We start from the raw sequence: 72089 nt of genomic DNA, 5'->3' as shown, positions 1-72089 counted from the left end.
TAATAAACATTTATGGAGTAAGTTTTGATCTTTCACAGTAAAAAGTTTTGGTGAGGGAAGGTAACTAATGCCATTTCTGAAGCATTTCTTAGAAACCAGGCTGCTTAATCCACAGAAGCAAAGATAAAGGAAAAATTACTTAATAGAGTTTATATTATGTGAAGTCTTTTTTAAACCAAAGTTTATAACTATTTTTGTTTATAACTAGAAATGAAATTAAACTGCTAAAGAGGCATTTAGATTAGATAAGAGTGCTTCTTTCCTAAGATTTATGAAACATTTGTTTATAAAGGACACTGAGACTATCTTCTAGATATTTGTGGAGTGGTTTAAATGTGGTCCTGCTTTAGAACAACCAGAGGCCGGGCGCGGTGGCTCAAGCCTGTAATCCCAGCACTTTGGGAGGCCGAGACGGGCAGATCACGAGGTCAGGAGATCGAGACCATCCTGGCTAACACGGTGAAACCCCGTCTCTACTAAAAAATACAAAAAACTAGCCGGGCGAGGTGGCGGGCGCCTGTAGTCCCAGCTACTCGGGAGGCTGAGGCAGGAGAATGGCGTGAACCCGGGAGGCGGAGCTTGCAGTGAGCTGAGATCCGGCCACTGCACTCCAGCCTGGGCGACAGAGCGAGACTCCGTCTCAAAAAAAAAAAAAAAAAAAAAAAAAGAACAACCAGAACAAAAAAAGAATAGGCTGATTGACAGATTCTGGTAATTTTATGAAATGTACCATGAAGTTCCAAGTACTTATTATACTTTCTCCTCCTCCTTCCCCAGGAAAAATTGGACCACCTAAACTGGATATCAGAAAGGAGGAGAAGCAAATCATGATTGACATATTTCACCCTTCAGTTTTTGTAAATGGAGAAGAGCAGGAAGTCGATTATGATCCAGAAACTACCTGTTACATTAAGGTGTACAATGTGTATGTGAGAATGAACGGAAGTGAGGTATGTGTTTCTATTTCACATTTTTCATAATGGAAATTCTTGTGTAGCTAGCAAAAGTTGTTTCTTTCTGTAGTGTAATGAAAATACAATGCTTATAAATATTCAAGCAAGACTCACAGATCATAGATTTTGATAAGAAAAAAATATGTGAATGCTATTAAAGCAAAAATGATACGGAGTTAGTCACTAACACTGACTACATGAATACATTTACGTTTTTATTTACTTCACTTACCAGAACAGCTCTAATCTAGGATTTTTCCCAGTACACCTCCATTGTTCCACTGGTAAAATGAGGATTTTCTTCCTCATTGGCAGTGATGTAAAGTAATATTAATACTTCTGTTTCTCACCAGCTAAGTTTCTGGACAAATGAGTAGGACAAATGAACATTTGTTAGTTTAACAACTAACAATAAACATTCCTGCAATTTGAGTTTTTAAATTAACCGTCTTTATAAGGAATATAACAGATGCATAGTATCGTACTATGTTGAAGTAACAAATTGACTTATTGATATCAAAGCTATTTTTAGACATGTTCAAATCAGTCACATATGTTTTCTTCAGTTGTTTGACCAGGACTAGTATGGTGATTTTTTTTTAATGCAGATTAAAAGAAGCTGTGCATTTTCACTGTTTTCTTTTTCCATCTAGATTCAGTATAAAATACTGACGCAGAAGGAAGATGATTGTGACGAGATTCAGTGCCAGTTAGCGATTCCAGTGTCCTCACTGAATTCTCAGTACTGTGTTTCAGCAGAAGGAGTCTTACATGTATGGGGTGTTACAACTGAAAAGTCAAAAGAAGTTTGTATTACCATTTTCAATAGCAGCATAAAAGGTAAATTCTTGCCATTTTTTTTCTAAATATAGAGGGAGCAGTAACTAAAACAGGATCATGTGAGGAAAGCAAACTCATTTGCAGTTTCAAAAGATCTGTTTTAACAATATTCAGTTCCATTAGTTCCATTCCTTAGAAAAGTTCAAAATTAAAAATAAAGCAGTTTCTCACACATTAAAAGATATAGAACAACCAATTTGGAAAGCCATGTGATGGCCCCTTGACCCAGGAAAGAAAAAAAATATAATAAGTACATAAAACTGCACAAATGTTTGCATTTCAGGATTATGAATTATAAGTCAGTTTGTTACTTCACCATAGCAAGATGTTATGAATCCACTAAAATGTTCTCTATGGGGATTGTAATTTAAAGACTGAAGAGCAGGAACGCTCATTGATTACAACTGTATGATGTGGACTGGACAAAGACTTGCGGTTAATATCCAGAAAAGTTTATAGATGGGTTTGAATAATAAATAATGGATCATTTTTATAGCATTTTACAATAATTAATTTTATTTCATCTTTTAATATGGGGGGTTGGGAGGTAGAGATATATATGTTAGCACTTGAACTTTAGAACTGTTACTCTCAGGTGTCAGGTATCTTAAAGAAGTTTGGACTTTTCTTTGTAGTTATGAAATGTAAGTGTTCATTATAGATAATTTATAAAATATGAAAAGCCAGAAGAAAATAAAATGATCTGTAGTTCTACCATGCGAAAGTACCCCATTACTCACAGTTTGATATTTTCTTTAGTTTTTCTACATAGACATGATCATATTGTATAGTATATATGATTTTGTTTATTGCTTTAAGCATATATTATAAATATTTTTCCATTTTATTTCAGATACTTCATTAATATTAATGTCTGTAGAATATTTCACTATATAAATTATGTATTTAATGTTTTATTGTTTTTGGACTTTTAAGAGTATAGGAGTTTTCACTATGACAACTCATGCTTTGATGATTATCTTTGTGTGTATGGGTGTATATATATCTATATATACATATATATGTGTGTATATATATAGATATATATACATTTTTTCTTAGGATTTTTTTAGAATATATTTCATAGGTTTAAAAATTTACTAAAATTTTATGATAAAAGTATATTTTCGAAGAATGGAAATATAGGCTGAAGAGTCAGAACAAACACCTAAAATTCAATACTAATAACTTCCAGCCATTATATGAAGGTTTCAAATAGGTGACTTAAAGCAGTGCAGTACATTTTATGCTAATTTTCATTATGCTATTTGAAAAATAAAACCCTTCTTAATGCTCAAAATTTGAAATACTGCAAATGCCCCAGATTTGTTTTTAGCCTGAATTATAAACTGCACTGATAATATGGCCACACGGTAGCATCGCTGTGGCTCCTGAGCAGCAGCCCCTGCCTGCTTGCCTCAATGCCTTGCAGCCAGCACTTGCTCAGCCCATGGGACTTATAACAACATTAAAGGGAGTGGTTTTGTAGTTATTTTTTACTTTTGTAATGATTTAACTTTTTTCACATCCTGTGATAAGCGTAATAGAAGCATTCATTAACTAGTAACTTCCATAGTTAGAAAATTCTAGGTAACAAAATGCCCTAAAGGAAGCCAGACATTGCCACAGTATGTTACAGTGCTGTTAATTGGAAGAGAGAACTATGAAAAAAAAAATACTGAAGACTGTGCTGCAGAAATAAAAAGCAGCATTAGAGCAAAATACACAATGGTGATTCTAGATGTCTGTGCTTGGACACAGATCTTTCCTATTTTATATTATTTATGTCTGATTTGTAATTAAGGGGACTTTATTCCTGTGCAGCATTCCTGTGTGCATGTACATCTGTGAAGCTTTATAAGTATTTGCAGTCATGAAATAAATAAATGTAACAGAAAATTCTGAGGAGTGGGGGCTAAATCATTTTAAGAGCTATAAACACTGCCAGAATTTCTGTCTTTTGTTTTGTTTTGTTTTGTTTTTGTTTTTGTTTTTCTTGAAATGGAGTCTCGCTCTGTCACCAGGCTGGAGTCCAGTGGCACAATCTCAGCTCACTGTTACCTCCACCTCCCGGGTTCAAGTGATTCTCCTGCCTCAGCCTCCCGCATAGCTGGGAGTACAAGCACACGCCACCACACCCAGCTAATTTTTGTATTTTTAGTAGAGATGGGGTTTCATCATGTTGGCCAGGATGGTCTCAATCTCTTGATCTTATGATCTCATGATCCGCCTGCCTCAGCCTCCCAAAGTGCTGGGATTACAGGCATGAGCCACCGTGCCCAGCTGCCAGAATTTATTTCTAAGGAGAGATATTTTTTAAATTCTTCTTTTGCATTTTTAACTGAAAGAAGTGCATAACCGTGGACACATACTGTATGTAGGGCTGTAAGGAAATTATTGTGGAAAAGCTATTTTAACTATATTATGTCATAGCAGAATAGTCCCAGAAAGTTCTAGAATTGCAGAGCTGGGAGGAATCATATTGCTATCCAAGACAGATACCTAATTTTTTACTCAGAGTTCCTAACTTCTGTTTCCTTCAGTGCTCTTTAAAACTCTGGCCATATTCACTAATGTGTAAATCTATTCAAGAATGGCACTAAGACTTTTTGATAGATAATAGCAGTATTCCATCTTAATTGTAATTTGCAATTTCTGCCTTTTTTAAGGTTCTCTTTGGATTCCAGTTGTTGCTGCTTTACTACTCTTTCTAGTACTTAGCCTGGTATTGATCTGTTTTTATATTAAGAAGATTAATCCATTGAAGGAAAAAAGCATAATATTACCCAAGTCCTTGGTAATGTATTTAATTTTTTTTGTACACACTAAAAGGTTAACTTGAACCATTTTTGATAGTTTCTTAAATTATATTTTTAAAGTGGAATGATATTCAACAGCATGTCACCTGCCATCAATCAGTCTACCACACATCCAAAATGACATACTGTGTCTTTTGCTATGCAGCACGTTTTGTTTTGTTTTGTTTTGTTTTAATTCTCAGGGCAAAAACACAGACAATTCTGTTAAAGATCTTAAAGTCTAGTGGAAAGAAAAGATAAGTATACATTGGATATATACAGTGTGATAGGTTCAAAGGTTTATACCTGAGCCTGTGAGGACTTTGTCCAGCTTTGGGATGGGGTTAGTCATGGCTTTTCCAGAGGCAATGCCTGAGCAGTCTTGAGAGACACACAGGAGTTTAGGCACTAGGGGACAGAATGTGCCGAGGTGCAGAGCCAAGAAAGCATGACTTTGAAAGATCTGCAAATATGGAAACACTTCATTATTGCTGGAGTATAAAAGGAAAGTTGGCCAAAAATGAGACTAACATAGGAGTTTGACGATTTTAATGTCCAACATTTCAAAGCCTTTGATGAAAAGAACATTTAATGGTAACAGAATAGTATCTATTTGAATCAAATATGACAGGAATAATATCTGTGATGCTCAAAGGGCACATTAAAATTTGCTATTAAAAAAACTACCTTTAAGTACAGTAGATAAGAACTCTCAATTAGTAGTCAACTCACAAATGAATTGTAATATTTTATTTTTTACTAGTAATTAAGCACAAAGCAACCTTGCAGTATGCCATTTTACACTAGAGAAGGAAAAAGAAACCGGGATATCCAGTAGTAGTAGGATAATGGGTAAATGGTGGTTAAAAGTAATCTAGCCCTGGTAAGAAGAAAAGCACACAGTGGGTATTCGGTGTAATAGTGCCATAAACATGCCATTTCTTCAATATAGTCACTCCACTCTTAAAAAATGTATTATAAGGAAATAATTTCATAAATAAAAAGATGTGCAGGATATTTAACATGTTGTATAGCTAGTAAAAATTGGAAACATTTCCACATCTATTAGAGAAATTATTTATCAGTATAAAGAAATAATATGAGCCACTAAAAATTACAATGATGAAGGCAAGTAATGAGAATATTAAGTAGATGTGCTCACTTTGCAGACATAATATGCATACATGTGGAAGATAATTGTATCTGGGTTCTCTAGAGGGACAGAATTAATGGAATATATATATAAGTATCGAGATATATATATAAAGGGGAGTTTATTTAGTATTAACTCACACGATCAAAGGTCCCACAATAGGCTGTCTGCAGGCTGAGGAGCAAGGAGAGCCAGTCCAAGCTCCAAACCTGAAGAACTCAGAGTCCAATGTTCAAGGGCAGGAAGCATCCAACACGGGAGAAAAATGTGGGCTGGGAGGCTAAACCAATCTCTCTTTTCACATTTTTCTACCTGCTTATATTCTAACCATGCTGGCAACTGATTAGATTGCGCCCACTCGGATTAACAGAGGGTCTGCTTTTCCCAGCCCACTGACTCAAATGTTAATCTCCTTTGGCAACACCCTCACAGACACACCCAGGATCAATACTTTGTATCCTTCAGTCCAATCAAGTTGACACTCACTATTAACCATCACAGTAATGTTTCAAAAAGCAACGTATATTAGTAAGATATCCTTGTGCACATGTACCCTAGAACTTACAGTATAATAATAATAAAAAAAGATATCTGATGGCTTTTTAAAAATGCTAAAACTTTGTTTTTAATCTTACTATGGTACCTTTCATTAAAAAGAAAAGGCAGCCATCTGATTCACCCGTTATCCTAAATGTGCCATTTGGTGGTCCATTACTTTAGACATTTGTTTTTTTGAGGGTAGGCACTTAAGCTTAACAATATTTTATCTTTAATCAATTTTTCTCCCCATAGATCTCTGTGGTAAGAAGTGCTACTTTAGAGACAAAACCTGAATCCAAATATGTATCACTCATCACATCATACCAGCCATGTTCCTTAGAAAAGGAGGTGGTCTGTGAAGAACCATTGTCTCCAGCAACAGTTCCAGGCATGCATACCGAAGACAATTCAGGAAAAGTAGAGCATACAGAAGAACTTTCTAGTATAACAGAAGTGGTGACTACTGAAGAAAACATTCCTGACATGGCCCCGGGCAGCCATCTGACTCCAATAGAGAGAGAGAGTTCTTCACCTTTAAGTAGTAACCAGTCTGAACCCTGCAGCGTCGCTTTAAACTCCTATCACTCCAGAAATTGTTCTGGTAGTGATCACTCCAGAAATGGTTTTGATACTGATTCCAGCTGTCTGGAATCACATAACTCATCTGATTCAGAATTTCCCCCAAATAATAAAGGTGAAATAAAAACAGAAGGACAAGAGCTCATAACAGTAATAAAAGCCCCCACCTCCTTTGGTTATGATAAACCGCATGTGCTAGTGGATCTACTTGTGGATGATGGCCGTAAAGAGTCCTTGATTGGTTACAGACCAACAGAAGGTTCCAAAGAATTTTCATGAGATCAGCTAAGATGCACCAACTTTGAAGTCTCATTTTCCTGGACAGTTTTCTGCTTTAATTTCATGAAAAGATCATGATCTCAGAAATTGTATCTTAGTTGGTATCAACCAAAGGGAGTGACTTAGTTTAGATAAAAGTGTAAAGAGGATGTGTGGCATTTTCAATTTTGGCCTGAAAACTACAAAGACTGTTTTTTTTTTTAAACAAAAAAAAGTAATTTATGACCCTTTACATCCAGATAGGTGAGCAGTGACAAGGAACAGTATCCAGTACTCCTTATTCCTAGGTGAGCAGGTGATGCCCCAGGGACCTTTGTAGCCACTTCACTTTTTTTCTTTTCTCTGCCTTGATATAGCATATGTTTTTGTAAGTTTTATGCATACAGTAATTTTAAGTGGTTAATTTCAGAAGAAATTCTGCAAGCTTTTCAAAATTGGACTTAAAATCTAATTCAAACTAACAGAATTAATGGAATATGTAAATAGAAACATGTATATATTTTTTATGAAACATTACAGTTAGAGATTTTTAAATAAAGAATTTTAAAACTCGTTTTTATATTCATTTAAGCACTTAGGCAGTCTTTCATAGTTAAGCAGAATATTTTTATATCCACTGCTTATTTCCATGCATTAATGCTATAGAATTATTTGCTAATCGTTCATATTTAATATTTAAAACAACCCTAAAATCAATATTTTTAGATGGTCCTTATAGGTCTATATTTCAGTGTTTAACACCCAGTGTGCATTACACTGTTCAAAGTGGTTTGAGAAGAAAAGACTTCGCTGTAGAGCACGTGAATTGAAGAGTCTAGCATAAAGGTGGTGGGCAGAGCCATGGAAATGGATGAAGGAACCTTGAGAATTACATGGTGTGGAAAGAATCCCCAGTGAGAGGCAAGCCAAGAGTTAATATATATGTTACACAAGGATTTATTGGAATTACTAAGAGGATAGAAATATTCAGAAATTAATATGAGTCTGTGAATTAATCCACCAAAAAAATTGAAATACCATTTACATGAGTAGCAAATCATATTTCTTTGGTTTCTGGAAAGATACTTCTCTTCACTTAAAAATGCAAATTACAAATGAGATACTATTAGTGAAAAAAGTAGTGGTGTGGTTTGCAGTGAAACTGATATAGTCACTTATTTTGGGGTAATGTAAATTGCTTTTCAAACTGATATCCCCGTACATATCACATTCCACGAAAGTAAATATCCTTCAACGGACTTTGATCTCTCTTCTGGGAAAATTACCAAAAAAAAAAAAAAAGACTTTACATGAACAATGCATACATTAGAATGGGAAAAGCAAAAATATGAAAATAATTGAAATAGCCAAGGAAGAGGTAATATTTACTGCTCCAAAATAATTATACCAATGTGTACTCCCATCAAATGTGAATGAAGTACCTGTTTTTACACCCTAGCTAATTGACTGAAATAAGTCTTTAATCTCGGTAAAACACTTTATGCATTAAATGCATTTGCATTTCTTTAGTAAATTTGAGCATGTTTTTATATCTTATTTATATTTTCATGCCAACTCATCTTGTTCTTTGTCCGTTTTTTTATGGGCTGTTTATATCTTTCTTCCTACCCTTTATCTGCCCTGAGTTACAGATTTATTTTATAATTTCTTGCCTTTTGACTGACTTACCACACAGATGTTTAAGATGTTTATAAAGTCAAATTTATTTCCTTGTGTTTTTAAAAAGCCCTTCCCCTTTGATGCAAATTTTCACTCATGTTTTCTTCTGGTCTTTGGTGGTGATTGTTTTACATTTAATTCTTTTATCCATCTAGATTTTTTTTTTTTTCATATAAGGACAGAGATAGAGATCCAGCTTTATTATTTTGTTTTCGTTTCCTATGGCTGCCGTAATATATTACCACAAACTTGGGTGGCTTAAAACAACAGAAATTTGTTATCTCACAGTTCGGAGACTAGAGGTCTGAAATCAAGGTTTCAATAGGGCCAGATTCTATCTGAAAGCTCTAGGGGAGGAGGGGCCCTTCCTAGTTTCTAGTGATTGTCAATCCTTGATACTCCCTGACTTATAGCTGCATTATTCCAATTTCTGCCTCTTGTCACTTGGCATTCTTCCCTGTATGTCTCTGTGTCCAGATCTTTATAAGGACACCAGTCAGTTGGATTGATTAGTCCCACTCTAATCCAGTATGACCTCCTCTTAACTTGATTACATCTGTAAAGACACTGTTTCCAGTTGAGGTCACATTCATAGGTACCAGAGGTTAGGACCTCAACACATCTTTTTGAGGACACAACTCATATATTTCCCCTAACAAATTAGTTACCCAAATACTATTTATTAAATTATCTAACTTTTCTATGCTGATTTCAAATGTCACATTTATCACATGCCAAATTCTCAGCACTCCTGGAACAGTTTTGTTGTTCAGTCTTTTCCCGTCTATGTATCACACTATTTTAATACACCTGATACTGGGGTATATTTTATGTGGTTTTTGTTTGTGTGTTTTGGGGGTTTTTTTGAGAGAGTCTAGCTTTGTCACCCAGACTGGAGTGCAGTGGCACAAACATGGCTCACTGCAGCCTCAACCTCCTGTGCTCAAGCAATACTCCTGCCTCAGCCACCCAAGTAGCTAGTACTACAGGTGCCCATGACCATACCTGGCTAATGTTCTGCATTTTTTTGTAGAGACAGGGTTTTGCCATGTTGCTCAGGCTGGCTTCAAATGCCTGTGCTCAAGCAATCTGCCTACCTCAACCTCCCAAAGTGCTGCAATTACAGGCTGTTTTGACTTTTGAGGCTTTCCTGAATACTTTCAGCCAATGTTCATTGCTCATATTTCTTAGCAATAACCATTTATTTATTTATTGTATTTTTAGTAGAGACGGGGTTTCACTGTGTTAGCCAGGATGGTCTCGATCTCCTGACCTCATGATCTGCATGCCTCAGCCTCCCAAAGTGCTGGGATTACAGACATGAGCCATCGCACCCGGCCAGCAATAATTATTTTTCAGGTGAACCATAATCTAAATGTTTTGGTCAAGTTTTCCCCAAAATTTTAAACTCCTTTGGGATTTATGTTGGCATTGTGTTGACTTTATAAAATGTTTAGAAATAACTAATATTTTCAAGGGTTGAATGTTCTGCAAGAATAGAGACTATTTCTGTCTTCAAGTCTCACATCCTTCATTAGAGGTTTACTTCATACAGGTGTAGAGCATTTCTTACTAAGTTTATTCCTTGATATTTTATGTATTGTGTTGCTTATGGGAATGTCATCTTGCATTGTGGCTCCTGAATGGCTGGCTGTATGTAAACACACAAAAACTATTGTTACAAATTGTTTTTGTATCTAGCCAACATCTAAACTTTTTTTCCTCCATGGTTTTTAGTTGATTGGTTTTCCCAGTATACAAACGTCTATAAATAAGAGTAATCCTGCCTTCTCATTGCCAACATTATATTTTGTTTTTTATTCCCTTGTCCTCAAACTTTGATGAATTGGTATAGGCTATTTTCCAAGAATGATTGACCAAACCTGGTGGCTGTGGGCAAATCGCTTAGCCTCATGAGAGAGTTGGATTACATTCTCTCTCACTTTTGGTTCTTAAGAGGCATTGCTTCCGTTTGTGTTAACTGGTAAGAGCATCATCTTTCCAACACAGTTTTGTGTCTAAACTTAATTTTTTTCCCCTACATTATTTCTGGTCACCAGAAATTCATGTTACTGAACCATTATTCATGCCAAGAAAAATTGTCTTCAGATTACTGCCTGGGTTCGATTTAAGGTACAACTTCTTATGCCTGATAAGAATATAAGTAGATGACTTAGATAATAAGTGCCAGCTTTGTTTGTATCGTCGTTAGTTAGCTTCATTTATGAGATGCAATACTTACTCTACCTTCCACCGCCCTGCAAATAATAACTGGTCTCTCCACTGGCACTGTTACAGGGCTTTAAGGCTTAATCACGTACCCCGAGCTCTCTTTGCTCCAGTAGCTCCTCTGCTCAGGAGATAAGGGTCAGATATTTAATTGAGAGGAAAGAGTAGCAGAGATGTGTTCTGACTAGCATGTTCCCAGAGTATCCTTACTAGAGCTAATTATAAAATACTATAACACGCACAATGTATCTCCAAAATTAAATATTGAGCGGATATCAATAAAAGGTGAATAGTAGAGAGCACTCACAGATTGGCTTTGCAGACAGCCTTTTTAAGGAAAATTCATGGAACTGAACAACACAGGTATATAGTCAGACTGGATGTCAGACCCCAGCCTTTGGGCTATGGGAGATTTTTGCTACATAACCAGAGATGTGCCAGTCCCTTTCCTGGTATAAAAAGAGGTGAGGACCAAAGGGGTCAGTAGGTACTTCACTCAATTCGAGGGGCCACTGATTCATCTGAGGTGAGGCCACTTTTATTTCACTTCTGACACCGTTTTGTGAACCTAAATAACAGCAAGAGTCTCTCTAAAAGAAAATAATATTTGAGAATGGGTCTTGCAATGAGACAATAGTATACTGTGTGTGTGTATTCAGGGAGATAAAGGAAGACAAAATTTTTAAAAGAAAAATGAAGATGACCTAATTGTACTGAGATAATTAACCTTCACTATGTAAAATAAAATTGTAAGCCCTCCCCGCCTCAAACCATCTGAATGGACGCTCCCTCTTGACCAAGCACATTCTAAAGTTAACCTGAAAAACTAGTTAAGGCCATGATGGGATGGGACAGTTGTACATAACTCATTACACCCTCCTCCCTTTTGGAATTCAGGAAAAGCTGACCAGCATTAAACTTAAGTCTGATAAGAAACATTTGCAATCTGTTCTCTCTGAAATCTGCTACCTGTGAGAGGTGACAATGTGCTAGCAGCCCTCAGTCTCAGCGCCTCCTCGGCCTTGGCGTCCACTCTGGTGGCGCTTGAGGGGCCCTTCAGCCCGCCATGGCACCGTGGGAGCCCCTCACTGGGCTGGCTGAGGCCGGAGCTGCCTCCCTCTGCTCGCCCGGAGGTGTGGAGGGAGAGGTGCGAGAGGGAACCCGGGCTGCACGTGGCGCTCGCGGGCCAGTGCAAGTTCAGGCAGGCACGGGCACTGGCTAGGCAGGCCCCGCACACCGAGCGGCCTGCCAGCGCCACTGGCCCAGGGCAGTGAGGGGCTTAGCACTCAGGCCAGCAGCTGCGGGAGGTTGCAGCGGGTCCCCCAGCAGTGCCGGCCCCAAAGTGCTGCACTCAAATTCTCGCCAGGTTTAGCTGCCTCCCCTAGGGGCAGGGCTCGGGACCCCGCAGCCCGCCATGTCTGAGCTACCCCCCTGCAGTAGTCTCCAGCACGGCCCGAGCCTCCCCAGCCTCCCCGACGGGCTCCGTCCCCTGATTCGTGGCGCCTGGTCCCATGGACAGCCCAAGGGCTGAGTAGTGCAGGCGCTGCTCTGGACTGGTGGGCAGCTCGTCCTGCAGCCCCTATGCGGGATCCACTGGGTGAAGCCTGCCGGGCTCCTGAGCCGAATGGGGACTTGGAGAACTTTTATATCTAGCAGGAGGATTGTATGTGCACCAAGCAGCACTCTGTATCTAGCTAATCTGGTGGGGACTTGGAGAACTTTTATGTCTAGCTAGAGGATCTTAAATACACCAATCAGCACTCTGTGTCTAGCTCAGGGTTTGTAAATACACCAATCAGTACTCTGTGTCTAGCCCAAGGTTTGTAAATACACCAATTGGTACTCTGTGTCTAGCTAACTCTGTATCTAGCTAACCTAGTGGGGACTTGGAGAACTTTTCTGTCTAGCACTCTGTCTAGCTCAAGGATTGTAAACACACCAATCAGCACTCTGTCAAAACGGACTAATCAGCTCTCTGTAAAATGGACCAATCAGCAGGATGTGGGTGGGGTCTGATAAGGGAATAAAAGCAGGCTGCCTGAGCCAGCCAGCGGCAACCAGCTGGGGTCCCCTTCCACAGGGTGGAAGTTTTTTTCTTTCACTCTTTACAATAAATCTTGCTGCTGCTCACTCTTTGGGTCCACACTGCCTTTATGAGCTGTAACATGGCGAAGGTCTGCAGCTTCACTCCTGAAGCCAGCAGGACTACAAACCCACAGGGAAGAATTAACAACTCCAGATGTGCTGCCTTTAAGAGCTGTAACACCGTGAAGGTCTGCAGCTTCACCCTTGACAGCAAGACCACGAACCCACCAGAAGGAATAAGCTCCAGACACATCTGAACGTCTGAAGGAACAAACTCCAGACACACCATCTTTAAGAACTGTGACACTCACCACCAGGGTCTGCAGTTTCATTCTTGAAGTCAGTGAGACCAAGAACCCACCAATTCTGGACACACCTGGAGGCTTCATCTGCCTGATAAACTTTGATCTCTATAACCCCTTATCATCATAACCCAGGCATTTCTATTGATTCTGGGTCTTTGGATAATAACTCTTTCAACAAGTTGCCAATCAGAAAATTCTTAAATCTACCTATAACCTGGAAGCCCCACTTCAAGTTGTCCTGCTTTTCCAGATTGAAGCAGTATACATCTTACAGGAATTGACTGATGTATTATGCCTCCCTAAAAATATATAGAAACATGACCACCTTGGGCACATTTCATCAGGACCTCCTGAAGCTGTGTCATGGGCACATCCCTAACCTTGGCAAAATAAACTTACTTTTTTTTTTTTTTTTTTTTGAGACAGCGTCTCGCTCTGTCGCCCAGGCTGGAGTGCAGTGGCGCGATCCACCTCCCAGGTTTTAACGCCATTCTCCCGCCTCAGCCTCTCGAGTAGCTGGGACTACAGGCGCCTGCCACCACCCCCAGCTAGTTTTTTGTATTTTTTTTTTTTTTTTTTAGTAGAGACGGGGTTTCACCGTGTTAGCCAGGATGATCTTGATCTCCTGACCTCGTGATCTGCCCGTCTTGGCCTCCCAAAGTGCTGGGCAAAATAAACTTTCTAAATTTATTGAGACCTATCTCAGATACTTTTGAGTTCACAAATTGGTGATGAAGGGATTCTGAGTGGAGGTGCCCTTGACCTGTGATAAATACAGCTTGGTACCAGCTTGAGTTATCCTTATGGCTCAAACCAGAAGGATAATTTGCAGAGGCCTGGGAGCTCACCCTCCAGAGAATCCCTGATCTCTCAAAATTTGGTCGAGATCTAAAGCTTATTTTGCTGTGCAACTCCTTTTTTGGAGTTTTACTTGATTCCAACAAGGAAAGCAAGTTTTTCTGCTTCCATGATGAAGGATAGCAGGTAACTCCTTTCTGGAGTTTCAGCTAGTTTCCGACAGGGAAGGCAAAAACGTTATGTTCTGTGCACATTTCCAGGTTTTTTTCCTGCCTCTAAGATGGTAAAGAGCAATCTTGTGCCAGGGCTCTAATCCTAGGTAAGTAGCTGAATTGGAATTTTTTTGTCTTGGAAATTCTCCTTAATGACTACAAGTTGAAATTGACAAGCAGCTGGTTTTAATTTCTCCTTACCATTAGAGCACTCAGTAATCATATTGTTAGGGGTTTTGTTGTTCTGATCTTTCTCCCATAGGATTTGATCAACTATAACAGACTTGGTCAAATTGCAATGAGAATTCCAAATTAGGGGAAATAAGGCCTCTGAATTGGCCAAAATTCCTGGCAGCTGCAAAAACGAAAACAAAAACAAAAACATGTGCTTGGTTTCTGTGTTCACTTTCTTCTGTGTTCACTTCCTTCCTAAGAAAAAAAATGTTCTTTTGTTTACTTTTGTTCCACTCTATTCTTCCTTCCCCCTTCACCATCTCCGGTACCAAGAAAAATCTAGAAGAGGGTTCTCATGACTCAGACCCCTTAAAGAACTCAGAACAAAGGCGCCATTCCCACCCCCTTTTGGGGTGTTCTGTTTTCTTTGTGGAGTTTCAAGGGTCATGGGCAGATTTTTCTAAGATTTAAAGCTCTGCTTTCCTGTATTGCATTCCCTGACCTTTTTGGCTTTTGGGGGCACCAGATTACCTTGTACTGTGAGAAGATTTGTCCTTGTAGTGTGTAATGGCGGACAAGAGCTACAAAGTTAGGAGTGACTGAGGACAGTTTACAGCTGGTCTTAGCTTCCCCTCTCCCCGCCCGCTCTCCTACAAAGTAGTTGTTTAGGATCCTAATTGTAGTTCAGAGGTGCATTGTAAAGAGTTTTCTCATTGCCTTTTCTCCCAAAATTAATCTCAATTGGCTTGTCCGTGTATTTGTGAGAGCAACTAAATTGTTGCTTTTGTAGATAAATGTCAGACTGAGTTTCCTAAGCTCTGAAAAGATAGGCCATTTTGCTCCTTCCAGCCAAAAGACATCCCTGGGTGACTGGGGTGGAGCCTAGGAGGTTGACTACCAACCCCATGAAATGCAGCCACCCGACAGGGAACCCCCAGCAAAATTAGTTTAAAAAGCTTCATCCAGGAAGCTCATTTAGGAACTCTGTGTTTTGAGCGCTCGGAGGTCTAAACCTCCAGAGAGAGAAACTGAGATACGTAAAAGGGCGGCAATGACTTAGTGGTAACACACTGTGGAGCCCCACCCAGAATCAGCACATTTTGACCCACTGAACTAAAACCTAGGCCACAGCTCAGTTCCTCCTTTTAAGAAAAAATGTGGGGAACAAATTATCTAAGGATATGGAAAAACAAGGAAAACAAGTTCTCTCAGGCACCTTATTTGGTTTTATGGTGCCTCACTTGCAAGTAGTTGTGTAAATGGAAGGGCATGCCAGGTTTTCTAATACTCCAGCTGGTTACAGTTTAGGTCTGTTCTTGTGCACATTTTAAACTGATGGGCAAATTACATCAAGGAAAATTCAGAACCTAAAGTTCAACCTGCAACTCTAAATTTCCTAAGTTCTCTCTCTGTTTTCTTTTCCTCCTGCTTTGTCTGCTATTATTAACACATTTCTACTGAGATAAAATCCACTGTGTGCATCCAACCATTTCTTTTTGTTATCGTTTTTGCAAACTGGTAAGTTTATATTAATATAGTTTATATTAATATATGTTTATATTAATATTAAAATTTTGAAGTGAAAGCTACAGGATCTTTGTATGAGTATGTATGTGTGTGTTTATGTGTACAAACATGTATTTTATTACGTGTTTTTTGGCCACAAGGTACTAAGGTGGTTTAAAGTTGTAAGGGTACTCATACATTAAACAATAAGCCCAAATGCTTTTCAAGTTCATGTGACAAGTAAAATCTTTTATCCAACATGGTGAAACCCTGTCTCTACTAAAAATAAAAAAATTAGCCGGGTGTGGTGGCAGGTGCCTGTAATCCCAGCTACTCAGGAGGCTGAGGCAGGAGAATCATTTGAACCTGGGAAGTGAGGCAAGATGGCACCGTCGCACTCCAGCCTGGGCAACAGGAGCAAGACTCCGTCTCAAAAAAAAAAAAAAAAAAAAAAAAACAAAAAACAAAAAACACTAATACAAAACTAAAGAATTGGTTAGAACAAGATTTTATTTAAAATACTGAGTTACTCATAATGCACAAAGTTTTTAACTTTTAAATTCTGTAATGTTTCTTTTTGAAATTATTCAGATGGATATATCAGTCCTTTTCTTTTTTTTGAGAAGGCCTAGAATAGTAACTCTCTCCTTCAACTTCTGTTTGGTCTTACAACTTTTTAAAATTAATAATCTAAAGTAGGGGAGAGAATTTTTGAAAAGAGGCAAATGAAAAATTTTTTGGACTTGCCATTGTCTATATGTCTGTTATATCTATATGTTTACATGTGTCATTTGGAAGTGATATTTCACTAACAAGCTGTATGAAAGAGCTCTAATCAATTGGCTTAGAGAATGTTAATGCTTATCAGGCTGATGGAAGCTGGCTCAGATGCCTTTTAGCTCACATGACTGGTAATCTTTGGTAAGATTAATTTGGTAAATTTAATCTCCAGTCTTTCCAGTCATTTAAAATCTTAAAGTCATGTTATGTTTAAATTAAGTAAAACTAGGTAATTTTTTTCCCACACTGGGGATTTGGGTTAATAAGTCATGTAATGTTTAAATTAAGTAAACCTATGGGGTTTTTCCCCACTGGGAATTTGGGTTAATAAGACTTAAACTAGTAGGTGAATAAAAGGTGTTTTTGGTGAGGTTTCTGAAAACACAAGGATGTAGTTTTTGCTAAAGAAAATGTAATTTTTTTCTAGAGACTATTTACGAGTCACTCTAAAATAAAGGAAAAACTTATATAGATAAAACTAAATGGATAAAGAAAACAATAAAAGGGTGTGAAATGAGAAATCCTGACTCTTGAGTGGCCATGTGGTCACCCATCTTAAGGAGCTGCAGCTGAGCTATAGTCAGTTACTAAAAATAAAAGTTACCAGTGGAATTAGAGATGGATCCTACTCATACTCCAAGGGAGTTAGTTCACTGAATGCATAAGGGAATGCAAGCTAATAAGGAAAAAAGAAAAATGTTTCATCCTTTGGTTATTATCTGTAATAGCTGAAATGAAAGTAAAAGAGTGCTGGGTTGGTCCTTAAGAGTGGACCAAGCCCAGAAGTAGGTCTGTCCCAGCTCAAGCCTCTAGCTTCCAAGCTACTCACCAAAATAAAAATTAAACCAGGGCAACAAAAGTTACCTCTCAGACCTGTGGTTACCAAGAAGACAGTAAATGTAGGGGAAGGGCAAAACAAGAACTGTTAAAACCAGAGGGTATAATGTAAAGGAATTGTTCCATTTTGTAGATTGGTATCGTCAGCTTCCTGAGATACTTTTACTATAATGGATTTAAAAATAACTACTTTAAGGACAGAATCCTTAATTTTAAATGCTACAGAGTGAAAGAGCTTTAGTTTGATCCAGGACCCACAGCTCACTATTAAATCTCTGATAAGTGATCCAAATGCACAGGAGGTTATTCCTGAGAGAACATCCAACCCTAGTGAACTGGATAAATGCCACTGTAAAGTCTGTTTACCCCAAGAAAGGGACTGCCCAACTCTCCCTATAAAATGCCAAGTTGAGTAACCCAGATGAAGCAGTTGATATGATTCAGAAGCAAGCCACATGGTACTGGCTTTATGATGACCAGGATATTCTCCCACTAAATATGCCTATTACCCAGGTCATGGTAAATTTGGGGGTTAAAGAGGTCCCTTTTACGTAGGCATCCCAGGTGACATTCCTCCAACAGAACCATACAATTATTTCACAAGTCTTATCAAATTTGCTGTCCCTTGTGGGTCTTACAGATGCTTAATAAAACATTGGAGTAATTAAAAAAAAAATGAGAAAGGTAAAAGAGAGTCAAAGGAGTTGCCCCAGAAGGGTAATAGAAATCTTTGGATGGTTGTCAAGAAATGAAATAAATAGAATGGAAATTGAGGGGGTTAAAGCAAAGGTCTTTAAAACACTATTTGTCCAGATTGGAAAATTTAAAAAAAAAAAATCAAAAGCCAAAAGTTATAATGAGAAAGCTGACATTGTCTGGATGAGTAAAATGTGGACCCAGAAAATTTCTTTCCCTTTTGTTTCTGAGCTTTCTTGTCCTCAGGTGTTTTCTGAGGGGGAAATTGCACCCCACTCTCCCACCCCACATTGTTCTCAGGGGTCAGGAACGTCGGCCTCAGTCCAACCCAATCTTTTCTATGGCATTTTCCTTCTTTTTGGGGGGACTGTAATGGCACCTATCTTTTCTTTTACAATGTTGGGGGTGTTCCACTCCCACCCCAATGGCCACAGGCACATGTGTAGGATGGATAGGAAGATAGCAGCTCCCCATTCCCCCTTCCCTCCTGTCTGGGGCACATGACTGTGTCCACTGCACGTGCATGTGGTGTCCAACAGTCATCCAGAGCAGGACTGAGCCACAGCTGTTGCCCCAGCCCCAGGGTGATCTCAGGGGCCCAGGCCCCATGCAGCCAACTGGCCAGTGTCCCCTGCCATGTATCCACAGAGTCTTCCCCACCCCCAGCCAAGGGGTCCAGCTCAGTCCAACAGCAATTAAAAGTTTCTCTCCCTGTTGGAAAAATCCATTTGCATAAGAATAAGAGGTTTCTTCCCCAGGTGTCTTTTTCTTTTCTCCACCTTGTCAGCAGTTAACATAGCCCTACATTTAAGCTGGTGGTGGTGGTGGTGGTGGTGGTGGTGGTGGTGGTGGTGGTGGTGGTATTGGTTTCTTTTGTCCGCCAAGTCAGGAGTGAGTAGGCTGGTGTGAAAGTAGTTGTGGTTTTTGCCATTACTTAGGATGATGGGCACCACAATTGCTTTTGCACCAACCTAATAAGGCAGCCCTGCGAGTAGAGGGGCCTTCTCTATGCCAGAAGTTTTCTTCCTTTTGGAAGGCATCTTATTAAACCAGGACCCTAATTACAGGACACCCTTTCTCCCTCCCTTGTTTGAGAAGGACCCAATTTCACAGCTGCACCTTAGCCTTAGCTTATGATTAGGAGGCAGCAGTCAGGGTGGTGAGGGACACCTGGGGATTGGTGAGTCCATGCACACCCCTACTGATGCAGTTCTTTTGTCCCAAACTCAATTCCAAGCTTCGTGTTGAAGCCATGGGAAAGAAAACTGCATCTGAGGGATCTAGAGGCAGACAACAACAAAAATGAAAAAGCACAGTACAGGTGAGCGTGACTAATTCCTGCCAATCAAGCCAGGCCTCTTGTTTCATAGATAAAGGTCATACTAGTATCAATGGCATAAATGATGTCTAGGGCACTTGAAGCCTACTGACAGCAGGGGGAAAGGCAGTTTGTGGGTAACAGTGGATAATCCCACCCCCTAGGTCCCCTGTTAGCATGGGTGAGAGCCACATTGGCACCCGTGGCTGGCACCCTGTCGAGGTTGTCAGGACTTGGGGACATAAGGATGGAAGAAGGAAAAAGGATGCTTGTTCCTTCTTTCCCTCACATACCCTATTTCCTAGAAAGAGAAAGGAACCAGGGATGCCTCACTCCCCTTTCTAGATGAGTAGCCATTCGTCTTCAATCTGTCCCCCTTTCAAATGCATCCTGAACCCCTGGGGAGCCTTTGGAAAAAAACCTCTTTTTTACTTTTTCCTCCTTTGTCCTCTCTTCACAGATGGGTAATTGTGTCCCTGTACTAAAGGACATTCCCCTAGGATGCATCCTCCAACCTGAGAAAACTTAATTTCCCAAACCTTAAACTGGTTGGCTTAGAATTGAGCTCAGGGGAAGGGAATCCAGAAGCCTGACATGTCAGCAAAAGGATAAAAGGTTTTTAACCAGTCAGACTTTTGGCCTCTCTCCCTGTACAAACTGGTGAAAAGAATGATAAGGATCACTGTTTATATTCCCTGTCAAGTTTTCATTAGTGAAAAAGGGTTTATGAGGCTGGTCTTAAGGTGTAGCCAATCTGGTGTGCTTTGCATGTCTTAATTGAGGCTTGTTGGTTTCACCTGTGAGGTTACTTTGGCTAAACTTCCAAAGCCAGAAATATTGGCTGCTTGGCATGGCTAAAGTCAGGTAATGTGGGATTTAAAGGGACTTTCTTAAAGAGCACTCAGCTTAATTAAAGTGGATATCCAAGTTATAGGTATAGTTGAAAGGCCTTTATGTTTTTCTCTTCTTGGATCCTGTTTTGCTGGAAAATGGTTTTTTTCTCAGTTGACGGAATTACTTTTCTCCACCTTGTCTTGCCACTCTTAATGTACACATGAGAGGCCCTAAGATAATTTCTGATGGCCTAGGGCTCCTTGGGAAAAACAGAAAAGTTACCACGGATTCCATTTTGGGAGAAACCTCTCTTTTCCTCATGGAACCCCAGGAATTAGAGGCAAATAGATGGCTCTCAAAATCTGTTTTTGTCTTCCAGCTATGCCTGTTTATTAGGCCCTAGAAACTGCATGCAGCTACTTGGGAGGCTGAAGTAGGAGAATCACTTGAACCTGGGAGGCAGAAGTTGCAGTGAGCTGAGATCACGCCATTGCACTCCAGCCTGGGCAACAAGAGCAAAACTTCATCTCAAAAAACAAAAAAAGAAAAAGAAAAGAAAAAGAAACTGCATGCTTTCTTAGCCCTGCTCTTAAAGGACCCCACCCAGAGACCAAGAATCCAATTAGAAGATTGGCAAATGAAAAATCTTATAACTACTCTATCTTCTTGTCCATCTGTGTAGTTATAAAAAAGAGCTCTGATTAATTGGCTTAAAGAAAAATAAGCACTTAGATCAAATATTTTTGGAGGAGGAAAGGTAAAAGCTATAATGCCTTTTAGTTCTTGTGACTTTAATCTTTGAGAAATAAAAATAGTCTTAAAGATAATTGATAAAATGCAAATGTTCTTAAAATGTAAATAAGTGGTCTAAATTATGCAAGTCAGGTATTAGGTTTGCTAAATGTTTTAAGGTTGTAAACTGCTTTTTGGCCTTTGAGGACTGTTCAATCTGCCTGCTTTACAACTTGGTAAGGCATGGGGACATACGGAATTAACCACACCCTTAACTATGCTGGAAGGGATCAAACTTTATCAGCACCTAGTGCATAATTAAAACGACTTACCAGGTTTTAAACTAAAATTAAAAAGTGCTAAGAGGACCATTATAACATGTAATTGAGACCACTGAAAATAGATTTACATGCCAGGTATGTAAGAACAGTAAAATGTGTTATCAGTCAAAGATTATAAAAATGCATGGAAATGTAAATTTTTGCCTAAGTTATAAATTAGATAGGATAAAGCTAAAGGTTTAAACAAGTTGTGGAAGGTTTCTAAAAATTAATCTTGCAAAAGAAATTCTGTGTGTGAACATTGATTAAATCCAAAACTGTATTATATGGTTTTCTACAGACTGAGCATTGAAATGAAAGCACAAAAAGGTTTTCTTAAGGCCCTAATCTGCTCTTTAGCAGATTAGTAAATTAGTAATTTGTAAAGGGTTATAAAAAGTTTATAAGAATCTTACCTCATGATCAAACTGTTTAAGATTGGATAGAATTGTCTGTAAGCTTCCATTAAAAAATTGGGGTTAACATTAACAGTAAACTAATGTGAGGGTAAAATTTGCTTTCTCTCCCTTGTATAAGATTTTCATGTAATAGTAAAGGATAATTAAATATTTCAGTTTATCTTCCAGTTATACTGCCAAGGAAATGAAAGTGAAGACAGGAGACGAATTGTTTGGAAATCTGTCTTCCCTCTTAACGAGTAAAAGTTTTTGGCTTGTTTTAAAATTTTTGAGTCATCATTTTGGCAAAATAAATAACTTATGGTAATCTGAAATTCTGCTTGATAACATTGTTTTAAACCTCTAACATATTTAATGGGCTTCTCAAAATCCAATGTCAGCTTCAAGGTTGTCTTCCCTGGAACATCCAGAAGAGAGGTAAATAGGATTACCTGACACGTTTATGGACATGGGATTGTCAAAATGATGTTTAATCTTCTTTGGGTTATATTTTAATGAAAAATAGTAATATATGTTCCAAAACTGTATGGGATTTCTAAAATTCTAATATCTGAGTATATGCTATCAATCACAATTAAAGATGTTATGTCAGGTGATTATACACCACAGAGATAACCAAATTTCTTTGTCAGTTGTGTTTTTGACTGTAACTACCATGGACATTTTGTTATTCACAGATAATTGTTGTTTTGTTTTGATCTTCTTCAAAAGAGGATTTATAATCAGTTATAGAAATTTAACAGGTGCTCTCAAATGCAGGTTTCTGATAACTTTGGAGACTGTGACATTGGAATAAAGGAAAAATGACAGGACTCATGAAAAGCTGAAATGTTCATGAATATCAAGCAGAACAAGAGTTAACTGAACAGACTGAACTGATAGAAAATTGAAGTGATATTTTTTAAACTTTTGCTTAAAACATTGCTGATCATTTTTTTTTTTTAGCTATTCACAGTCTTTAATAATTGAGTAACGTAGACTCCTGTGAACAAAATTTGGCATGTTTTTTTTCTCTCTGCCTGCTTCCTCTAGAATTTGGAAACTATCTGTGAGTATTCTTAGCTTAGGGCAATATGGTTATTTGCATCAGTGCAGTAAAAATCCACTTTCTTTTGCAGCAGAATGAAATTGAAGAAACTGGTTGTTTTACCAAGGCTTTGACTGGAAGGGTATGCTTCCCTTTAAGGAATCGAGCTCAACTTGCAGAGCCAATCAAAGCCCCTTGGGTAAACCAGCCTCATACCTTGTCTACACAGACCCCATACAGGGTTCCTAAACCTGTGGTGAGTAAAGAATATCACTTTCTAACAGGCCAAGGAACCCCATATTCTTGGGACCTCAAGAAGAGAGGAATTCACCCAACTCGTAGGTATTTGAAGGTACAAACCCATGGGTGGGCTCATCTTTATGAAGTCCTATCTGAAATTCCTTGTGGAATAGAGTTCCATCAAAGCCAATTTAAAAAGCCTATGTAAAAATAATTGTTCTTGTTGCACTTTGTGCAAATAAGCAGACCAAGTGTAAGACCAAAGTTTATTTTGCAAACAACTCATTCCTATTATGATTTGTTTTTAACAAAAATGAGGACTGGGGAGAAAGAAACTATGTTTCAAAACATCATACATTTGTCATTAAATTCTAGACTAATTAGTTGTTTTTAAGTATTTTGCCTACATTTTAAATAAACCCTGCTTATTCCTGTGAACCAACCGGTGATCTCTGGCTGCAGCTCAGAAGAAACAAAAGGCATGGGTAATGTAAAAATCTGGAACAATATTCTAGTTCTGAACAATTATCCTACGAATCCTGCCAAGTAATGGGAGAAAATAGGGTGCCCATAACCCAGAGGTTTCTTTTTTAGGAAAATAAACTACGGGAGCTAACCAAAGCCAAGTCCCATGCACCCAAATCTTAGCAGGCATAACTATAGCCACCAGTTATCTGGGCATGTCGGCAGCCTCAGGATTTTTGAACTGTCCTTACCCTTCCCCATTTCATTTTGGTACATGTCTTCTAATAACCTGGTTTGTGTCTTCTCACCTTCAGGCCATCAAACTCCAGTCAGTTATGCAACCACAGCCTCGAATGTTGGTCCCCTTTACCAGATACCCTTAGATAGGCCTCTGAGGCAGACCCAACTGCTGTCTTTCCAAAACAGTGCCCCTTTTCAGGAGGAAGCCGTTAAGATTGGTCTTTGTCTTTATCCTTACCCTTATTCTAATGGCAGTTAGATGTACTTCTTTAGAGGGGGGAATGATAGAGGCAGAAGACAGCCAAATGCCATCCAGGACATTGTGTGCAGGGGGCTTGCCTAAACATGCCCATGGTGAAAAATTCCATCCTTTAACACATGCTCAGTAAGGGAAATAAATCAATGTAGAGTGGGCTCAGACTAAGGGCCTGCATGTGCACTGGGAGAATGGAGTGGAGCCACAAGGAACATGCAAAAAATCCTGTGTTGCAAGCGTCCTCCCTCTAGGCCAGGGACTGTTGCAGAAGAGGTGGGCACATGAGATTGTAAGGGCTGATTTGGAAGGATAGAATTAACTCAAACCCTTCAAATGAAGGATGAGTACATGGATGCCTAAACAGCTGGTAAAACAAGGGACTTTGCCTTCTGAGCTATTACATGGCACCTCTTCATCCACTCCAACCATAAAGAATTTACTGCTTCTTGTAGAATTAAAAGAAAATAGTAAAAGGATAAAGATACCAAGTGACAAAGCCTCCTGGTATAATATTTCCAGTTATGAGTCGTGCAGGTATATATTTTTTAATTTTTTTCAGAACAATTCTTGTGTTTTGTATAAATAATTGCTATAAGTCAATAACTAAACCCAAGATTACAGTAGCATAGAAGTTAAAGAAAAGTCATTTTTGTAACCTCACCTTTGACTTTTTTGCTTTGTTGACTTTTCACTTAAAAAATAATTTAAAGGGTAATGAATGTCTGTCTATGCCCATTTAATTGGGAATCTGGACTAGAACATTAACTGGCTATAAATCATTTGATTCTGAGTCCCTCACTCGTAGGAGTCCCACTTAGGAAAAGGATGAACCCAGGGCAGGTAGCCACGCCACCCCAGCAATGCTATGGGAAAAAATAAAATTTTGGTGGTCATTAATGTTGCCTCTTATCATTATTATTATTATTATTATTATTTTTGCAGGGGCCGAGGGGGAACAGAGTCTTACTCTGTTGGCTGGAGTGCAGTGGTGCAATCATGACTCATTGCAACCAGCACCTCCCAGGTTCAAGCAATTCTCCTGCTTCAGCCTCCCAGGTACCTGGGATTACAGGCATGTGCCATTACACCTGGCTACTTTTTTTGTATTTTTAGTAGAAATGAAGTTTCACCATGTTGGCCAGGCTGGTCTCAAACTCCTGACCTCAGGTGATCCGCCCGCCTCGGCCTCCCAAAGTGCTGGGGTTACAGGCATGAGCCACTGAGTAGACAGCATTGATTATTGCTGGAGAAATCCTTTTATGGGACTCTTACATGATTATTCATAAAAGGCTGAGAAAAGGTGTTGCTAGTAAGCATGTTCTTAGTGGTCCTCTGGGGAGCACACATGCAATAGCTGTACATGCTTGTTCATACATCACATAACTCATTAGCATCTTAAATCTCCACCTAGGGGTGTGTTTTTCACTACTATCATGAGAACAGGGTCAGTTTGAGAAGAGGTAAAATCAAAGTGCAAATGCTGTCTACGGGAAATATTCCCTGCAGGAGATAGCTGTGCTTGCATGAGCTGGATTACAATGTGAATGCTGGGGCTTATTGGGTTAACTGTACTTTCTTCCTTGACTACCTGTCCTGCCTCATCTTCACTCCATTGTGACTCTAACAACTTTCACATATAATTACTCTCACTTCCATTCTTTTCTACTTAATGCCTTCCAGTGGCTGCCTCATCGTCACTCCATTGTGACTCCAACAACTTTCACATATAATTACTCTCACTTCCATTCTTTTCTACTTAATGCCTTCCAGTGGCTTCCCCTTCCTCAGAATGCACCCAAAGTCCTTCCATCATGTTCAAGTTCCCTGGATCAGGCTGCTGGGTCCCTGACCTCACCACCAACACTCTGCCCTTTGCTCCCTCTTCTCCAGCCACATCGCCTCCTACTTCTTCATTTGGCCTCAGCCTTCGGGTTTTGCTGTGCCCTCTGCTCAGATTTTCTTCCCCCAATGTCTGTGTGGCATCCTGCCTAACCCAACTCAGACCTCTGTTCATATGTCCCTGTCCAGCGAGGCTATTCCTCACCCGCTACCTGCAATGGTATCTTCCCATTATTCTCCCTCCCTGCACCTAGTGTGTCTCCATGGCACTTAGCGCCACCTGACAAAATAGTGATGTGTCATTTTATCTGCCTCCCCACCACAGGCACTAGGATATCAGCTCTATGAGAACAAGAACTTGTCTAATCCCTGCATATTCCCAGAACTTCAGACAGTGCCTGGCACAGGACAAGTGCTCAATAAATATTTGTCAACCAAACATATTGTCTACACAACCCCCTCTATTTCACTTATATTAGTGTCAGTTTTACTCCTTTATTATGGTTTTATAGTTTCCAAATATGTACTTATAAAAATAAAAAATATATTTCTCTCTATATAATATAATTTATTATATTTATTTATATATGTTATTATATATAACCTATAATATTAATATAATTTATTTTATGTATTAGAGAGAAACACATCTGTTTTCTGTGATTCCAGAAATTTTGAAAACTTTTACGGAAGAATTGCAGGAATTCTTGCAAGTCAGAACTGATCAAAAGTCAATAAAATATGTAGATAAAAGTATAGGATTATAGTCAGATTGCAAAAAGCTAGATAAAATCAAAAACAAAAAACCAGCTATAACAGCTTGCCAAATTCAGTGAATTTAGTTTACCTCAACAATTCTACCTATGTTACTGCATCTGTAGAACTGCTCATTTCCCATTATTTTAACTTCCCCTCTGTAGGACTGAGAATCAGGTATGACTCCCTCCTGGGACCTATGGAGACTCCTCTCTCTCTCTCTCCACACACCTTGATTCCTGCTTGCAAGTTTAGGAAACATCAAAGCAGCTATGGGTAGCCTGGGGGCATGCTCCAGCAGGAAGGGGAAAGAAATGGGAGGGAGAACTAAAGTGCATGAGCCTCTACTATAGGCAGATGGTTGGCAAAGTTTCCCTTATTAACCCTCCTAGCTATCTGGTAAGGTTTTTATAGTTAGGAATTTTTTCAAGTGAAGAAACTGAGGCACAGTGCATTAGTCCTTTCTCACACTTCTAATAAAGACATACCCAAGACTGGGTAAATAATAAATAAAAAGAGGTTTAATGGATTCACAGTTCCACATGACTGGGTAGGCCTCACAATCATGGCAGAAGGAGGAACAAAAGCACGTCTTACATGGTGGCAGGCAAGAGAATGTGTGCAGGGGAACTGCCCTTTATAAAATCATCAGACCTTGTAAGACTTATTCACTATCATGAGAACAGCATGGGAAAAAAACACCCCCATAATTCAGTTACCTCCTGCCAGGTCCCTCCCACAATATATGGGGATTATGGAAGCTACAATGCAAGACAAGATTTGGGTGGGGACACGGCCAAAACATATCACACTTGAAATTTAGAAGTTGTTTTACTGTAATTTAGAAATTTAGAAGATATATGTCTTGAGAATACAATATAGTAGGAACTCAGAATGCAAATAAAACATTGAGGAGGCAGGGCTGGGGTCTTGTGGATGAAGGGTGGGAGGGAGGGATGCCTCAGGCTGGAACAATTGCAGCTCAGAGTACAAGAAGCCAGCTAAGGGCCGACAGGGGAGCCCAAGGCCCAGCATGGCCCTTGGGCAGAAGCTTCTGCCAGGGTCTTGTTGGGCTAAGTGGGGAACGTGGATGTGGAAGAAGGTTGGAATCCTTCCCATTGACTGAGGTGGAGCCCCTATTTTAAGGCATATGGGGTGTTTAAGTGGGTTCAGTTAAAGAGTCCAGAGACCCCAGAAATCAAATGAAGTTAGTGAGTACTCTGGGTTTGTGTGGGAGCATTTGGGGGGGAAAGAGAAGTGGCATCCTACATGCCTTTAAGTACCAGGATGGGGACCCCATTGCAAACGGATGAAGCTCAAAGTACGTTTTGAGAGAATTGAACTCAGGTTTCACCTTTCTCCAAAGTGCATGCTTTTCCACTGTTGCCTGATGTCTCCAGTTTCCTATATTTCAAAAAGAAACATTAGATCTTCCACTTGCCTTTGAACAATATGTGTCACGCTTTATTTAACTTTGACAAGCCAGCAGCCACATCCAGAAATAGCCTTAGGTGAAGCTAGAAATACAAAATAAGTTAGTCATGGTGGCTGCTCATATGCGACAGTAAAAAAAAAGTAATTTAGGTCACTATTTTAAAATGTAAAAGGCATTTTTCTTATTCTAAGGTTCATGAAGATTTTTAAATTTTGTTTAGAAGCTCAATGTACATGTCGTTGGACTGATACACCCCTAAGCAGTTGTCTGGCTACACTTTATCTTTGTTCTTAAAGAGTAAATTAACTAGTGAATCTAATAGTAAATGTTAATCCACCTCCCAGAAATCAAAGCAATAAGAAAGGGTATTTCCAAATTGAGCATGGTTACATAAGTCAGGCATCTTTTTCTTCTTCTCTGGAAATCATGAAAAAGCAACAATGAGAATTAAAATTAAACAGCCCTTCCATTTGGAACTTTTGCTTTTCATTCTTAACAACCCTTGGGTGAGAAAAAAATCTAAATTGCAGAATTGCTAAACAAAAAATAAAAAAGAAAAGAAAAGAAAAAAGAAAACATCACATTTTAGAGCCAACAAGGGAGCTTATACATCTCAGAGAAATTCCTAGTGTAAAAATTTGTATTGGTATAAAATAAAGAATAAAACAAATGAAACAAATATCTGACTCAGGAGTTTTTATTTTTTGAAAAATCCAACAAATTAAATCAAAGAAAAACAAAAGGAAGGAATTTTTAAAGGTAAAGGAGATAAAAATGAGACATGACTTTTTAAAAGTAGAATACAGAAATACAAAATTTTGTTCCTTGAAAAGAAATTTAAAGATAAATAACCAATTTACTAAGAAAAAAAAATAAGAAAACAAGGGGAAAATCATTACTCAAAACAGGAAATTATAAAAGGGAAGTCACAGAAACAGAATTAAATAAATCATAAAGGAATAACTTACACCACTCTGTACCAATAAATTTAAAGGCATGAATAAAATAGTCTTCTAAAGAAAATATACTTTGTAGAAACTAAACCTAGATGAGATAAAAAAAATCTAAACACACTAATTACCATAGAAGAATTAGAATTAGAAAATTGTCAAATAATACTATCCTATATTTTCTGCCCCCAACTTCCAAAAGCACCCAGATGATTTCTCAGGGAAATCTATCTATCCTTAAGACGCAGATAATTCCTAGGTCACTCGATTAATTTATCCAGCTGATGAGTTGACTGCAACATTACATGATTTTGCAAAGGTCATTGTTGCCTATGAGCATCTGAGCTCGTGAGTATCTGACCACAGTAACCTCACGGTCTGGAGAATCTCAGCCCCTTCAACTCAGGACTCCTACTTCAGATCATGAAAAGCAGAAAAGCACCTTCCGGTTCCTTTAGCTTAATTCTTGTAAATTCATGGCAGTTGCTAAAATCACATTCCTGTATATTGATTCACTAGACATGTGATCAGTGCTTACTGTGTCCCCAGGCTTGTCCTAAATGCTGGAGTTAAAGCAGTGAACAAAGCACATAACATCCCTGAGCTTGTGGAGCTTATATTCTAGTTGGGGAGATAGACAGCAAGAATAAAATAAAACATAGCCTGCCAAATGATGATAAGTGTTTTGGAAAACAAGCAGATAAAGGTGCTAGGGACAGCTGGTGGGGAGAAGTGCTGCTATTTTGGGTGTCATAGAATTCATTGATAAGGTAATATTTGAGCAGACACATGAAGGAGGTGAGGGAGGGAGCCTGGACATCTCAGGAAGAGCATCAGAGCAGAGGGAACCTTGCTAATGTGGGGATGCACCTGATATGATTGAGAAACAGCAAAAAGACCACCCAGGAGGGAGCACCATGGGTTGGGAGGAGAGTAGTAGGAAATAAATTTAGAGGTAATGGAGCCTGGTTATATAGGGCTTAGTAAGGGACTGTAAAAATGTTGATTTTCAATCTGAGTGAGATGGGAAGGCATTGCAGGGTTCTGAATAAAATATTCTATTCTGACATTTAATAGGAACACTCCACCTGATGCAGAGAACAGTGACAGAGGCAGGCAGACCAGTGAGGAGGCTGTGGCCACAGTCCACACAAGAGATGATGATAGCAGGTTACTCAAATGGGTACAGTGGAGGAGGTGACAACCAGTTGTATTCTGGTAATGCCATGAAGTCAGGATCAAACAATACATACAAACATACTGGTGCATGGGCATAATGATTGATGATATCCAGTAGGAGTTTCAACGTGACCTTGGGTGAAGAATAATCAAAGCTATATATTGGGTACAATGTACATTACTCGTTTGAGAGGTGCACTAGTATCTCAGACTTCACCACTGTGCAATTCATCCATGTAACCAAAAACCACTTGCACTAGCACAGCTATTGAAATAAAAATATCTAAATATTTTTTAAAAATTACCACTCCTTTATGTTTTGGTTTTCAGAAATAAATTTTAAAAAAATTTAAGAATAATCAAAGCAAAATCAATAGCATCTTTTATCCAGAAAAATAAGAGTGAAGAGCAGGAAATGTTAACCTCATGAAGCCCTAAGTCCTATCAGTGGAGATTTTAAGTCACATATTAGTGATCACAGTCCAAAAACGAATCCGAATTAAACTGACTCAGATTATTCATTGTGCTTATCACTTGTGTTTGAATAACAATGTTTCTTTTTCTTTTCTGAATTCAAGTTCACAAACTATTTTGAATTTTTGCATGCCAATTATTTCCAGAATGCAGAACTGCTTAGAGGACACAGGTATTACTCGGTGGAGTTATTAAGGTCCCAGCAAATAAGAAAGAACAAGTTGTTTCCTTGTTGTTGGCTCTATAGCTCTGTAGTTTTCCAGAGAGAAGGGTGGTTTTCAGATTATCATCCATTATGAAAGTTTTAAAAGATGCTCAGCTGCCTACCAAATCATAGGATGAAGGAAAGGGCCTAGCAGAAAGACAGTCGCTCTGACTTCCCTTCAATGGACAGCACCAAAGTCATACTGAACACCAGTTTTTAAAGACTTTTCCGAAAAAAATAAGAAACACTTAGCCCTTTGCTACCAAGACCTGGTTGAAGAAAATGCTGTTGGTTCCCTGAGGGCTGGCTCTGCTGTCTTGTTCATTTCTGCATCCCTGATGTCTAGCACAGTGCCTGGCATATAACAGATGGCTCAGTAAACATTTGTTTGAGTGAATAAACAATTCGAGAAGCCAATGGACAAATCTTCTTTCACATCATTCTATCCCTTTATGGAATGTCTATTACAAGAGAAGAATAACACAATAGCGGTTTTATAATACTCCTCAGGCCCTGAGGCTAACCAGACCTGATTTCAGTCCTCACTTTATCACTACTCACTATAGAGCCCTGGTCAAGTTCTCTCCGCCTCTCTATCTATGTCTCAGTTTCTTCATCTGTAACATCAAATGAATAATAGTACCAACCTCCTAGGCTTCTTAAGAGGATTAACAAAGACAAAATATGGGAAAAATGTAACATGGTGTCCCATAATTATGAGATCTTATTATTGACACTACAGTGGTATTAAAATTACCAAAAGGAAGACAGCATCTTGTAGGTAAACTTTATTTATTTATTTGAGATGGACTTTTGCTCTATCGCTGCCCAGGCTGGAGCGCCGTGGTGCAATCTCGGCTCACTGCAAACCCCACCTCCTTGACTCAGCAATTCTCCTGCCTCAGCCCCACTGAGTAACTGGGATTACAGGTGCACACCACCATACCCAGCTAATTTTTGTATTTTTAGTATAGACGGGGATTCACCATGTTGGCCAGGCTGGTCTGGAACTCCTCACCTCAAATGATCCACCTACCTCCACCTCCCAAAGTGCCGGGATTACAGGTGTGAGCCACCGTGTCCGGCCACATCTTGTAGATAAACTTTAAAAATCTTTTTTCTTTGTTATGAACAATTTTAAGTATATACAAAAGTAGAGTGTAATAAACCTGACAACCAGTTTCAACAATTATCAGCTCATGGACGGTCACCCCCTTTCCCAGGCCTTTGTATTATTTTGAAGCAAATCCCAGACATGATGTCATTTCATCTGTAGTACTACAATAGGTAGCTCTAAAAAAATAATAAAAATAAAACCCAAAATTCCATATCACACCTAAAAATAATGAATAATGATTCCTTAATTAGATAAATGGTTGGTCTACTGAAAGCCACAAGAAGAAAGGAAGAAGAGAATCAAGTCTGTTCAAGACAGGGGTTTAAGCAAGTTCTCCCCAGAGTCAACACGATGATGGAAATACCCATTGTCACCATCAAGGTGGACTCTCCCTGCTGCGGAGTGGGGCTGAGGTGGGGGGAGGGCAGGGAATGAAGCCAGCATTTCATGCCTGAAAGGAGTCAGAGCGGAGATCCCCTAGTGATTAAAACTTTCTTACTTCCCAAACAAAACGGCATTTCATCTGAAACAATTCTGTACAAATTCTTCTGCTTCCAGATTGATGGGAAACTAGAATTTAATTTTATCTTTTCATCTACCTTGAGGCCTTGTTGACAGTGTTGGTTTTTATGCAGGTTCTATTACACAATTAGAGCTAATTGAACAGTGACAGAACTGGTCTGGTTTGTGAAATTTAACAGAGCATGAAAGCTCATGTTTTGGGGAGAATTCAATTATTAAATACGTTTTGCTTATCCCACTTCCCCTAATTTCCCCTCATTTGTTTGACAAAGTCAGCCACCCAGTGGAAACCTCAATATCATTCACTGCTGCTCTCATCATAAAACCTTGAATTTAAATATTTTCCTTTTATTCTTAGCTGGAACTTGGAGCAGTTTGATTGCTTCAAAATGAGATCTACTGGTATTGAAGCTGTTGAACATCAATAGTTCAAACCCAGATTATCATCCCCCATTTAAATACCAAGGTCAATGTGAAGTCTAGAGCTCAGTGGACAACATTAGCAGGGAAGTGAATAACAATGCTGAGAAGGTTGCAAGCTAAGGAGCATGAGGAGGTGAAAAGGGAACATAAAATGTGCTGCATGTTTCTTCTTTCAAAGCAGAAGCTACCTTATAATCACCAAAAACTTCAACTGGAGGAGATACAAGCCTGGATTCAGAAGACTGACATAGAACAGAGGCGCTGGGAAACCTGATGTTATCCTCACAAACCTTTCCATATAGAGCTGGCCTCAGAAAGCATGCATCGCAACTGCCCTCCAATAACTGAAATTTGTTAAATGACAAATGATAGTGGCCTGGTCCACTGGGATCTGGTTTCTGAGGAAATTTCTGATAGGCTTTCTTCTAAGACCCTTTGATCAGGAATAAAGTTTTCCCTGCGTGGCCCCAGCTCCACCCAAGGCCTCACAGTCTCAGGCACCCCAGTGTCTAGAAATGTTCACAGGTGCTGGGTCATGGGGTTGGGATGGAGGGTCTACACTTGAGAACAACTCCTCTGCTCCTGTCTGTATGCGGAAGGCCATCCTTCCCTTTCTCTTTGAAGACTCTGCCTCCTCCACTTCAGCAGCACCCAGTCCTCTCCTTTCAGCACTTGAATTTTACCCCCTTCCCCTCCCACATTCTAGTCTAGGTTAACGGTTGTGATGGAGGGTGGGAGGCAAAGTGGCTTTACAAGCCGGCTTCTGAAACTTTTCATCTCCCATTTAAGAAGGAGAAGAAAGAGACAGAGAAGGCTAGATGAATAGAAGTCGTAACCCTGCCGTAGCTCCTTATTATCTACTTTTCCCTTGAGAAGCAAGCTTAAGGAAGGCAGGGGCAATGTCTGTCTTATCTGCTGCTGCATCCTTGCTGCTAAGACTATTTCCTAGTTTATGGTGGGACAGCAAATATTTGTGAAATGTTATTGGATAGGTGGACGGATGGATACTGCTTAGAAGCCATCATTATTCCTTACTAAAGGAGTTACTCTACCAAGAACTTGAGAATATACAAGAGAAAATAGAAATCAGTATACATTTCCCCTTTTGATCTAAAGAGCCTCTCTTTTTAACAACAACAACAACAACAAAACCTTTATGAGTTGTGGAGGCCAAAGCAACTTCATCTTAGATGCTAATCTGCCATGTTGACTTCTGATTAATCCTTTTCCAGGAAGCCTTCTAAGATGTCTGGTTTATCTATTGTTCCTTGTATGAGAACATATACTTGTCATAAGTCCTGCCTGTACGTCAAAAGCACCTTGATGTTATCATACTTCAATTGTCACATACATCCCTTCTGAATCACGCAGGCCCCTTCCCAGTGGTATGTAAGCCCTGGGTCTGTTGCGGGACAATCAAAGACTGGAGAGACTGAAAAAAGTTCAGGAAAGTTTATTAAATTAAGGTGATCACTGGCTCAGCTAGTCTGAGCCCCAAACAAAGGGCTTTTCCCACTTTTAAATATCTTAAGGTGGGAACCACGTGAGGCGGGAAGCGAGTTACAGAAGCAAGAAACAAAGGCAGCATTACAACATTTCTTACATTTTGAGAAAGAAATGTCTTGCAACCTAAACTTATCACTCTTGTGACCCTGCAGCCATGCAGGAATTCACCGGGTCTTAGGGGCATTAGGGGTTGACCAATTTGGACTTCAAAGAAGAAGTCATAGAGCAAGAACTCTGGGTCACAACATACTTGGGGCTGCCCGTTTCCAGGATCACAGACCGAGTAACTAGTCTGGTTATAAACACAAGTTCTTGTATGAGTCCCTGTACACTCACAGTAGGTCTGGTATAACAGAGTTTTAGTCACACCTTTTCCGGACCAGGCTTCTATCATACAGTGATGACGGTCATCCTGGTCCCCTTTTATAACCATAGGTGAAAGAGTCAGTGGCTTCAGTATTACTAATATGATTAAACTTACACTATGCATGGGCACTTTTCTAGGCAACAAGCTTGGCAGCATTTGCAGAGATAACAGGACAGCAAAATAATTACTACAAGTAAGAGTGTAACTATGTTTGTAAATTTAAGCCACATTTACTTATGTATCATTGACTTCCTCAGGCTTCTGCCATGCGTAGACTAGTCAGCCTCCGTTTGTGTGACTAGAGCAGGGCTCAATGTTTCCTCAAGCTTCAGTCGTGCGTGGACTGACCAGCCTCCGGTGTGGTTGGAGCAGGTCAGTTGTCCTTGTCAGCAGTGGCTTGATTTCACCACAGGATCAACCATGTCGGGTGGTCTGGGTTTTGTTGACTGATCCACTGGTCCTGGGCGGTGGCTGTTGCTGGTTTCAGCTGGCTGTGATGAACCCAAGGTGTGATACTTGCAACTTTAACAGCAGTGGGGGTAGACAAGATCACAATATGGGGGCCATCCCATAAAGGCTCTAAAGTGGTTGGGTTCCCATCCTTTGACCCAGACAGAGTCTCCAGGTTGGAAGGGATGTACTGCATCTGTGAGGCTAACAGGTGTTCTTTCTCTTACTCACCCTGTATTTCCTGCATGGCCTCACCTAAGGCTTGCATTTGCCTTCTTAAGGTTAATTTCCCAATTTTTAAAATCTCCTTTTATCTGAGTTATGATAGGGGTGTCGGCCAAACACTATCTTACAGGGTGAATACCCAGTTAATTTAGTAGGAGTGCACCTGACTCAGAGAAGGACAATGGGCAGCACCTGGTCCCACCTTAGATGAATTTCATGGTAGAACTTTTTTAAAAGCTGTTTGAGTGTCCAGTTTATTCTTTCAACTTTCCAGAACTCTGTGGGTGATAAGCTATATGCAGTTTTCATTTGATTTTTAACCTCTGCGTTAGCTGTTGTATTATTTCTGCGACAAATGCTGGGCCATTGTCTGATCCTAAAGTTAGAGGCAGTCCGAATCTAGGAATAATGTCCTTTAGTAAGATTCTAGTTACTTCTTGAGCTTTCTTTGTCCTGATGGGAAATCCCTCGACCCAACCTGGGAAAGTGCAGACAAACACTAGCATGTACTGGTAGCCTCCGGCCTGAGGCAGCTCAGTAAAGTTCACATGCAGGTTTTCACAGGGTGTAGCTCCAGTTTCCAGAATCCCTGAGGGCCATGTTGGCCCCTGCTATGGATTGTTTGGGGCACAAGTTAAACGTTACTCACAAATGGCTTGAGTGATGGCGGTTAGGTGCAGCAATAGAAATGCCATCCTACAAGAGTCTCTAACGCAGTTTTTCCCATATGTGTTCCTTGATGAAACTGTTTTATGAACCGGGGGCTATTGCTTCTGGGATGGCTGGTGAGCCTCCTGTTTGAGAACTTCCACCAACTTCCTTTCTGGTAACTTCCACTTTCCTGCTCAAACCAAGCCTTTTCATTAGAGGAGTAGTTAGGGGGTTCCTTAAGGGGAAGCTCCAATAAGGGCATGGCAAAGGTTTCCTCTTCCTTCTTAGTTACCTCTGTCATTGCAGCTCTTTTGGCTTCTCTGTCCGCCTTTCTGTTTCCCCTAGCCTTGTCACCTCCTCCTGTTTGATGCCCTTTGCAATTGATGACGGCTACTTCTTTTGGAGCCCATACGGCTTCTAAGAGCTGCTCTACTTACTTTGTATTTTTTATTTCCTTTCCTTCAGTAGTTAACAATCCTCTTTCCTTATATATGGCTCCATGGGCATGCAAAGTGGCAAAGGCATACCTTGAGTCAGTATAGATGTTTACTGATTTTCCTTTGGCCAAAAGCAACACCCTAGTAAGAGCTATTAGCTCAGCTCTTTGGGCCAAAGTTCCAACCGGCAGAGGGCAGGCTTCGGCTACTGAAGTCAGTGTTGCCATTGCATATCCAGCCCATCTGACACCTTTAGATATGAAGCTGCTTCCATCAGTAAACTATTTAACATGTGGGTCTTTTAAGGGCTAGTCCTTTAAGCCTTTTCAGCTTGAGAAAACCTCATCCACAGTTTCCACACAACAGTGATACCCTGGGTCACACAATGGGGGCTTTCCGTGCTCCGCCCATTCTATTGGCAGCAGTGTGGCTGGATTTACAGTATTCACAGTCTCCAAGGTTATGTCGGGGTTTTTACACAAAAGTCCTTGATATCTTAACATCCTAGGGTTAAAAAGCCAGCGATGCCCCTTCTGCTCCATCAGGGTAACAACTGTTTGGGGCACCCAAATTATTACCATTCCTCTGTTGTTGGGACAGTAACGGTCATTATCATGGCTTTTCTTTGACCTAGATTTAGAGTCATGTCCCCTTCTGGTGCAAAGGAGATTTGTGCTTGCAATTTCTGGAGCAAGTCTCTTCCTAACAAGGGCACTGGACAATTTGGCATTCATTCTTCTAGTGTCCCATCTGCTTGCATCTCACACGTTGATCTCTCTCAAGCCTAGGTCTGCCCTCTTGTCCTGGCTTAGCTTCCTGGTTTTGCCTAGTTTGTCCTTTATCATGACCGCAACCATGACCACATCCTCTCACAAAACAAGTTTCTCTTCCAACTAAGGCCGCCGCCAGCAAGTCTGCCTTTTCCTTAGTTCTGCATCTAGCTTTTCTCTTGGCCTCCTCATTCTGATTTACAAACACCTTAGTAGCCACCTAGATAAGTTAGGTAATATTCATGCCTTCAAACCCTTCTAACTTCTGAAGCTTTTGCTTTATGTCTTCTTGTGCCTGGCTTACAAATGCCGCATTAACCATACACTGATTACCCGCAGCCTCTTGGTCAAGTGGCATGTAAAGCTGGTAAGCCTCGCAGAGCCTCTCATAAAATTCACGGGGACTTTTATCTGGCTTCTGGTGGACCTGTGAGAGCTTTCCGATATTGGTGGACTTTTTCCCTCCAGTCTTTATTCCATTTAGGGATGCCTCTTGATACCGCGGCGAACTTTGTAGCCCTTGAGCCTGGTTAGGGTCCCAGCCTGCATCAGCCTCTATCTGGAGTGCTTGTTGTACATACTGCCTGATATCTCTTGTGCCTGTGGGTACATTGTTCTCCAGCCACTGGAGAGTGGCTTGTATAACTCTACAGTGCTCTTCCATATTAAATAATGACAGAAGAAGTTGTTTGCAATCAGCCCAGGTAGGATTGTGAGTTAGGAAAATGGACTGCATTAGATCTATAAGAGCCTGAGACTTCTCTGTATAGGAGGGAGTACGTTGTCTCCAATTTAAGAGATCAGTAGTAGAGAAGGACTGATAAATGAAGAGCTGTTCTCCCCCTTGGACTTCATTCTGTGCATTCAAATAAATTTGTCCCCGGGTTTCTCAGAGTGGCATCTGCATTGCTTGCACGCGAACTGACCTAAGGCAGCTGACCTTATCCCCCTGGAGTTCCTCCCCTGGCTTTTCAGGCAAGGGCTCTGGCTCTTCTCTGCATGGTGTTGCCTGAGGGGTGCTTCCTTCTGAGTCTGAGTCTCCGGAGGTAGCCAGGGCAGCCTCCTATCTAAGCCTTGCCAGGGGCCAAGGGAGGAGAAATTGGTGCATAGTGCGGTGGAATTTCTAACTCTTCAAGTGGGGCCTGTAGGACAGGTGTTTTGTTTTGTTTTGTTTTGTTTTTGCTTTTCCTGTGACTCCTTTTCTTTTCCTGATGCCTTGCAGCTTCTTTCTATTGTTTCTGGTTTTGTCTTGGCCATTAGAGTCTTACAGTAGGTCTCAAAGCAGGCCTGCAGCCACTTAGGGCGGGTCTGAACTACATTTAGCCAGGAGTCAATATATGGAAACTGATCCAGGTGCCCAGGCTGTTCTCCAAGCCTGGTAACCACCTGAAACACTCAGCCAGTTATCTCCCTGTCTATTGTCCCCTTGGCTGGCCACCCTACGTTAAAATGTGGCTGTTTTATCTCAAAAAAGATTCTCAGTTTCTGTGGAGTTAGCTTAACCCCATAATCACCATTAAAATCTTTTTTTCAAGTTTTTCAGCATGCACTCCAGCGGAGTAGGCTTCGACGCTTTTCCTCCCATTTCCTCCCTCACGACGTGCTTTCACTCTCACTTTCACTCTTGGATCCCCCAGACCGGGTCCTATTATAGGAGGTTCGGACACTGCTTAGCCAGGAGCATGCCTTAATTCCTGTCACAGCTACCTGCAGCCGTGGAGCTGGTCCTATGGGCCGTATGCAGTGTCCTAGGTCTGGTTTTTCCCACACTCACCTCGGAGCACACAGTCCACACTAAGAGATCTGTGCCTCCCCACATCAACCCTGCCTTGGTCTCTCCTAAGACCATCTTTCACACACTTTCACACACCTCCCCCATCCCCAAAATGATTTTCCTTTCTGACCGACTCACAAGCCCCACCTGCGTCTGGTGTCAGTTAGAGTGTGAGTTTCATCTGAATCAATGGGCCTCTCCCATTGTTCCAACCCCCTTGGATTGGACTAGTTGTCATGCCCTGGGAGGTGACCAGGCTCCCCTTCCATCCTTATGGGACAGGTCTTGCCTTAGGGCCCAAACCTTACCGTGGTTCATATGTCTGCACACTGTTCCTGTGACTGTCCTGCAACCCTTTCCACTGGTTCCAGTTGTGCCGTCGGGGGAAGGCTCCGGAATGTGGAACGGCTGTTCTCCTTTTGGGCTAAAACTCTCCCAGCAGGACCAAGGACCCCAGATCTCCCACGTCCTGGGACTCTAGCCCACAGGCAAAGGAGACAGAAAATCTGCCATCTCTAATCCTGGACTGGCCCCCAGAAATGTTGTGGGACAATCAAAGACTGGAGAGACCGAAAAAGGTTCAGGAGAGTTTATGAAGGTGATCACCGGTTCAGTAGGACATACGTCCAGAAAGTCTGAGCCATGAACAAAGAGCTTTTCCTACTTTTAAACATCTTAAGATGGGAACTACATGAGGTGGGAAGTGAGTTACAGAAGCAAGAAACAAAGGCAGCATTACAACATTTCTTACGTTTTGAGAAAGACATGTCTTGCAACCGAAACTTATCGGTCTTGTGACCCTGCAGTCGTGCAGGAACTTGCTGGGCCTGTAATAAACTTTGAGGAATGTGGAGTTGGGGAGTATAGATAAGGTCCACTGTTCACAGAGAGAAGATAGGCTGTTAATATTCCCTTTTAACTTCAGTGTAACAGTGGAGGGGGGGGGTCACACTTTGCAGTAACTTTAAGAGGATTTTAACATTTCTATTACTACCACTATTAGGTTATAGTTGATTTCCTTAATTCCTTCTTCAAGTCTACAGGGCAATGGCATGAGGGTCCACCATCTTGTCTTGCCACTGTCCAGGACACACATATGGCTCTGTTCATAAGTCCCTATTAAATGCTTCTTTCTGAGAAACTGGATATGTCAGCCTTTTTCTTTGACCTCGCAGCTTCCTTGGACTTTAAGGGTAGGTTTGCACAGGCTCGCTCACTATGGAACATGACTTTTTTGTTCTTTCATGTATAATTTTAGTACCTCTAAACACATGTAGTAAAAAAAAATGGTAAGAAGAATGATATAATGAATCATAGAGAACAGATGAGCTGGTTCAATCAGATTTGAAAGACAATGTGAAAAAGATCTAATGTAGCTCAAAAGGAGTGTCTTCCCCATTCATCTTTTAAAGGAATCATGCAGTTTGACGGGCTCAAAATCTTTTTCCAGCTCACTGGAGACTGCATGTGAAAATGGAAGAGGAATAGGCATTAGCTAAACGGAGCCCAGGACCACTATGGAGTGGAGAAGGCTGAGGAGTATGGCAGGGAGCCCTGTGGAGAACTAGAGGCAGCAGGAGGGTATGGGGCATAGCAGGGAGATTAATTGGGAAGCTACCAAAACGGAAGGAAAAGAGTGAATCAACGAGAGACACCTCTTGCTTTGAACCACTACCAGTGGGCCCGATAGCTGCAACTGCCAAGCATATTACTCAAAATCACCCTGGCTGCCAAGTCCTAGTCTTTGGCAGCCTCTCTGCCTCCTGGGGCCAGATTCCCTTAAGGCCCCACAAGTCGTTTCATTCACTCACCTGCTTGCCACTTGCACAATCCCTGCACTGCCCTGCCCTTTGGGTCTGCCCATCCTCAGTGTTTTGCCTTTCCACAGCTAACGAAGCCCCAACAAAAAACGAGCTTCCCAATAAAAACAAGCTTCCACATAAAAGTGGCAGCAAATGCTTTTTGAAGTGATTTTTATACTTTCATAACTTGCCTAAAATAAAATAATATAATGTCGTATCGAAATAAAACTAGTTGCTTCAAGGAACCATCTGCCTTAAACCCAGGAGTGATAGTCTGTCTGTGGATTTTAGTTTCCTCTTTGGTCCTGAGCTGGTTAAAGGGAACACTGGTTGCCTGAACAGTCACACTTGCAACCATGATGCCTAAACATTGCTTTCTAGGCTTCCTCATCAGTTTCTTCCTTACTGGTGTAGCAGGTAAGTGTTTTGTTTCTTTTTAATTGCTCATAGCTTTGTCATCTGAGTCCGATCAAGGATCTGTTAGAAATAGCACTGGTGCTTTTTTGGACTTTATAAAGACTGCAGCTTTTGATGTCACTAAATGACCAGAGCAGGCATGGGGTTAGTGTCTATCTGCAGCTTGAATAACCCCACATACACTTAATGAGTAACCACTAAAGAAAAGGCTCTCTAGAGGGTGCAGAGACTTCATACAGAACAAATGCACATCCATCTCTCTCTCTCTCTCTCCCTCCCTCCTTCCCTCCCTTCCTCTCTCTCTCCCTCTCTTTCTCTCTGGCTCTCATTCACCTTAGAATGTCTTTTACCTTGAAGGAACACTATATCCTGGTGGTTACCAGCACAGGCTCCTAAGCCAAACTGTCATAGTCTGGATTTCAGATCTGCCATTTACCATGTAGGAAAACTTGGGGACTTTACTTAACTGCCTCAATTTCCTCATTAGTTGAATGGGGATTCTAGGTCACTGTGAAGATTAAATAAGTTAATACATGCCAAATGCTTAGAGAAGTGCCTGGCACAGGATAGGGACCACAAACAGCAGGTGAGAATTCGTTTTTGGTATTCGTGGAAGACACTGCAGGAGTGTAGAGCATCTTATCACCACTGCATACTTCTGAGCAAGCCTGTAAGAATCCAAGTTTACAGATGGGTACCTCTCAGTGTAAGTGATTCAAGTAACTTGCCAGTTGTCTAGTGACTTATACATAAAAGCAATTCAAGCCTTAATCTTGCAGAAATGTTTGGATTTGAGAAGACTCTGGTCCTTGGTAACAGCAAGGGCACATTTAGCAAAATATGGCAGGAATTCAAATGCTACCAAAATGTTCCTGGCTCTGCATCTTACCAAGCCTGTAACCTTGAGTATGAGATGCAACTTTTTAAAGCCTCAGCTTCCTCATCTGTAGAATGCGATAATAAAAATATTTACCTTACTTGGTGACTGTGGGAATTAAGTAAGTTGTAAAGCTTTGAACATAGTGCCTAATATAAGTTAATGTTCATATATGTTCAATGTTTGATGAATGCCAGCCAGAAGGAGGAGGAGGAGAGAAGAAGGAAAAAGACAAAGTATACCCTCAGCTTCTAATTGGTCTGTCTCTTTCATTAGCTCCTCTCTCCCATGGCTTTGCTCTTGGCTTTCTGTTGGAGGGAAAAGGCAGGCTCTACAGTCAGACTGTCTGGATACAAAATCAGCTTCACCATTTGCTGCCTGGCAAGCTCCTTCGGGTCTCCAAGGCTTCGTTTTTTCAGTCTGTAAGAAGAAGACCATAATGCACAGTACTTTCCTCATAGAAGAGCTGGGTAAATTAAATGAGTGAATGCAGATAAAAGTTCTTCAGTGCCTAGGCCAGTGTTATTACTGTTGGTGGTGGTAGCACTGATGTTACAAAAATGAGAGAAGAAATCCATAGACAGAGAGATAAAGGGCATTAAGCCATCTATCTTCATGTTAGCAAATCAATTCTAGGCAGGCCTTCAGGAAATTGTGCCTATCATCTCCTGAAAACTCCTGGAATTTTTATGTTCTAAAGATGATTGATCAGGCAGTGATGTTTGTGAGCAAAATCAATTGTGGCTGTAGACTCTTTCCAAGAACACAACACCATTTGATGCACTGATGGTGGTCCAAACAATAAAAGCGAAAACAAATTAAAAAGCAAATAACAGTATTCACACTATTTGGTTGGTAAGAAGAAAGGCCTGGGGAAACAGTCTTGTTCATTTGAAAATAACAAATCTTGAAAGTTCAGAGCTGAGACCATGGGCTTGGGAGTATTTTTTAAACCATCTCAATAATGTGATACAAATGAGCAAAGACTTGAAGGAGGTGGAGAAATGAACCATGTGAAATCCAGGGGAAGGTAGACCAGGAAAAGGGAAGGGCCAGTGCAGAGGCCCTAAGGCAGAGTCATCAGGGTCATGGTGGAGCAAGTGAAGGAGTCAACGCTGCAAACACAGGGGTCGGGGTGACAGAAGATGAGGTCAGGGAGAAAACAGAAGATATGCTCCCTGGCCAGGTGCAGTGGCTCACACCTGTAATCCCAGCACTTTGGGAGGCCGAGGCAGGCAGATTACTTGAGGTCAGCAGTTCAAGACCAGCCTGCCCATCATGGCGAAACCCCGTCTCTACTAAAAATACAAAAAATTAGCCGGGCGTGGTAGTGGGCACCTGTAATCCCAGCTACTCGGGAGGCAGGGGCAGGAGAATCACTTGAATCTCGGGGGCAGAGGTTGCAGTGAGCTGAGATCGCGCCACTGCACTCCAGCCAGGGCGACGAGTGAAACTCTGTCTAAAAGAAAAAAAAAGATATGCTTCCTGACTCCTCCTCTTTCTGCCCAACTTCTTATCCCTTATAAGAAACCTTGAACCCTAAACAAAATTTTGCCAAAGTTCTCTTGCCTCCATGTGACTAAAGGCAAGTGAGGTTGTAGCACCTATGTTGCATGATTCGAGGAAGAAAGCACAAGTCATGCCAGTGCAAAATTATCCCATCCCCTGCCATGATTAGTCTCAGAAACACTGGCCCCCCAGCAGGGTCGTGGTCTGTTTTCCTCATTAGCATGGCCATTTCATCTGAGGGATTATGCTTGGATACTTGGAGCCAGGATGTAGGCAGGTAAATGCAGCCATTCAGGAGTGGGACAGCAAAGGCAGACCTACTTGGAAGCAGGACCCAGAGATTGAGCAAGAACCTGTGAAAGGAGGGACTGAGTGCTGGGCTGAGATCCTGGAGCCAGAATTGGTCCCTAGCAAATTTTGCTTGAGTAGTACCAATATAGTGGTTCCTAAGAAGATGGTTGTTGGTCTCAGTGTGGGTCCTTCATCTCAGTCATTATATTCCATCACTATTTGGGGATAAAATAATAGCAATTTTTTTTTTTTACTGCAATTTACTTCCCCTACAGCCTGGGAAATAGGGTGGGAAGATAGCATGTACATGTTTATGATCTGGATCTCATCATTCTGACACTTTAGCGTGTATCAAAATCATTGCATTGAAGATTGAAAATGTTGATTTCTGGGCTCCACCTCTACTATCTGCACATAGAGCAACTACTTTAGGGAATCCTGATGCAAGTATTCCATTGAAAACTACTGCTGGGAACAACAGTGCTCCTAGCAACGTTCAATGTTCTTCCTTCTCTTATTATCTTAGGAACTCAGCCAGCACATGAGTCTCTGAAGCCTCAGAGGGTACAATTTCAGTCCCGAAATTTTCACAACATTTTGCAATGGCAGCCTGGGAGGGCACTTACTGGCAACAGCAGTGTCTATTTTGTGCAGTACAAAATGTAAGTAAATTGAGCCTCCTTCAGCTGACAGAGATGGCACTGGGATAACATGTTCTAGAATGCAATGGAGTGTTAGGATCCGAGCTTTTTCTCCATTTCAGAGGGGTTGAGAAGAAGCCAAGGTCAGGATAGCAGTGACTTGTCTCCCCTGAAGGCTGCCTGGGGACTCAAAATGCATGACGGTATGCAGTGCATTGGGCAGATACTTCAGCCCTAGACCTGCACCAAGACCTCACAGGCTCAGCCTTCACCTCCATAGTGGAGCCTGGCACATGGTGGATTCTCAATACAGGTTTGTCAAGTGAATGTTGGAAGCAACTTATTTAGCACATAACAAATACTCAGTGAATGAAACTATTGATAGTTGAAAAAGAAGTTGTGGCAAACATGGAGGTGAGTGTGTAAAATAAGTTTTTAATTTAAAAGTCACTTTCAGAGTGGATTTACTATTTAGAAAATTCTTTTCAAAAACTAATGAGTCTCGTAAGCATGAACACAAACTGGAACACGCTGCTGCATGTTCCTCTCGTGTGATCCTCAGGCTACTCCTACTGGATCATTGCCAAAACTCAAGTATAATCTACTCCTTTCCTGGCTCAAGGCTTGGAAACAAACACTCCTGATTTGAAAATGTCACGTTTTTCCACTCATATATTTTTTGGGGGCAAGGGGAGTTGAGGCTCAATCCTGTCTCCTGACAGTGAGACAGGAGATATTACAGTTTAACTTTCATGGTTTTTCACTAGAAATTCAGAAAATCAAATGCAGCTATGGCCAAAATAGCAATTTTTATCCCATAAATTCATCCATGTCTCTCCAGCATGGGGTAGGTCCTAGATCAGATTTTCCCTCTAATTAATTTCAGAATGAATATCCCCAGAAGCATCTCCATCTTTAACCACTGCTACTTCTCTGTAATATCTTACGTAACGATTGTAAAATTTGCAAATCTTTACAATGATCGTTTCTTCATTACAAAAGTAGATTTGTGCATAGCTGGAGATACTTTCAGCGTGTAGGAAGTAAAGATTGGTACTCTTTTTATACTTCTCCTTGAGCAGTATAAATAGGTCAAAAGTGAACCTATTTGTGGACCAAAGTACTAAGAAGATTAGAAACTGTTTTACCATGAATCTAATGAAGATTAAACTTCAGGACCTCATGCAAGGATTTTATATTTATAAATCTTTTCTTAAAGAGGACTCCCAAGCTGCTATGGTTTGAGTTTGTCTCCACCAAAATTCATGTTGAAATTTGATCCCTAGTGTGGTGATGTTGGAAGTGGGGCCTCGTAGGAGGTGTTTGGATCATGGGGATGGAGTGCTCATGAATGGCTTGGTACCATCATTGCTGCAGTTGAGTGAGTTCTCACTCTTGCAAGACTGAATTTGTCATGGAAGTGTTTCTATCAGAGTGGTTGTTGTAAAGCCAGGATGCCCCTTGAGTTTGGCCTCTTCACGCAATCTGTTTTCCCCATGGACCTTCTCCAGCATGTTCTTATGCAACATGAAAAGCTCTCACCAGAAGCCAAGTGGATGCTGGCAGCACACTTCTTGTAACTTCCCAGGCTGCAGAACATGGGCTAAATAAACCTCTTTTCCTTATCAATTACCTAGCCTCACGTGTTCTGTTATAGAAACACTAAATGGATTAAAAAGAGTATATAAATTTCAGACCCCAGAATACCTGAATCCATTTCTGTCTCTAAGGGATTTTCAACAGCACAGGACAAATTTATAATTTTGAAAACTTTCACTTTGGTGTATCCAGTTCATGGACTATAGTACTGTTATATCCCTCACATTTAGAATGGGATAAACAATGAGATATTATGTTAAAAGAGAAGTCAGTCATTACAGCTAAGTTAAAGACTTATTATAAATAAATAATAATTTTAAAACATCAAAGTATACTCAATACATGTTGTGGTACTGCTTTAATTGTGATAGAATGAAATTGCTATCACCATGTAGATTACTGAGTACAGATACTGTCAATCTTCCTTATTATGTGTCTAGAAAGTTAGATTTCAAGTCTTTCAATAAATAATTTGGGAAACCTTTCTCCCCAGACTCCAATTCCTTCTCTGTTCCCCACCATCACTTTGTTGCATTGGTCTGATTTATGGCAGGTAAGGAAACAAAGCGTGAATCTTCCCTTTGACTATGACACCATCCTGTGGCCTCAGGCTGAGTCAACCTCTCTGCCTCTTGCCTCACTACCTTTTTTCATGGGTTTCACTCCCCCTCTCCCAACCCCTAATTACAGGGCTCCATATATAGTCCTCACTAAAACTTCCCGTCAATTTTCAATAAAGAGATTAATCATGTATGTTGGGTAAGCAGCACCTGAGATGAAAAGTGGTAGCAACTTCTCAGAAGCAGCCACATTACTCAATAGCGAGCTGATGAGAAGTGACGAAAAACCACAAACATTCAAAACCACAGAGCATTAAGGATGTGGAGAGTGAGTATTCAAAAATGGAAGTCAGTCCTCACACCTGAAAGAACATTATGCCAACTATTAAAAAATAAGTTAAAACCCTTATGTTAGTGATACAGAAAGTGTCAGGGATGTTTATCTTCCAACAAGACAGCACTTCAGGTAATGCTGTGGCTTCTATGTGTCCCCCAAAAGCTCATGTGTTGGAAACTTGATCCTAATGCAGCAATGTTGAGAGGTGGGACTTTGGGGAGATGATTGGGTCATGAGGATTCTGCCCCCATGAATGGATTCATCTATTGATGGATTAACGAATTAAAGTGTTATTGAGGAAGTGGGCTAGTTACAAGAAAAGTTGGTCTGTTTTTTATATATATATGTAAAAGCCATCTCTCTTGAATGCCTATGACATCCTCTGCCACCTTAAATCTCTGCAGAGAGTCCCCACCAGCAAGAAGGCCCTCACCAGATGTGGCTCTTAGACATTAGACTTCCTAGCCTCCAAAACTGTAAGAAGTAAATTCCTTTTCTTTATAAATTACCCAGTCTCGGGTATTCAGTTACAGCAACAGAAAATGGACTTAATTAATAAGAAGGAATTTTTTTAAAGCTTCTGAAAAGTAGCCATAAGCTATCATGGTGATATTGATACTAGAATCAGGTATAAAGAATTATCAGTCTGAAAATATTGAAGACTCCTTGAGTGGAGAAAAGAAACTCAGATCTTTGCCTTTTCCCTGCTACAGATATGGACAGAGACAATGGAAAAATAAAGAAGACTGCTGGGGTACTCAAGAACTCTTTTGTGACCTTACCAGTGAAACCTCAGACATACAGGAACCTTATTACGGGAGGGTGAGGGCGGCCTCGGCTGGGAGCTACTCAGACTGGAGCATGACGCCGCGGTTCACTCCCTGGTGGGAAAGTGAGTTCCATGGAGTTTCTTTGCCCTTGTTCTTCCTGCTTTTGGACAGCCCTCCCAGAGCATGGCTAGTGACCAGGCCTTGTGCTTTGCTGAGGGCTCTACATAGTTATCTCATTTGGGCTAATTCTCAGAACAACTCTAGGAGATAGCTTTTATTATCCTAATTTTCTAGCCCAGAACATCAAGATGTAGAGGCTTTAGTCATTGGTCCAGTCTCATGACCTGTATTATACAAGTCAGGGTTCACATTTACTGCATCTGACTGCAGAGCCTGTGTGTGTGTGTGTGTGTGTGTGTGTGTGTGTGAGAGAGAGAGAGACAGGGTCTTGCTTTGTCACCCAGACTGGAGTACAGTGGCACGATCTTGGCTCACTGCAACCTCTGCCTCCCGGATTCAAGCGATTCTCCGACCTCAGTTTCCCAAGCAGCTAGGATTACAAGCATGTGCCACTATCCCTGGCTAATTTTTGTATTTTTAGTAGAGATGAGGTTTCACCATGTTGGCCAGGCTGGTCTCAAACTCCTGACCTCAGGTGATCCGCCCCCCCTTGGCCTCCCAAAGTGCTGGGATTATGGGTGTGAGTCACCATGCCCAGCCCCCCAAAAAGTATTTTTAGACAGCAGAATTTGTCATAGTGCCCTAGTCCTTCCCCAAACATGAGGGTTAAGTTCATGAAAATACTCATAGAAGAATTTTCTGTTAAGGAAATTAGACTTTTAGTCTCACCTCCCCAAAAAGGCAGACCAAAAGTGCTTTCTCAGTATCCATCCTGAATGATATTTATTCCTCTTTTAGTTTAGTCACAATTATAGAATAATATAATCTAAGATATAGGTGATAAAATGAACCATTACCAACAGACATTGGCTAAAATAGTAGGGAAAAGAAAGAAAGAGAGAGAAGGGGTTTAATGTATAGATATAAAGATGTGCATAAATAGAATAAGAAAGAAAATAAAGATATTTACCACAGTCCTCATAATTGCAACTAATCATGAAGTTGTAGTTAATATTTATGACTTCTTCCCTCATTATAAACTCAACATTCATCTTCTTTTCAGCCAGTACTTCAGCTTTTTATCCATGAGGAGTTTCAGTCCTTTTGGTGTTTCCTATCTCAGCTTGACCTAACCTTACATTATTTTTTATTGCTGAATAGAGAAGCTCTAAGAGGCACACTTGAGGCTACCAAGAATTCTTCCACCTGACCCCAATGTATTTATTACTGTATTATGCCTTGAAAATCAGAATGAATCACCCCAGACAATATAAGAACCTCATTTTCTTTTTGTTAGCTAAATGGCACAAGGAGCTTCAAATGGTCAGGAGAGAGCCTCAACTTCCAATTTTTAGAAACCATTTTTGTTATAAACCAGCGGAATTCAAGGCCAAGCATATGGGAAACAAAAACGTGTCATCATGTCATGAGTTGTTCTCTATAGATAACAGTCAGAGTTGCCCCTCTCACTTCCACTTGTTGTATCCTAGACCAGTGAATTCTGTCTATGGAAGAAATAGCACCATATATTGGCCCCAGGCTTAGTGAAGCATTTACCAATTGGAGCGTTTACCAATTCATATGCCAATTCACAAGACATCTCTCAAACTGAGTTTTCAATTACCCATTTCACCTTCCTATAAAGTCATGGATTTCTGGGGGTCTTGAGACCTTACTTCACTCTTTTCACATTAACTTAAGTTCTTTGTCATAAGCAATATATTGTGGAGTACTATGCTCATGAATAAGGCATTGACTACATCAATGGGTGTATGTGTGGTCCCAGGAGTGATGAGGGGTCTGCTGATAAAAGCATTGAAGCAGTAAATAAAAATCTATAAACAGAATCTGTAACCAGAATCTATACCCAGCAGTAAAGAAAAACTATAACCAGTGTCTCTTGCCCCCTCCGTTTTGGAAGGGAACAAAAAAAACCTACCTGCAACGAGATGGAAGATGAGAGCCCCTGGAATACGGCACTATACTAGGGGTTCAACATTGATCTTCCTTCCTGGAAAGGAAGATCACTCTGCAGTGACACTCTGAAGGTCAGACCAAATTTGGTAAGAGGAGATCCATATTGTTAAGTCTATATATATCCTCCATCATGTAACTATTTTGTTCAAGAGTCCATAGAGCAACTATAGGACACTGGGGAAATAGATTGTCACTGCATCCACTTAGATTTTTTAAAACAGCCTTATTGAGGTATAATTCACACAGCTTATACTTTAAGCATATAGCATACAGTTTAATGGTTTTTACTATATTCACAAATATGTACCACTATCATTCATGGTCAATTTTAGAACATTTTTATCACCTCAAAAAGCAACTCCATACCCTTTGGCTATCACCTTCCAGTCTTGCCATTCCCCTAGCCCGCAGCCCTGGCAACTATTAATCTTTCTATCTCTATAGAGTTCCCTGTTCTGGATAGACTCATAAAATACATGATTTTTTTTGACCAGCTTCTTTCACTTAACATGTTTTCAAAGTTCATTCAGATTGTAGTATGTATCAGCACTTCATTCCTTTTTGTGGCCAAATAATAGTACATTATATGGATATACCACATATTATTTATCTGTTCCTCAGTTGATAGACATTTGGGTAGTTTCTACTTTTTGGCCATTATGAATAATGTTGCTATAAACAGTCATGTAAAAATTTTTGTGTGGGAGTTTTTTTGGTTTTTTTCTTGTTTGTTTTATTGAGAGACAGGATCCTACTCTGTCACCTAGGCTGGAGTGCAGTGGCACAATCATAGCTCACTTTAGTCTTGAACCTCTGGACTCCAGCAATCCTTCTACCTCAGCCTCCCAAGTAGCAAGGACTATCAGGCATGCGCCACCACGCACAGCTGGGCATACATATTTCTCTTTGATATATACATAGGAGTGGAATTGCTGGGTCTCAAAGTAACTCTATGTTTAATCATTTGAGAAAATGCCAGACTGATTTCAAAGCATCTGCACTATTTTACATTCCCATCAGCAATATATGAGAGTTTTGATTTTTCCACCCTTTTTTTTTTTTTTTTTTTGAGACGGAGTCTCGCTCTGTCACCCAGGCTGGAGTGCAGTGGCCGGATCTCAGCTCACTGCAAGCTCCGCCTCCCAGGTTTATGCCATTCTCCTGCCTCAGCCTCCCCAGCAGCTGGGACTACAGGCACCCGCCACCTCACCTGGCTAGTTTTTTGTATTTTTTAGTAGAGACGGGGTTTCACTGTGTTAGCCAGGATGGTCTCGATCTCCTGACCTTAAGATCCGCCCGTCTCGGCCTCCCAAAGTGCTGGGATTACAGGCTTGAACCACCACGCCCGGCCGATTTTTCCACATTTTTATCAATCTTTTTTGACTATAGCCATCCTAATGGGTATAAAATGGTATCTCATGTGGTTTTTATTTGCATTTACCTGCTAATTAATGATGTTGAGCTTCTTTTTTATGTGTATTGGCTATTTTGTACCTTCTCTGGAGAATTGTACATTGAGATCCTTTGCCCATTTAAAAAATTTAATCGTATCTTTTGATTTTTGAGTTGTAAGAGTTCTTTATATATTCTGCATACCAATGTCTTATCAGATATATGATTCTCAGCTAGCTCCTCCCATTTTGTGGGTTGTCTTTTTTACTTTCTTGATGGTATCACTTGATACCAAGTTTTAAACTTTGATGAAATCCAATTTATCTATTTCTTCTTTTGTTGCTTGTGCTTTTGGTGTCATATCTAAGAATCCTTTGCCAAATCCAAAATCATGAAGATTTACCCTATATTTTCTTCTAAGAGTTTTATAGTTTTATGTCTTACATTTAAGTCTGATTCATTTTGAGTTAATTTTTGTATATGGTGTGAGGGAAGGGTCCAATATTATTTTTTGACATATGACTATCCAGTTGTCCCAGAACCTTTTGTTGAAAATTATCCCCATTGAGTGTTCTTGGCACACTTGTTGAAAATCAATAGACCATAGAAGCGTGGTTTATTTCCAGACATTCAATTCTATTCTATTGATCTATACATTTATCATTGTGCCCATACCACACTATTTTGATTATTTTGCTTTGTAGTAAGCTTTGAAATTGGAAAGGGTGAGCCCTCCTCTTTGTATGTCTTTTTCAAGATTGTTTTGACTACTATGGGTTCCTTACAATTCTCTAACCACCTAGATTTTTTAAGACTGCTTTTCAGTATGAGCCTTTTGCTTTGCATTCATATGGCCACAGAAATATTCACATTCTGTACCCTGGTACTTAGGGATCCATCCATACACCTCTTCTAACTGGTGCAAGGTCCAATTAGAACCAAATTAATTGGATCATGTCCAAAATGCTAGATGCATTTCCCCCCAACTCTCTAATTAGCAAGAAGGTGGAATAGAGTTGAGCAAACTAATTCATGGTAACTCTCACGTTGTTTCTTGGATACATTGAAATTCAAGGCCAATACACTCAACCAGCAATTGTCTAGTTGAGGAAAAGGAGATTTCATGACTAAACTGATGAACAGCAGTGAAGGGAATTCACAGATCAGTTTGATTATTATATTTGTTTTGTTTTTTGTTTTTTTTTTTGAGACGGAGTCTCGCTCTGTCGCCCAGGCTGGAGTGCAGTGGCCGGATCTCAGCTCACTGCAAGCTCCGCCTCCCGGGTTCACGCCATTCTCCGGCCTCAGCCTCCCGAGTAGCTGGGACTACAGGCGCCCGCCACCTCGCCCGGCTAGTTTTTTGTATTTCTTAGTAGAGACGGAGTTTCACCGTGTTAGCCAGGATGGTCTCGATCTCCTGACCTCGTGATCCACCCGTCTCGGCCTCCCAAAGTGCTGGGATTACAGGCTTGAGCCACCGCGCCCGGCCCAGTTTGATTATTATATTCAAGCCTAGAAATAGGGTCACATTCAAATTAACTTATCAAACAAAACTTCCTTCAGTCTAAGCCATTAGGCCAGTCAGGTAAGAATAACCAAAGACATTGACTGACACAGCTTTAGCTCAATTCTATTTAAATTGGGATAGTATTGAGTTAAGAAGGGTTTGTGTGTTTTCTGTATAACCATTCTCCCTAAAAAAATCAGAAAAGAAAAGAAAAAAGCTTTAGACTGGGTTCTTTAAAAAGTTATTTGATTTCAGGCCTCTTAGTAGAAGAGTAAGAAACCCAGTCTATAGCTACTACTCTTGTTGATGCAATAGTGAGAGAATCACCCACTCAGCTGCTTCCTCACCCCCAGCTTTGCACTCTCTTACCACAGCGCCTAAGAATTTCTGAAGGACATATTTCAAAAAACATGTTTCTAGGTCCTCAGGACAGCATGTTCCTGGCATCTGTGATATAGACTAATGAGCCAGCTGCATGCATTGGCTCCTCTGACACCTGTTTTTGAGCAGCAGGATATTATCTTAGATTAAGAAGTTATGATTTATGGTTTCTATCTAGAGACAAAGCAATATTTTAAAAATATTAAAAATAAAATAAAATAAACTTTCTTCAGTTAAAAGCAGCATTTAATACTTACTGAGATTTCAGTATTATTTGACCCTTGAATTGCTTGGATTAAAAATAGATGTGAAAGCCAGGTGCATTGGCTCTATGCCTGTAATCCCGGCGCTTTGGGAGGCCGAGGTGGGAGGATCACTTGAGGCAAAGAACAGAACATTCCAAGCAAGGGAACAGCGTTTGCAAAGGCTCTCTGGCGTAGCAAATGCAAGGGAATGAAAGACAAGCAGTATATTGAAGAAGAGCATGCAGGAAGGGGTTCATAATGAGGTGGGACTGGAAAGGTAGGGCAGGTACAATAATTTTTTAAAGAGTTGTGACTTCCTCCAGAAAAAAGTAATTTTACTCAGGAGCCATATGATCAGACTTGTGTCTAGGAAAGGTCATTTTGACTATATTTGGGGGAACAGGTTGGATGCAGATAAGTGAAGTAGTAGGTTACTAGTAATAGTCTACAGGAGACAGAATTTGGCTGATGAAAAGGACTAGAGAAAATTTATTCCTGGAGGGACAGTTAGTAAGAAAAATTGGCAGGACCAGGTGATAGATTGAATATAATGGTGAAGAGAACACGTCAATGACTACTTCTAATTTTCTTGCATGCATAATTAGCTGAATGGCTGAGATGTTTTTGATGGGGTTTGATGAAAAAGACCAGTTTGGTGGTATGCAAGGTAATAGAGATTATAAGTTTGGTTTTGAATACATTAAGTTTAAGATGCTTTTGAGAGATCCAAGGGACAATCTCTTCAGATCCAAGACTCAAAGGTAAAGTCTATTAGAGACAAAAATTTGTGAGTCATTTCATGCATACAGTACAGTGGGCATTGATAGGATTGCCTAGGAAGAGAGTAGTGAGAAGCAGTTTTGAGTAAGACCAGATATTGAGGGATTCTCACCCAAAGATGCCTGAGTAAGAAAAATCTTAAAAGGAGACTAAGAAGCAATAGCCAAAGAGGTAGGAGGAAATCTGTGGGCTGATACATTCATGAATAGTGTGGGAAGGTAATATTTCAAGGAGAGAGCTGTTAACGAGTAAAGTGCTATGAGGTCAAATAATCTTGACTTGGTCTTGTAACACAATCACAATCCAGTGAATGGGTCAAGAAATCTAGCATCACAGATCATAAGCCAGGAGCCCTGAGATGTCCACAGCTGACTCACTGATAGGCCAATGCCTGAAATATGTGCCTGACTACAAAAGGGACATGTGTATTTAAAGTTAACTATCACATTATTCCAATATAGTTGGAAAGTGATTTAAAAACTTATGGTTCCAAATTAAATAGCCTGGGAGTAGGAAACTCTCTTCTTCTAAAACACTTAGAAATTCTGGATAAAATAAAACACATTCTCCAAACTCCACAGAGCGGCAATAATGAAAATAAAGGGAATCCTCGGGGGGCCAAAACAAAGTACATGGAAATCAAAGGGGAACCAGAGGATCGACATAGTGACCCAGCTGCCCTGAGGGCGTTTGCTGGATGTGGTAACTAGACCCTGAGTGGTAACAGCCACTCCCAGGACAAAAGACAAGGTTTTAGGCCAGCACAAGGCAGGGAGTTATAACTAATACCCCCACAAAAATCTTAGAACCTCCAAGGGCTACACTGTCAATAGAAAATCAGACTAGCCTAGGTGTGGTGGCATACACCTGTAATCTCAGCTACTCAGGAAGCTGAAGGAGAATCACTTGAGTACAGGAGTTAGACACCAGCCTGGGCAACATAATGAGATCCTGTCTCAAGAAAAACCCAAAAGCAACCAACCAAACAAACAAACAAAAGGCGGACTAAGAAAGCCCTTCCAATAAACAGAGGAAAGTAATTTGTATGTTTCCGTCTTTACTCTGCTAAGAATCTAACACCCCCTAAATTTATAAAGGTTTGAGATTCAAATACACGTGCAATTTTCTTTTTTCTTTTTGTTTTTGTTTTTTGACATGGGTCTCACTATGCCGCACAAGCTGTAGTGCAGTGGCATGACCATAGTTCACTGCAACCTCAGCCTCCCTGGGCTCAGGTGATCCTCCCACCAAGCTGATTTGTCATTATACATAATGTGTCTGTATATAATACATTCATTTGATGATTTCTCAAAGTTTTACGTTTTTTTCTCCAGCAAAAATAGATCCTCCAGTCATGAACATAACCCAAGTCAATGGATCTTTGTTGGTAATTCTCCATGCTCCAAATTTACCACATAGATACCAAAAGGAAAAAAATATATCTATAGAAGATTACTATGAACTAGTATACCGAGTTTTTATAATTAACAATTCACTAGAAAAGGTAAGTTCAGATGAATAGATATATTTAGTGTTTTCTCTTTTGTTTATTTAACCAGTATTTTGGTCATATGAGATGTCCTCTTCTGCTACTCTGCCTCCTTTTATTTTTCCTTATATTTAATTCCTTCTTACTCTCAACCAGTATTGATCCACCGTTGGTGCTGGCATCACCATCAGAATGTGTGTGTACCCTTTCCATCCTTCGGTTTGTCTCCACGGTTTTCCCTGCATATCTAAAGATTGGTATTAACAGTATTTAATTCCATGTGACTGCCACAAATAATCATTTTTATGGGCTTCGCATACTTTATTTATTTATTTATTTTATTTATTTTAAGACCAGGTCTCACTCTGTCACCCATGCTGGAGTACAGTGGTGATCATAGCTCACTGTAGCCTCTAACGTTTGGGCTTAAGTGATCCTCCTGCTTCAGCCTCCTGAGGAGCTGGGACTACAAGCATGCACCATCACATCCAGCTTTTTTTTTTTTTTTTTTCTTGTAGAGGCGAGATCTCACTATGTTGCCCAGGCTAGCATGAGCCACTATGCGCAGCCTCACACCTTATTTTAAAATAGCTTTTGAATCACATGATTATTTTTGTGCCAGTTTTGCTATTTTTTTTTTTTTTTTTTTTTTTTTTGACACAGGGTCTGTCTGACTCTGTCATCCAGGCTGGAGTGTAGCAATGCAATCACAGCTCACAGCAGCCTCAACATCCTGGGCTCAAATGATCCTCCCACCTCAGCCTCCCAAGTAGCTGGGACTACAGGTACATGCCACCATACCCAGCTATTGTTTTTTGTACTTTTAGTAGGGACAGGCTCTAGCCATGTTGCCTGGGCTGGTCTTAAATTACTGGGCTCAACTGATCCGCCTGCCTTGGCCTCTCAAACTGCTGGCATTACAAACATGAGCCACCATGCCCGGCCTTGCTGTGGTATTCTAATCTACCATCGGTGCTTCTGTCTGGACTTGGTGGATAATTGAATTTGTTCCTTTTTTGGTGTCATCTAAGATTAGGGGTTTTTGTTGTAAGGAGCAGAAACCACAGTCCAACTTGTTTAGAAACAAAGGAGGGAGGGATTATTAGGAGATAGGCCAGCAATCTCAGGGACAGAGGCAGGACTTGGAGTGCCGGCAGGCTTAGTGGTGACTGGGAAGGGAAACAGAAGTGAGTTCTAAGGGATCCTGCTCTGTCTCTTGGACTTTCTGTCTCTCTGTGGCCACAGTTGCATACCTGTAGTTATCTCTGCTCATCTCGCTGCACACCATTCTCGCTGCACACTTTAAATTCTTAAAAAGAAAGCCAAGTCGGGTGGCTCATGCCTGTAATCCCAGCACTTTGGGAGGCTGAGGCAGGCAGATCATTCGAGGTCAGGAGTTCAAGACCTGCCTGGCCAACATGGTGAAACTCCGTCTCTACTGAAAGTACAAAAATTAGCCTGGTGTGGTGGTGTGCGTCTGCAATCCCACCTACTTGGTAGGCTGAGGCACGAGAATCCCTTGAACCTGAGAGGCAGTGGTTGCTGTGAGCCGAGATAGTGCCACTGCACTCCAGGCTAGGCGATGGAGTAAAACTGTGTCTCATACAACAAACAAAATTCTTAAAAAGAAGACTCTGACCACAGGGTCAACCAGCCAGCATCCCTCAAGGAGAAGTCAAGTTGCACCTACACAGCTACTTGCCTTGTCCCTTTACCTTTACCTAGGCTATGGCCTAGGACTCTAGGAAAGAAGGGTGTGTCTGGGAAGAAACCCCACAACCCATCTACCGCTGTGACCATGTACAACTTGTTAATTTAAACAAAAATACAGCTGTGACTTAATGACAGCCATTTACCAACTGATTATTTTCTCTCTTGTGTATAGGAGCAAAAGGTTTATGAAGGGGCTCACAGAGTTGTTGAAATTGAAGCTCTACCACCACATTCCAGCTACTGTGTAGTGGCTGAAATATATCAGCCCATGTTAGACAGAAGAAGTCAGAGAAGTGAAGAGAGATGTGTGGAAATTCCATGACTTGTGGAATTTGGCACTCAGCCATGTGGAAATTCTGAAGCTCCCTGAGAATGGGATGACTCGTGTTTGAAGGATCTTATTTGAAGTTGTTTTTGTATTTTCTTAAAGCAATATTCACTGTTACACCTTGGGGACTTCTTTGTTTACCCATTCTTTCATCCTTTATATTTCATTTGTAAACTATATTTGAACGACATTCCCCCAAAAAATTGAAATGTAAAGACGAGGCAGAGAATAAAGGGTTCTATGAAATTTGGAACTTTATCTCTGAATGTAACATCCGTAATAACAACCTTCATTCTAAGACAGCAAAATAAAAATTTAACAACCAATGAATAGTATTTAAGAAAATGTTGAAATAAGTTTTTTAAAATAGCGTTACAGACTGAAGCAGTCCTGAAGCAATAGGTTTTCACTCTCTTATTGAGCCAATTAAATTGACATTGCTATGACAATTTAAAATTTCTATATGGATGAATATTTTTCATGCATTTCTATTTTATATGAATATATTTTTATGTATTTATTATTATTAAATATTTCTACTTAATGAATCGAAATTTTGTTTTAAATTCTACTTTATGTAAATAAGAACAGGTGTTGGAGGAAAAAACTTATGATTTCTAGATTGATATCTGAATTAAAACTATCAACAACAAGGAAGTCTACTCTATACAACTGTCCCTCATTTAAAAGATGTATTAAGGTTTTCTTTTCTATGTTTGTTTTTGTTTTGTTTACTTTTTAATCCTGTCTTAGAATAATTTATCTTTATCCTCAAAATTAAATGTAATTTTTTTAGTGACAAAGAAGAAAAGAGACCTCATTACTCAACCCTTCTGGCCAAGTATGTCTTGCTTGTGGCACCTTCCTCATCTCTATACAGGAGGATCCTATGAATGATAGTTTATTGGGAACTGCTGCAGTCCATGCAGAGAACTCAGCTTGAAGCTGGAAGCACACAGTGGGTAGTAGGAGAAGGACTGGTGTTGGTGGGTGCCTACAGAGATTATAGAGCTAAACAAAGCCCTCCAAACTGGCCCCTCCTGCCCACTGCCTCTCCTGAGTAGAAATCTGGTGACCTAAGGCTCAGTGTGGTCAACAGAAAGTTGCCTTCTTCACTTCAGGCTAAGTCTTTATTATGTTTAAGGTTGTCTTTCTAGTGAGGAGATACGTATCAAAGAACATTTGTACAATTCCCCATGAAAATTGCTCCAAAGTATGATTAACAATATAGTCAGTGCTTCTGGTTATATACAAGTACTCAGTGATAAATGGATTTAAAAATATTCAGAAATGTATTGGGGGCTGGAGGAGAATAAGAGGCAGAGCAAGAGCTAGAGAATTGGTTTCCTTGCTTCCCTGTATGCTCAGAAAACATTGATTTGAGCATAGATGCAGAGACTGAAAAAAAAATTTACTTTGATCTCTGTTTTTGAATTATTATTTATATCTTGCTTACTAACTTTTTTGCATTTTGTCCTCTTGTGGGGAGGGCGATGAATTAAGAGTAATGGGGTGGGTGGGGAGTAAGTAAAATTTCAAACAGCATTTTAGTGAATGCAATTCAGTAGTCCTGAAGCCTGATTTAATAAAACAAAATTCATTTATGGTTGTTTCATGAAAGTTATTAGATAGCATCAAATTTTGTTTGTATGTTGTTTGCCTTGCTCTGGTTTTGCTTTTGTGCTTAGGCAAGTGCAAAATACTCTGTGAAAATCATAATTGTCATCTTCTTCATTGTGTTAGGGATATATTGTCACACGATTTCAATAAATCCTTTAATTTTTTGCTTTGCATTTTAGAATATTTGTTATTTGAGCTTTTAAAAGAAGAATACAATGTTTACGTCTGCCAGATGAAATTCTAGTTAAACATCTTAGGCCCACACGAAGTTCCAACTAGGAAGGAGCAAACTGTGTTGAGCCCGACTGAGCTTGCCATGTGATCAAATGCAATCACAAATTACAGCTGCTCAGGCCAAAAGCGTTGAGGTTATCTTTGTCTCCCCGCTTTTTTTCACATCATATATATTCAATGCACCAATAAATTCTATTGATCTACCTGCAAAATACAACACTTCTCAGAACTACCTATTCCAGGCCGCCATCCAGAAATCTCTGGATGGTCACTATGGCTACCTCACTGGTGTCCCCACTTTGCTTGTCTCCCTCCAGTTTTGTCTTAACAGGGCAGCCGGCATGAGCCTTGGAACATAAATCAGATCATGTCACTTTCCTGCTCTAAAACCACCAATGGCTTCCCATCTCATAAGGGTAAAAATCAAAGTCTTCATAATGGCCTCCAAGGCACTGTATGACCTGTTTCCTTTCCTCATAATCTCCCCATCCTCACTCTCTAATTCTCACCTTGCTCACTCTGCTCCAGCACACAGACCTCTTGTTTGCCCTCAAATACCAATGCCCTAGGCTTCTGGGTTTTTGTGCCTGCTATTTGCTGGAAGGCTGTATCCCCAGGTTTCCATAGATTCACTTCCTCACCTCTGTCAGATCTTTGCTGGAAGACTGCCTTATCAGTGAGGCTAACTTCACTATTCAATTTAAAATTGCAACCTACCCTCTGCAATGATCTGTACCACACAGTTTCCTTCCTGGCACTTAAATCACCTGACATGCTATAGTTTGCTTGTTGACCTTGTTTATTGTTTATCTTCCTACTCTTCCACTAGAATGGAAAGGCAGGTTTCTAGTTCTTTTTCCACAGCTATATCTTCATTATCTATAACAGAACTTGGTACCTAGTAGACAATTAGTATTTGCTGGATAAATTAATGAAGCAAGAGTAGAAGCACTGAGAGCATGAGAGGGGTGGGTCAGGAGTCAGGAGGGAGGCTTTTCTTGTAATTTCTTACAACTGGCTGCCTCATCTTCCTCCATGGGTAAGGGTGGGAAAGTGAGCCATTTTTTACCGGGATGCAGACATCAACATGTGCAGAGACCAGATCTCCTGCAGTTCTGGTGCCACAGCAGAGAGCAATTCTAGAATAATCGTTCTTTCTCCAACTGAGTGTCACTTCCTAGGTATTGTTTCTTCTCCCTGGCTGGTGCTCAAGTCCAGAAGTCCTGTCCCAGATTTTCTTCAAAAGAAGAGAGGGAGTAAAATTGGGTATGGAAAAAGGACATATCCATATTGACAAAAAAGAATTTTAGAGTCTTCTCTAAAAAGGTTGAGGCAAGTAGATAAAACGAAGAAAAACCAGGATGTGCGGGTTAATATTGAGTGTCAACTTGATTGGATTGAAGTATTATTCCTGGACGTGTCTACGAGGGTATTGCCAATAGAGACTAAAATTTGAGTCAGTGACTGGGAGAGGCGAACCCACCCTCAATCTAGGTGGGCACCATCTGAGCAGCTGCCAGCGCAGCTAGAGTAAAGCAGGTCGAAGAAGATGGAAAGAACAGACTTGCTGAGTCTTCTGGCCTCCACCTTTCTCCCGTGCTGGATGCTTCCTGCCCTCGAACATCAGACTCCAAGTTCTTCAGCTTTTGGACTCCTGGACTTAAACCAGTGGCTTGCCACGGGCTCTTAGGCCTTCAGCCACAGACTGAAGGCTGCACTGTCACTTCTGAGGTTTTGAGACTCGGACTGGCTTCCCTGCTCCTCAGCTTGCATACGGCCTATTGTGGGATTTCATTTTGTGACTGTGTGAGTCCTTAATAAACTTCCTTTCATGTATACATCTATCCTATCAGTCCTGTCCCTTAAGAAACCCTGACTAATACACCCGACAGGCAGATGAGCCTATTTCACCTGGGGTTAGATCAAAGTTGTTTGAAGGAGGGGGCAACAGAAAAGAGCTAACTTCTTTTGTGCCAATGAGACTGAAGGAAAGATTCCAATAGACACACAAGATGTAATACAGAAATTTGGAGAAATGGTTCAACAAGGAACACACAGCTCCTAGTGAGGATTAAGCACCCCCAGTCCCTACGTTCCCCTGTGAAGACAGGGCTGTGGCTACTGCCAGTTGCTTGGAATAACGCTCTGGCAGGTGAGAGGCCCTCTTCGCCATCCTCACAAGGATTTGAAGCCCCTGGGTTCTCCCTCACCTGTCTTTTGAGGGGTCTGGCTAAAGGTCCGCCTGCTCACAGGAGCAAGCAAATGGTGACAAATAGTCTCACCCCAATCCTGCAAACTGGCTGTAAGAGAGGATATAGTGATGGTCGTTTCCTCAGGCATATTTCTCAGCAAGTTTAGGCTTTGGCCTGCCCAAGGTGACACTTGCACGTACACTGTTTTCTATTTCTTCATACTGCCTACAAGCTAGTCATGATTGTTTCTACTTTACAGGTGAGCCTCTGATGGGTTGAGTGATTTGCCAAGGTCTGGAAACCGTATCTGTCTAATTCCACAACTTATTCTCTTTCTATCAGACCCTTTAGAACTTCCTCTCAGCCTTTGTACATAGAGATTTCCCTTTAGTCTCTTAATTAAAATTCCTTTTTAAAATGTCAGTTTTGCCCTGTTGAACTCCGGGACTCTTCTTCCCGTATGTTGAAGGGTGAATATTAGATAAGAGAGCATGGGACAGGGAGATCTGATAAGGCAGCTGGTCAGGTGGTGGGTGGTTGTCTGCTCTCAGGGACAAAGAAGAGCAGTGCCTTAAAGAGTCTATTTGCTGGCCAGGTGCGGTGGCTCATGCCTGTAATCCCAGCACTTTGGGAGGCTGAGGCAGGTGGATTACAAGGTTAAGAGATTGAGACCATCCAGGCCAACATGGTGAAACCCTGTCTTTATTAAAAATACAAAAATATTAAAAATAGCTGCAACTCTAGTCCCAGCTATTCGGGAGGCTGAGGCAAGAGAATTGCTTGAACCCGGAAGGCAGAGGGTGCAAAGAGCCAAGATCGCACCACTGCACTCCAGCCTGGTGACAGAGCACGACTCTGTCTCAAAAAAATACAAAAAAAAAACAAAAAAAAAAACAAAGAATCTATTTATCCAGCATGAATGGAGGTACATATGGATGCTCCTCAACTTATAATGAGGTTACATCCTGATGAATCCATCGTAAGTCAAAAAATCTTAAGTCGAACCATAGTAAGTTGGAGGCCATCTGTACTCACTAGAAAGAGCTCTGAAGTCTACACAATCACTGGCAAATATTCACTCATTGCTAAGCTCCATATCTAACTAGCTTCAAAAAAAAATTGTATTGCGTATATTTAAGGTCTAAAACGTGATGTTATAAGATATATGTGTGTAGTAAAATGGTTACTATAGTGGAACAAATCAATGTATTCATCTTCTCAGTCACCATTTGATATAATTTGTCCCCTCCAAACCTCATGTTGAAATGTGATCCCCAGTGCTGGAGGTGAGGCTTGGTCGGAGGTGTTTAGGTCCTGGGGGTGGATCTTTCATGAATGGCTTGGTGTCCTCTTTGCAGTAATGAATGGGTTCTTTCTCTATTTGTTCACATGAAAGCTGATTCTTAAACAGCCTGGGAACTTACGCCTTGCTCTCTTGCTCCCACCTTCATCATGCGACACACCTGCTACCCTTCACCTTCCACCATGATTGAAAGCTTCCTGAAGCTTTCATCAGAAGCAGAAGCTGCCGTGTGTGGAACCATGAGCCTCTTGTACAGTTTGTAGAATGGTGAGCCAAATCAATCTCTTTTCTTTATAAATCACCTAGCCTCAGGTATTCCTTTATAGCAATGCAAAATGAGCTAATATTCCATGTTTCCCCTTGTGGCAAGCAACTATAATCTACTTAGTTTAGAAAAAAATCCTGTATATAACACTATTACTAATTTTAATCCACATGTTGTTGTACATCACATTTTTTGACCTGTTTATTCTATATATTTGCTACTTTGTAACGTTTTACCTAGATCTCCCCATTCTCTGCTCCCAGACTTCAGCACTGGTAACCCTGTTTCATTCTCTCTATATATTTGATCTTTTGGGGAGAATACCACATATAAGTGAAATTACACAATATTTTTCTTTTTGTCTCTGGCTTATTTCTCCTAGTATAATGTCCTCCAGGTCAATCCATGTTGTGGAAAATGGCAAGATTTCCTCATTTTCCTCTTTTTAAAGGCTGAATAATATTCCATTGTATGTATATACCATAGTTTATCCATTGAAGGACATCTAGGTTGTTTCCATATCTTGGCTATAGTGCATAATACTGCAGTTAACATAGGAGTACAGATATCTTCATGAGGTAATAATTTTATTTCTTTGGGCATATACCCAGAAGATTAATTGCATATAGTAGTTCTATTTTTAATTTCTTTAGGAACTTCCATATTATTTTACATAATGGCTGCATCAATCTCCATTCCCACCAATAGCAACAAGGCTTCCTTCTTCCCCCTCATTAACATTGTTATCTTTTATCTTTTGATAACAGCTATCCTAACAGCTAAGAGGTAGTATCTCATAGTGGTTTTGATTTCACTTTTCTGCTCATTAGTAATGTTGGACATTTTTTCAACTAATACTTCCAAAGTATCTGCTGTCCATTCTTATGCCATTTTAGAGAAATGTCTATTCAAGTCATTTGTCCATTTTTTACTGGGTTATATGTTTTCTTGTTATTGATTTGTATGAGTTCTTTATAAATCTTAGATATCAACTCCTCATTTGATATAAAGTGTGCAAATTTTTTTCCCCAGTCTGTAAGTTGTCTTTTCTATTTGTTGATTGTCTCATTTATCGTGCAGGAGCTTTTTAGTGTGATGTAGACCCACTTATTTATTTTTGCTGTTGTAGCCTGGGCTTTTGACGTGATATCCAAAACACAAAAGAAATCATTGCCAAGGCCACTGTAAAGGAGTTTTTCCTCTAAGTTTTTTTCCTAAGAGTTTTTTGCTTTAAGGTCTAGTGTTTAGGCCTTTTATCCATTTTGAATTGTTTTGTGCATGGGGTAAGAGTCCAGTTTTATTCTTTTGCATATGGAAATCCAGTTTTCCCAGCACCACTTACTGAAGAGACTGTCCTTTCCTCCATTGTTTCTTTTTCATGTCCTTGTCAAAAATTAGTTGACCATACATGTTTGGATTTATTTATGGGCTTCCTACTCTGTTCCACTGGTCTATGTGTCCATTTTTTCCCAGTACCATTTTATTTTGATTAGTATAGCTTTGTAATATAATTTTAAATTAAAAAGTGTGATATCTCCAACTTAGTTTTTCCTCTCAGGATTGTTCTGACTATTTAGGATCTTTTTTGGTTTTATATAAATTTTAGGATTTGTTTTGTCTATTTCTGTCAAGAATGACATTGAGACTTTGATCAAGATTGCTTTGCAACTATATATTGCTTTAAATAGCATAGGACATTTTTAACAATATTCTTTCTTCTCATCCATGTGCATGGACTATCTTTCCATTTATTTGTGTCCTCTCCAATTGCATTCATTAATGTTTTATCATTTTCAATGTAGAGGTATTTTACCACCTTGGTTAAATTTGTTCCTAAGTATTTTTTTGATACTATCATAAATGGGATTGTTTTCTTGATTTCCTTTTTTTTTTTTTTTTTTTTTTTTTTTTGAGATGGAGTCTCGCTCTGTCGCCCAGGCTGGAGTGCAGTGGCCGGATTTCAGCTCACTGCCAGTGGCGCAATCGGTTAGCGCATGGTACTTATATGTTTTCTTGATTTCTTTTTCAGCTGTGTAACTATTTGTGTAAGGAAATGCCATGGACTTTTGCATGTTGACTTTGTATCCTGCAACTTTATTGAATTCATGTATTAGATCTAATAGTTTTTTGGTGGCGTCTTTGGGGTTCTCTACTTACAAGATCATGCCATCTGCAAATGGAGATAATTTTACTTCTTTCTTTCTGGATTGAATACTTTTTATTTCTTGAGAGTACTTTCAGTACTATGTAGAATTAAAGAGTGGGCATCCTTGCCTTTACCAGATCTTAGAAAAAAAGCTTTGAGTTTCTTCACATTGATTATGATACTAGCTGTGGATTTTTCATAAATAGCCTTTATTATGTTGAGGAAATTTCTCATACCTAAACTGTTAAGAGTTTTTATCGAAAAAGGATGTTGAACTTTGTTAAATGCGTTCCCTGCATCTATTGATATGATCATGTGGATTGGGTCTTTCTACCTGTTAGTGTTATGTATCACACTGATTGACTTGCACTGATTGACTTGCCTATGCTCACCTAGCCTCCCATGCCAGGGATAAATCCCACTTGATCATGAGGTATAACATGTTTGGTGTGTTGTTAAATTTGATTTGCTAATATTTCATTAAGGATTTTTGCATCAATGTGCATCACTGCTATTGACCTGTACTTTTCTTTGTATGTGGTATCTTTGCCTGGCTTAGGTATCAATATGATGTTGGCTTCATAAAATGTGTTAGAGAGTATTCCTTCCAGCTCTATTTTTGAAAGAGTTTAAGAAATATTGGGGTTCATTTTTCTTTGAGAGTTTGGTAGAATTCAGCTTTAAAAGCCATCAACTGGTCCTGGGTTTGCTTTGTTGGGACGTTTTTAATAACTACCTTAATCTCTTTGTTTATTATTATATTCAGACTTTCTATTTCTTTCTGATTCAACCTTGGTAGATTGTATTTGTCTAAGAATGTATTCATTTCCTACAGGTTATCAAATTTGCTGGCCTATAATTGATCACAACAGTCCTTTATGATCCTTTTCATTTCTGAGGCATCTGTTGTAATGTTTCCACTTTCATTTCTGACTTTACATATTTGTCTTCTTTCTTTTTTACTTAGTGAGTCTGCCTATGGGTTTGTTAAATTTTTTTTTCAGAAAAATTTTAACCACTTTTCTATTCTCTATTTGATTTATCTCTATTCTCGTCTTTATTATTTCCTTCTTTCTGCTAAATTTGGGTTTAGTTTGTTCGTTTTTCTAGTTCCTTGAGGCACAATGTTAAGCTGCTTATTTGGGATTTTTCTTACTTTTTAACACAGGTACTTATTGCTGTAAGCTTCTCCCCTAAAACTGCTTTGGCTGCATTTCACAGGTTTTAGTATGTTGAATGTGCTACTAAAATAAGATTAGAGATAAAAGAGTTAAGAATAGATTAAGTAGCAATATCCATCATATACCTATCAAAAATATAACATTGATATGCAACACTTGCAGGGAGCTAAAAAAGAAGAAAAAGATATAATATCAAACTAATGCTAACATTATTCCAATAAAAAATCATAGTTTTGTATTCTCATCAGTTCATCATTTTTCTCTTTTTCTTTTTTTTTCTTGAGACGGAGTCTTGCTCCGTTGCCCAGGCTAGAGTGCAGTGGCATGATCTCAGCTCACTGCAACCTATGCCTCCCAGGTTCAAGCAATTCTCCTGCCTCAGCCTCCTGAGTAGTTTGGATTACAGGCACCCGCCACCGCACCCGGCTAATTTTTGTATTTTTAGTAGAGACGGGGTTTCATCATCTTGGCCAGGCTGGTTTCGAACTCTGGACCTCATGATAAACCCACCTTGGCCTCCCAAAGTGCTGGGATTACAGGTGTGAGCCACTGTGCCTGGCCCATCATTTGTCTTAATTAAGTCTTGCCTCACTGGATATTGAGGAGCAGTCTAGTTTGAAGAGTTCATGTCTTTCTGGACTGGAAAGAGTTCTGGAAATCTTAGTCCCATGGAACAGTCTGACAGTTGTCTAAGTAATGTCTACTCGGAAACCATGTCTGCATGAGTCCAGTCTTGCAAGTAACAATAGGTGTAGAAGTTTCTGGAAGAGTTCTTTCTGCTAAATTTCTGAAATTGTCCTTTTCTGATAACGATCCATTTCTAGAATTGTAGCTTATAGCACAGCCTTCAGGCAAGTATAAGAGAAGGGCTGAGACCACTGGTTTATAAGAAGACAGACTGGCTGCAGTTGTAATGACTAACAAAATCAGAATGAAGGGCAGTAAAATTTTCTACTAGGGTATAATACATAATTACTTTCTGAGGATTTGATCAATGTTTCCCCTGAAGATAAGAATAGTCTATAAACAGAGTTTTTAACAAATATCCAGGGCTTTCCAATTCATCCTGCCAAGTTATAACAAGCTCTGAAACACACTTATCAGTAAGACTTTACCAGCACAGAACTAACCTAGGAAAAGCTGAGCCTCATTTATTTAACCTTTTCCATGCCGCTCTTATGATAGCATTGAACGAGTTAAGAAAAATAGACCACCTCAAAGTTAATTATTTTTAGCCCTCCACTTTTTATAAAGTTAAACAAACAAACAAATCAATTTTTAATCTGGGAAGAACCTCAGAGGAACCACACAGTTTGTTCAGGTGCAAAACGTTTTTAAGAAAAAAAAAATTATGAATCTAAGATCTGATCTTGGGAAGGCAAAACTGAAACAACATAGGTGGATGTGTTGAAAGATTGTGATTGAATAAAATAATGATCAGATTTTAGCCAGGGCCAGATTTCAGTTTTAGAAACATCACTCTGGCTGTAATATGAAAGTTAGATGGAGGAGGTAACACTAGAGAGGAGACCAAGCAGGAAGTCAGTGGCAAACCTTGACAGTGGACACACAGCCATGGTGTCCAAGGTTTTGGACTAAAATCCCACCCTCTTCAGCAAATAACTAGTCTCATTCTGGAAAACGTCTACTGGCTTATTACTCACCCTGAGAGAGGCTGAAAGCCTGACCCGGGGGTACCCTGGGACCATGTGGCCCATACTTCTCATGGTGAATGGGTCTTCTCTGGACCATCAAGCCATGAGGCAAGAGGAGCATAGCAAGACTGGATCCAATCTTACAGCACAAATAAAACTGCAGGATGTCAAGGATCAATGGACAAGGTGACCTGCTCTGTAGACATGTGATCTACTCAGTCTCTTTCCCAGACACCCTGGTGTTTTCTCAATGTGCTCATGAGCAAATGTCCATGCAGTAGGGACAGGCGTCCCACATGGCTCAGAAGCACAGGCCTCCTCTCACTGAGGCTGACCTGGGCTGCTATAGGCCTGAGCGTCCCATCAACCAATGGCAGGAAGCAGCCTGTGAACATCTTGGATGTTAGCATATTGGGGAGTGGGCAGTGATCTGTCCCCAGTGGGGTAGACACATCCAGATTTGGGTTTACCATCCTAGCTCATCGTGTTTCTGCCTGGGCCAGCACCTGTGGACTTATTGAATGTCTTATTGGCCATCATGCTTTACCACGCAACACTGCTTCTAATAAAAGAACTCTCATTGCAAGGAAGAAGTAGAGCAACTATATCTAATTTTCAACTGGACATCTCCTTTTGGATGTTTTGGAGGCACCTCATGCTCAACGTAACAAAACACATGATCTTCTCCAAAAACCCAATTCCCTTCCACAATTTTCTAAGTGAATGGCACCATCACCAATCCAGGTACCCAAACCAGGAACCTTGACCTCATCCTTAGCACCTCCCTCTCATCCTTCATATCTAATTATTTCCAAGTGTTATTAATTTTCCCTTCTAAATATTTCTTAAATCCATCCACTTTCCTCTATTTCCACCATTTATGCTGGGTAGAACTTTCAAGAAGACTTTATGTTATTAAATAGGTCCTGCCACAACTTTCACCCTCGCCTCTTCCCCCTAGTTCCTGATAGTAGAGTCAACAGAAGGCATCTTGTGAGGTGCAGAAAGCATCTTTTAACCCTGAGGCAACAAGAATAAGGACAAAAGCCCCTACATACAGGAGGATGTGAAAGTAGAAAGACAAGCTGTGCCCAGATTTCCAAGGGCTTGTTGCACTACCAGGATGTGCCTGGCCCGCCTGCCTCCATGCACAAAGCCCTCTTTGTATAAATTTCTGAAAGTATGTAAGTAACTTCATTGTCACTTAAACTAGTGTCACCATAGCTCCCCTCTAGACTTTCTCTCTGACTTGTGAAGCAGTGGTCATGTAGGCGTATGTTTTGCTCATTCCTAAGGAATTAGAATTTTGTTTTTGCTTCAAAAAAAAAGCTGGCAAAAAAGAGTGATGGTTATATACTATTTGTCCTTTTGACTCAAGCTAAAATGCTTCTAAAACCAACACACTCAAAAGCAATACTAACCACTACCCTAATTCAGTCAATATCAAAAGATAGGAAAAAATAAAACTTTATATCAAAAATTTCAAGAATGTTTGGGCATGCCATACCCGTCTTAGCTTAAGTCTCAGCCAATCTCCCTCTTCTTATCCCAACACATGCACACACAACATACACACAACACATACACAACCCCCAAATACATACCACATACATACCATACACCACATATACATCACACCACACACACGCCACACACAGAAAACACACTACATACACACTTCACACACACCACACACACACTACATCCACACACAACACTACATCCACACTAACTCACACGATACACACACCACATCCACACATGTACACCACACACATCACACTACATGCACACCACACACACACCACATCCACACACATAGAGTATACACATCAACACACTATGCACACACCACACACATACACCATATGCACCATATGCATACACCACACCCCCACTACACACACCATACATATCCACCCACGACACACAATGCACTACACACATACAAACACAGACACCACGCTACAGACACACCACATATACTATCCATATATACCCACCACACACAATGCACTACACACACATACCACATCCACACATCACACACAGAAAACGCACTACATACACACCATACACACACCACATATGTGCCATATCCACGCACTTACACCACACTACACACATAACACACACATACATCATACACATGTATCACACCCCACACTACACACACCATACATATACACCCACCACACACACAATACACTACACCACACACACACACACACACACAGAGTACACCACACATGCCACACACCACACCACATACACACCATACACATATACCCACCACACACAATGCACTACACCATGCACTCACATACCACATACCACATACCCACACACTACACACATACCACATACCACATGACACACACATATCACATACAAACACACATACATACATACATAAATCTTTTCCTCTGGATGACCCAGCTGGAGGATCTCACTAATCCCCTAAAAGCACACTCTCTCTTCACTAAGCTCGGCTTTGTCACTATTGAAAGATTTTTTTGGGGGGCTCTGTCGCCCAGCCTGGAGTGCAATGGCACAATCTCAGCTCACTACAACCTCCGCCTCCCAGGTTCAAGCGATTCTCCTGTCTCAGCCTCCTAAGTAGCTGGGAGTACAGGCACGTAGCCCCTAAATTTTTTTTTTTTTTTGGAGATGATGTCTTGCTCTGTTGCGCAGGCTGGAGTGCAGTGGCAACATCTCAGCTCACTGCAGCCTCCGTCTCTTGGGTTCAAGCAATTCTCCTGCCTAGCCTCCACAGTAGCTGGGATTATAGGCGCCCGCCAATATGCCTGGCTAATTTTTGTATTTTTGGTAGAGACAGAGTTTCGCCATGTTGGCCAGGCTGGGCTCGAACTCCTGACCTCAGGTGATCCGCCTGCCTCGGCCTCCCAAAGTGCTGGGATTACAGGTGTGAGCCAGGGCCGGCCTGTTGAAGGATATCTTGGTGGGTCATAAAACCATTGACTATAATTAAAATGAGATATGGCACTAGGATAAATTTGGAAGATTAATGTGAAGCCATAACCTTAAAAATATCTTTACCTTTCGTTCAATCCATGGTAGCAGTGACAGCTCTCACCCTTCACAATTCTCAGATGCATCCCAACCCTCAGATTGAGGTCTCTAACACTAAACTACAATTCAAAGATACAGGACTCTTCAATGAGTCCGTATGGAAGAAAAAAACCCAGATGTTTCTTATGATACTATTTTTGTCATAAGAAAATCAGGGGCAGAGCTAAAAGGATGAAATAGAAGGCAGCTTACTTCCCGTCAGCCAAGTTATGCCAATTTGAGAATGAGTTCAAAGCAAAGCTCAAAAGAGAAAAGTCAACATAGCATGCAGAAAAAATTGGTTGTAATAATAAAAATGAAAATAATTGGTT

At 40.4% G+C, this 72089-nt stretch overlaps 2 protein-coding genes across 6 annotated transcripts in view; both read left to right on the top strand.

The window, feature by feature from the left end:
- Positions 1-7694, top strand: part of IFNGR1 (interferon gamma receptor 1) — a 21625-nt gene extending 13931 nt beyond the window's left edge. For all 3 annotated transcript variants that reach the window (XM_025381989.1, XM_025381987.1, XM_025381988.1), the window contains 4 exons: positions 778-950; positions 1607-1793; positions 4463-4590; positions 6537-7694. In XM_025381989.1, coding sequence (XP_025237774.1) covers positions 778-950; positions 1607-1793; positions 4463-4590; positions 6537-7142 — 1094 coding nt within the window. In that variant the 3' untranslated portion in view covers positions 7143-7694. The remainder of the gene's footprint in view (positions 1-777; positions 951-1606; positions 1794-4462; positions 4591-6536) is intronic.
- Positions 7695-31653: 23959 nt separating this feature from the next.
- Positions 31654-59879, top strand: IL22RA2 (interleukin 22 receptor subunit alpha 2). 3 transcript variants are annotated; one of them, XM_025383626.1, is made up of 6 exons: positions 31654-31889; positions 41448-41573; positions 44777-44912; positions 48101-48279; positions 55894-56063; positions 57934-59879. In XM_025383626.1, exons 2-6 carry the CDS (start codon positions 41513-41515, stop codon positions 58081-58083), a joined length of 696 nt encoding a protein of 231 aa, XP_025239411.1. In that variant the 5' UTR covers positions 31654-31889; positions 41448-41512; the 3' UTR covers positions 58084-59879. The 3 variants fall into 3 exon arrangements, with proteins under 3 accessions (XP_025239411.1, XP_025239412.1, XP_025239410.1); XM_025383625.1 differs by lacking the exon at positions 31654-31889 and adding an exon at positions 46403-46498 and having other exon boundaries at positions 41513-41573; positions 57934-58286; XM_025383627.1 differs by lacking the exon at positions 55894-56063.
- Positions 59880-72089: the final 12210 nt, after the last annotated feature.

The sequence above is a fragment of the Theropithecus gelada genome, chromosome 4 (genome assembly GCF_003255815.1).
Source record: "Theropithecus gelada isolate Dixy chromosome 4, Tgel_1.0, whole genome shotgun sequence".
In the NCBI taxonomy this organism is placed as follows: Eukaryota; Metazoa; Chordata; class Mammalia; order Primates; family Cercopithecidae; genus Theropithecus; species Theropithecus gelada.
The sequence above is the reverse complement of the archived record's forward strand: the minus strand, read 5'-3'. Positions and strand labels throughout refer to the sequence as shown.

Coding starts and splice junctions, on each gene's coding strand:
- IL22RA2 (XM_025383625.1), top strand. CDS start 41,513: ATGATGCCTAAACATTGCTTTCTAGGCTTCCTCATCAGTTTCTTCCTT. Junction 44,913..46,402: donor TATTTTGTGCAGTACAAAAT/GTAAGTAAATTG, acceptor GACCTTCTCCAG/CATGTTCTTATGCAACATGA. Junction 48,280..55,893: donor GTTCACTCCCTGGTGGGAAA/GTGAGTTCCATG, acceptor TTTTTTCTCCAG/CAAAAATAGATCCTCCAGTC.